Here is a 72,089-nt window from a genome sequence, read left to right on the forward strand (position 1 = left end):
TAAATTAATATCATGATTTTCTATACTTATTGGCATTAGAATGAATATACATGCATGTTATCAAACTTAAAAAATATTGAATCAATTTTTTATGATGATATTTTGATTTTATGGATTTTTGGGCTTTTTAGGATTTTTAATATCATATTCATAACAAAATAGTATTCTAAGTATGTATACATGTCCTTTTGAATTTTTCGATATCATGTTTGGGAATCAAAAAAAATTTCCAGATCACAATATTTTTTAGAATTTATGAGATTGTATCCGTGGAGATATTATTTAAGTCAGAATACAGTTTTTAGGAATTTTCTGAGATATAATAATTATTTTAAGGGATTCCTGAACTTTTCTGATTTCCCACATGTCGCCATCTGACTATTTTGGATTGCAGCAAATAATTTTCCACCCCAATCCACGATCAGTATGGAAAGGTGCCATTATGACGTCACAAATCATGATGTCATATTGGCCAATAGACATGGTCGTTCTGTTCTCTTGGTGCGAATTTGTGCGAATTGTTCGTTCTGTTCGGATTTCCGAACAGAACAAAAACGAATTCGAACAGAACATCGAACAGACCTGTGTTCTGTTCTTTTGTTCGCTTTGTGCGAATTTTAGTCTACTTTTGTGCGAATGTGCGAATCTGTGCGAATGTGTGAATTTTGTTCGCTTTTGTAAAAGAAAAAGAACCGAACAAAGAACAAGGGCCTGTGCGGTTCTTTTGTGCGAATTTTGTGTTCATTTCAAACAAACAAAACAGAACGACCATATCTATTGGCAAATCATGCGCCCATTTTTTTAATGTGGAGGGATACATGGCTCAATTAAAAAGTGAATTTAAATCGCAACCAATGATATCTGGAAAACTAAGAAATTAAAGTCGGATGGCACAATGAAGATATTTTTGACAGAAAATGAAGATAGATTTTTGTTGAATTGTAGGATGCAACCTTTTGCCGCACACATATTAGATGAGTAGTAAAAATGCAGACATCAACATGTAATTTATAGAAAATCTGAGGGTTCTGTGACACATTGCCGATCTGACACGTGGATCTAAGAAAATTCCAATGACTCGGAATGATATAACTTTGGAACATGCTATATAATGATTCAAGAGTTTTGGGCTGAAATTTTAAGATCAACTTCATCTGTCTCTATTATTTATTTATTTATACCCGCTGATCTATAAATAGGCCCCCCTATCAGTGTAAAAATTATTTTGGAATTCTCATTCATTGGTTGGCCGAGTGAAAGAAAGTATTTTTCATCAAAGTTTATTTGTATCCAATGCTGATCAAAGTTACAAGATGAAAGAGAAGTGAAGAGACATCCGGCCAACTCTTATTTACAATGTGCCACAAGCGATTGATGATGTCTGTGACCATCAGCTGTCACTTATGCCAATTTTAGTTCAAAAAATACAACCACATCATAGTATTGTAAACGTTAACATCAAAATCAAAGACATCAACAGTTCCCATGAACTTTGATGGCATCGTCTGTGGTTCTCTTTGACAATGGTTGAGTTGACGTTAACATTGATGACGAAGACAATTGTCCTTGACATTGATAACATCAATAACAATCAGAATGGATGAGTGGTTGATGATGACTATCGTAGACTGTGGGAGAGATGGCAACAACTCGACAACGTCAACCATTCGTAAACGTCACACTTCACATTGATAATTAAGTGGTTGAATTCCGGGCTCATCTTCAAAGAAAAAATTCAGTGCAAAAAACCTAGTCAGACGGAAGGAGAAGTTTTTGGATATTGGACAGATATCAGCCGAGCGAACACTTGTCACATACGACAAGTGGTCTACGATGAGTGAAGACGATCATCGTTGATGGTGACAGTGACTGCAATACATCATCATCAACCATCTGACAATGTCACAGTCAACATCACCAGCCACATTGATAACTATGTAGTCTCATTAAGGGCTCATCTTCTCAGAAAAATCTCATCGCAAAACCCTAGAACCATGGAAGGCGGGGTTTTCGGATATCATACGGATATCACATGGGCAAACACTAGTCGCACTCGACGAGTGGTTGACGAGGAGTGATGATCGTCCATGGTGACGGTGATGATGACAAAAACAACTCGTCAACTTCAACACCGTCAACGTCGTCGTCAACCTCACACATCGCACTGATGATGAAGTAGTTTTATTAAGGGCTCGTCTTCTCATAAAAGTCTCCGCAAAACCCTAGAGCCATGGAAGGCCGAGTTTTTGGCTTTTGGACACATATCTGATGGGCAAACACTAGTCGCTCTCGATGAGTGGTTGACGAGGAGTGATGATCGTCCATGGTGATGGTGACGACAACAACTCGTCAACGTCATTACCGTCAACGTCGACGTACAACTTCACAAGTCACTCTGATAACTAAGTAGTCACATAAGGGCTCGTCTTCTCAGAAAAATCTCACTGCAAAACCCTAGAGCCATGGAAGGCCGAGTTTTTGGCTTTTGGACAGATATCTGATGGGCAAACACTAGTCGCTCTCGATGAGCGGTTGACGAGGAGTGATGATCGTCAATGGTGACGGTGACGACAACAACTCGTCAACGTCAACACCGTCAACGTTGACGTACAACTTCACAAGTCACTCTGATAACTAAGTAGTCACATAAGGGCTCGTCTTCTCAGAAAAATCTCACTGCAAAACCCTAGAGCCATGGAAGGCCGAGTTTTTGGCACTCAACGAGTGGTTGACGAGGAGCGATGATCATCAATGGTGATGGCGACGGTGACAACAACAGCTCGTCAACGTCAACACTATCAACGCCATCGCCGACCTCACACGTCACACAGATAACTATGTAGTCGCATTAAGGGCTCATCTTCTCAGAAAAATCTCGCCCCAAAACCCTAGAGCCATGGAAGGCTGAGTTTTTGGCTCTCGGACGGATATCAGAAGGGCAAACACTAGTCGCATTCGATGAGTGGTTGACGTGGAGTGATGATTGTCAATGGCGACGGTGACGGTGACAAAAACAACTCGTCAACATCAACACCGCCAACACCGTCGTCAACCTCACACGTCATATTGATAACGAAGTAGTCGCATTAAGGTCTTGTCTTCTCAGAAAAATCTCACCGCAAAACCCTACAGCCATGGAAGGCCAGGTTTTCAGCTTTCGTATGGATATCAGACGGGCAAACACTAGTCGCACTCGAGAGTGGTTGATGAAGAGTGATGATCATCCATGGTGACGGTGACGAAAACAACTCGTCAACGTCAACACCGTCAATGCCATTGTCAACCTCACACGTCACATTGATAACGAAGTAATCACATTAAGGTCTCGTCTTCTCAGAAAAATCTCACTGCAAAACCCTAGAGTCATGGAAAGTGGGGTTTTTGCATATCAGACGGATATCAGATGGGCAAACACTAGTCTCCCTCGACGAGTGGTTGACGAGGAGTGAAGATCCTCAATGGTGATGGTGATGGTGACGGTGACAAAAACAACACGTCAACGTCAACACCGTCAACGTCATCGTCAACCTCACACGTCGCACTGATAAAGAAGTAGTTGAATTCTATCTGGGCTAGTTTTCTCAGAAGAAGCTGTCTGCAAAACCCTAGCGCCATGGAAGGAGGGGTTTTGGAGGCTTCCTCGGCTGCCATGGAAGCGCTCGAGCACCTCCGGAGCGCCTCTCCGCCTCGATACCTCGCCAAATCTGAGGATCTTGCGCTTCTGGCGCGCAAAGCTTCGACCCACCTCTTTTCCTCGCTGCTTTCCTCGTGCCCAAAGGCTCTCCCCATCGACCGATTGCTCGCCGACGAGAGCTTCGACCCGGAACAGATATGGTATCAGATTGAGCTCCAGTTGGGTCCGATTGTTTCAGCTTTGGATCGAGACATCCGCAGGTTCGAGAAGTTGGACCCCGATGATCTGTTGGGCTTGCGCGGCCCCCCAGAAGATGATCTCCCCGAGAAAGAAGATGACTTGGAGATGAAAGATGTGGAGGAAGATAATTCAGAAGATGGGTCGGGTGAAGATGACGACGAAGATGAAGCGGAGGATGAGGAGGAAGATGAGGACGATGATGATTTCTTGATTGAACACGAAGTGAGCCTTAATTTAAGATTGGTTTCAAGCTTAATTTCATATGTTTATGTGATGATTAATGTTGTCAATTGGTTTCATTTATAATTGAGTGGTCCTGCTCGAAAAGAATTGGTGTTCTTTGTTGGATTAACTTGCTATTTAGCTCTATTTTTTATGTTACGCGTTATTTTAATGCAAAACTTTCGTGACTTGTGTACGTGTTTTGCAGTATAACCCCCCAGATGATGGAATCGGTGATGGAGATCAGGATCCTGCTATCTTTGCAAAGTATTTTTTTTCCTTTTGTACTTTGTTTTGATTCCTTGCAACATTTTTTGATCGTGTATTCCGCTTAATTAACATTCTTTTATAAACAGAGGAAGAAGAGTGCATCTAAATAGTCCGGAGGTTATTTTTCACCTAAGAAACTTGTTCCGGGAGTTTATGTCTTAATGAAAGTATAGTTCTTTTTGTGCAAGTTCATGTGATTGTTCTTTTTTCCCTTAAATATTGAACATCATGTTTTTCTGGCGATACTTTTAGGGTCTGGAATTTATTTTTCAACCAAGAGTTTATTTTTCCCAATTAATCGTAATGCAACAATTTCAGGGTCTGGATTTTCTTTGTCACCTAAGAATTTGTTCTTCCCTCCCTGTTAATTTTTCAGGTATGATGACTTCTTTGGTGACAATAGTAAGAAATCATCTCGAAACGAAATGAAGAACAGTAAAGGGCGATCCCTTGACAAGTTTGATGAGGAAGAATCCTTAGGGGATTCAGACGCTGATGACCACCAAGAGGATGACGAGGATCTCGAAAATCAGGTTCTTTCTTATTTTTATTGTGAATTCTAGGGATTTTACCACATATTCCTTCCATAATAAATTAGTTTAGGTCCATGAAATTCAAATTTTTTATCTCTCTGTACTCATATCGTTGATAGTAGTGTTTATTATAACTTTTTACTCTGGAGCTTCAAATTGATTTAATTATGTTCTCTGCAGGATCAGGAGTCGCTCTCAACATTTGAAAAACAGAGCAGGAATCTTCAAGCTGAGATAGAGCGGATAGAGACAGAAAATCTAGCCCCCAAAAATTGGACAATGACTGGGGAGGTATTCATAATAACCAAATTTCTTTTAATATCGACAGTCAGTTGACCTTTTTGTTTTAATTTATCTATTTTTCCCATTTTGTGGTGGGTGCGGTGGGAGTGAAGGTCGCAGCTGCAAAACGGCCAAAGAACAGCGCTCTGGAGGTTGATCTTGATTTTGAGCACAACAGAAGCCGTCCCCCAATAGTAACCGAGGAAACTACCAGTATCATCGAAGATGTAATTCTGAAGAGAATTCGTGAGGTATTTTTATTTTAATTCATCGATGTAATTTAATTCATACTCGAGTTTATCTTCACATCTCGTATCTATTTTATTTTTTATTTTAAAGAATATCCACTATCGACTCGGGTAAGAGGCAATAATCGTAAGCTTGCTTTAAATTTTGCTCACCGGTCACTTTTTCAATGACTTACTTACCATTCCATTTTGTATTCTCTGAAAAAAATGTTGCTGGAATATTTCGTCAGTGTCACCAAATTTGTAACTCTAATTTCATATTTCTTTACCAGGGTCACTTTGATGACGTCCAAAGACGGCTTAGTTTGCCTTCCAAAGCACCAAAGGAGGTGAAGGAGTTGGTAAGTCTTGAACCGGAAGACACCATTCTTCAGTTTCATTCAAACTATCATATCACATGAAAACTCTCAAACTTTTACAATCTTCACAGGATGACAATAAGAGTAAGAAAGGGCTTGCAGAGATGTACGAGGTTTGTCTGCTCAGATTATAGTTACTGATTTTGCATGTTCATCAATAGTAATCCCAATATATCAAAATTTGTTGTGTATAGGAAGAGTATGCTCAGTCCGCCGGACTCGCGTCTGTCCCCCTCTCAACCTCGGACGAATTGAAGAAAGAGGTAAAACTCTGATATGATCCCCTTCATGTAGTTCTCCCCTAAGGAGAGCAGGCAAGAAGCGGTAGACAATTAGCCGATCTGTGCCTGTATCCTGTTCCTTGGTTATTTTCCTGCTTTATTGTTCTATCATTATATATTTCTCTCTCATTCTCCCAGAAGACTGTACTGGATGGAGACATACATCAGTATCTCTATCGTTCATGTTTGAGAACTTTTTTATTGAGTTCATTGGATTTGAACCTGTTAACTCTTCTTCCCTCATAGGCAAGTTTTCTATTCAAGAAGCTTTGTTTGAAGCTGGATGCTCTGTCACATTTCCACTTCGCCCCCAAGCCGGTGAGTTCATAAAAAGAGGACAGACATCTCTACTGCTAAACCACGTTAACACTAACTGTATGATCACTTCCAGGTTATCGAAGATATGTCTGTTCAAGCCAACATACCGGCTCTGGCTATGGAAGAGGTGAGGGCTCTTGAAATTAGGGATGGCAGTCAGCGGCAAAATTGTCATCACCATTGTCGTCATCGTCATCATCCATGGGTGATGCAGAGTAGATGATGACGATAACCTATCCTCATTTATCGTTGGATAACAAGGATGATGACGATCATGAGTTTGTCTTCATTGTCCATTCATTATCATCATTGTCCACTCATCATCATCATTGCCCACTGATTATCATCATCATTATCGCCGTCGTCGCTGTCATCCTCAAATCTCGTCATCATTAGGCATCATCATTGCCGTCGTCGCTGTCATCCTCAAATCTCATCATCATTAGGCATCATCATCGTCCACTTGCCATCATCATCTTCTTCCCCAGATCTTATTACTCATCATCATCTTCATTGTCATTGTCTACTCATTATCAACATAGTCATCCCCAAATATCATCATCATTGTCGTTATCCTAATATCATTATTATTAATTAACATCATCCTTGTTGGGGGTTGGATGAATTACAATCATGGTGACTAGTTTTCATCAAACAATGGATGATGAAGATGAGAACGACGATGATCCATCATTGTCATCCACCACTCGTCATCGTCATTGTCATCCGAACCCTAGTTGAATTCCCTCTGCTCTGAATTGTCAAAACCTTGTGGCAAAAACATAAAAAATATTTTATGACGGGGCTTTCTTGATTTGCCCATGACAGGTTGCTCCATTAGTTGTCTCCGATGCTGCAATGCTCGCTCCTGAAGAGATTTATAGCGGTAAAAGTAACGTTAAGGAAGAAACTGAGCTGACCCAGGCAGACAGAAAACGCAGGAGAGCAAAGAAGAAGAGAAAGTTCAAAGGTATGCCGTTTTTACTTCTCTCTTTCCTTGAACTTATTCGTCCTCTCCATTTGATACAATATAAAATCCATTTTATAAGTGGCGCTCTTGCACAAATTATTCACCTCTAATGTGATCTATCTGAAATCCACTGTTGTAGCTATGGTGGCTCAGAAAACGGCTAAAAAACCAAGAAAAACTACAAATGTGGATCAAATATGAAGATCTTGAATGGCTCCTCTCTAAAGAACACCACAAAAGAAGGCACAAGTCTGAGGGACTAATTTACTGGCTTCGATGGAAACAAGGCTTGGACTGTCAGAGATTAATAATCTTTGGAGTTGATGATCTGGAGGTAAAGTTCCTTTTCTTTTCTTTGCTCTCCATTGCAGGGACCGTGAGCTCTGCCAGAGGGAAAATTTTTGATCTCTTCATTCAGCCCAGGGTTCAGAAAGCTGATGATTGATTGAATTATTTCACTCATTGCTGATGTGGGTTTGATTTCATTTAATTTCCCCATGGCCCTCATTTCTGATGAATTACTAATTATGTCAAACGAGTGGTTAATCATGGGCTTGAGTTGTAGAGATCAGTTAAAGCTTTTTGTTTCATAGTTGTGATTCTAATGATATACTTGCGTATTATTGATTAGTGCCTTCCCAGTTTTATTCATTTTTCTTCTCAAAGCTTGTCTTTGTACATTAGCAAGCAAGTTCAACAATGAGACTAAGCTTGTCATTTACTTCAAAATTAATTTGAAAATCAGGCTGAAATTTCCTCTAATACGTTCTAAGAATTGCTTGAAATCTCCAAAATCTACTCCGGAGGACAACTTTGATGAATATAGACTTATTCTAGGGCAGGGGTCAATGGTCTCCTCAAGTGTAGACAGGTGCAGTTTAAGGATACAAAATCCCATTTCTGGTATTGTGTTTTTACCTTGGTTTAATTGCGTAGCTAAAGTTGGAGTGAAATATCGATGTCAAAAGCAAGGTTAGAGTCAAAATGCAATGGCAAAGCCAAAATTTTAGTGCCGACAATGATCATCTCATCATCTACATAGGTAACTTTTATCACTTCATCAGAGTGAATGACTAGGGTTATATATGGTCTAAGAATAGGATTCAAGGCACTGAACTGTGCAAAAGGGGAGATATTGGGGGTTACTTTGAGGGGAAAAGGGATTTCTTCGTTGTTTAACTATAACTTTCCAAGATATCCATCGATCCCTCACAGGCCTGGGATGATTAGCCATGAACAAATCTCAACCCTTAATGTTTGCTCAAGTGAAAAAGCAAGATTCAAAGTGCACATAGAAGAACAAATTAAACTTCAAAAGTAAAATTTCAGTACTTATATGTAATTTTAACTTTGTTGCCTTCTAAACTTAAGGCTTTTGTGTTGGAAACATGGGTCTTGGTCTTGGTCTTGGTTCATTGGTCTGCTCCATGTTCACTTTTCAGTGTACAATAAATGAACTTATGGTATCTTAATCTAAATAGACTAACCGAGTAATCATATCTTTAAAAAGTTGTCTTTCAGCTTAAATTTGTATACACTTTTTGGGACTTAGATAAAAATACTCTACATAATAATACAACATTGTCCCTCTGTAAAGGTCAAACAGTGTTGTCTCTTTTGCAGACTGGGAGAAGATGCGTCATTATCCCGGTATGGTGAATCTTATAAACTACCTGCAAATTTAGTTACATTATGGTATGATTTTAATCTTAAGTGGAATGCTTAATCTCGGATGATGTAATGTGGATGCTCTTGTTTGGAGAACTATTTTGTGAACTTGTGATCGTACGACCTATCATCACACTTCAACAAATAATGGAGAGTTCAATACCAGATGAGTATGTCTATAAGATGTCTGATATCAGATGTGTAAGTTTCATAAGCTGAACTTTTGATCTGACTTCTAAATAAAACTGGAGAATTATATAAAAGTATAAGATACATATGCTCTCCTTATTGCATGTCAAAGGAGGGGCATGTAAAAATCCATCCCATGTAGTGTTTGGGAGGGAGTGAGGGGGAGAGAGGGAAATAAGATCCCATCAGCAAGGCCAGTCATCTTCTCTGATGCTGGAGATCTTGTCACATCATAAAGAGAGAAAGGTAACAACATAGTTTTCATGAATGTCACCTCCTTTCTCTGGTCACCAGAGAGCTCACCCAATTACCACCCACAACTTCTCAATGAGCAGAACAAGGGAGTCTTGCAGCACATAATATTACAGATGAAAAATAAAAGGAAGAAGAGGCAGAAGAAGACAGTAATGAAGGTCCCCGTGAAAGATACAACCTAAAAATCTTTAAAAATTTTACGTCACAAATCCATGAAAGCTGATGATGACCACAGAAATACAGGGGTTAGATTGCTGAGTATTCGTCTGTGGTCCAGAAAGTCCAGATTATGTGTCAAATGCAGACAAATACTTCAGTATTCGTCTGTGGTCCCTCTCTCCCCCTGTATTGCTGAGTATTCGTCTGCATTTGACACGTGTCAAATGAGAAAGTCCAGAAATACAGGGGCTAGCTGTCATATAATCTGGACTTTCTCATTTGACACGTGTCTTCCATGATTTTTTATCCATCATTTACTATAAAAATTAAACAATGTGGCAGAGATACTGATAAGGTCCTTGTAGGAAATATCGATTTTCGCCTCCCAAATCCCTCAATACTAGAAATTCAGAAAGCCGAGACGAAGAATTACCAATTTGACGATGCGGGGAGTTCGAATAAGAATGAATTTCAATACCGCTCCAATTCAGAAGTAGTAGAAGAGATATCAATAATCAATACAGAACCGATAGGAAAACATCAACGGGGTGGATTGCTCCCGTTGCCTCGGAGAGCGAGTATCTCCCGCTCCTGGAGAAGACCAACCACTTTTCAAGATGCCCTTGTCGCTTTGCTTCTCCTTATTTATGTACAAAGTCATCCGCCTAATGGCCAACCTGTGCTTGATCTGACGTGGCAGTATTGACCTTTCCTTTTTTTCTTCTTTTTTCCAAGTATGTGCGAGGTAGACCCGTATCAGATACCATATCAATTCATTTGTTATTTTATTTTTTAAATGTAAGCTTCAGAAACATGGGAATTTATTTCTAGAAGTGTTGGCCTGCAGTTTATTGGCCATACAGAGATTTTATGATGGGTTGTTGAAACTGAATTTAAGTGAGTCTTAAACTGCATTTTATTTTCTGATTAGGAACCAGTGATCAATGAATAATATTTGATTACCAATACAAATATATTATCGTCCAAAATTTTCAATAATACATTGGCCCTCTATTCGAAACGTTTTATGTTTAGCCAAGTGTCCGATTATACCCTGTTTGCGTCTTCTCAAAAGATTTTTATCCAATTTTACTTGAATTAAATTTGATTTAATATAACATATATCCTATCTAACATTTGTTTATTCATCTTGTATCTTGACAAAAAATTCTCTAAATTTCTTCCACTTTTGGTATTTACTTATTTTTCCCAAAATATCATTTCATTAACTATTTTTATCCTACATTTTTAAAAGTGTGAAGGTAATTGATTTATCGTGGTCTATCCACCTTCATGTTTCTTCCCCAATTTCTCACCTTAATTATTTTCATATTCGACCCATATTTCAGGAGTCAGCCCTTCTATTCTGTGTGGATTCAGCCTCAAGTGTAATTGTTTCAAATTGAATGAATATGATTACATTTAATATCTCAATTGGACATAATTGCATGAATTTAACCTTATAAATTATTTTCACCGATCCATTTATGTCTAAAATGATCATAGTTATGTGTTATAATATGGATTGTAATGGATGTACTGAGAGTTTAAACAAATGAGAATGGAGTGACGTGAATGGGATGGGTGATAAGTTTATTAATGTGTGTAAAATAATAGTCAAATCAGGCAGCAAGTATTACAAAAGTGGTAGTTTTACCTTTTTACTTTGATTCCAACTTTCATATAGAGGTTTAATTGAAAGTGATGGAATATTTTTGATCATATAAAACACGTAATAAGCTTTAAAACTAAATTAAGTTATTTTACTAATGTATGGATTAATGGTTTTGAAATTTGCCTTGATGGGAAGTGATAAGCCAAAAAATGGGGTGATTAAATGCAAGTTTAATTGTGTCATTAGATTTAAGCCTATGTTATAAAATTTATAAAATTACCTTTTCCAAAATATAGAATGTATAGAATGAGAAAGGGGTCGATCCACATGAAGGAAACTTTCCTCAAAATCTGAATTTATTTTATGGTTCTAGGAAATAGAAATTAAGCACACAGAAATGGGATGCCTAATAAATAGGGAAAGGATGCAGAAAGGAGAGAAGGGAGGGACAAGCGATCTTAACTTTCTCCTGAAAATTCAGATCACCTGAACAAATGAGGAGAATGGTTGTGTTGCTTAGGGCTTGATCCTCTTGAAAAGTTTAATATTTAAGTAAAGAAATGAAGGGAAATAAATCCTGCTCCTTCTTGATCTTGATTCTCTCTCGGGGGAAGCAAGAACCTGAATAGAAGAAACTCACTAGATTAACTCAAGAACTGCAGAAAAAACTAACTTTAAAAGCTTATTGTGTTCTTCCTGGACGAATAGGGTTGGGGCAAGTTCAAAGTGGTTTCCACCTCGTTCCCATAATTTTTTTACAAATCCCACAGATGAACGGAAAGAGCAGGAAAATACAAACTATCCTGAAAATTTCAGGTGGATCCGATGGTTGGATCTTAATCTGTCTCCTCCTGCTGTCACCCTCTCATCTTGCCTTCCAAGTTAAGAAATGAATTTCTCTGCCAATCTGGTGTGGAAAAAGCGTAGAAAATATGGAAAATTATAGAAAAATTAGCAAACACCTAAAGCGATTCCAAATATGTATTCTTTGCCTTGTAAAATTAATTTCTTCATGATCCTAAAGTTGAAAAAAAACTGTAAAATTCAATAAAATATAGAAAAATCATAAATTAACACTTAAGGAAATGTTAATCAGTTCAAAGCAAGAAAACATGCAAATATGGAAATTTAGATGCAGATATTTATGATTATTCATGCTTTTTCTACTCTAATTATGTTATCTGGTATCTAGCTGTTTCATCATCCGCTACTGATGGTATTGGTCTGGGTATCAGTTAGAGGAAAAACCTAAACATACACCTAATGTTTTCTGTATCATCTCTATAAAATAGCAGTAAATTTCAGTTTTAAATTTTTTTGCGTCCATTGGTCAAAGTAATAGTAAAATAGAAAATTCAAAACTAATAAAACCAATGAAAAAGGCTAAAGATCAAAATTTAAAGGTAAACGTACCATTTTGATCATGACCTCACTGAAAAAAATAAAAGAAATATTCATTATGAATTTTACAAATCAAAAAGCTAATAGAAAAAAACTAGTTATAAAATACTATATTTAGAGTCTTTGAAAAACATAAATTATTGCCATCAAGGGTCCCTACTAAACATCACTCCCTTTTGTTGTCTTTATCCTTAGCTATCATTTACTCCCTTTAGCTTTCACTCCACATCCAAACATGAACCTTCAAGTGTGATCCAGATAATTGCAGGATGTTAAGAAATCATTCACAAAATATTCATGCATCATTAATATGGTGAACTGATCACCCAGGTATAGCCACACAGTTACAAGTATATGAGTCGATCTTGAGTGAGGCTTTATTAGCTGGGCTAAGAAGCTCTTTCGATTTAGATTTTAATTCTTCAAACCTCTTGGAGGATGCAAATTGTAGAGTCTTGTAACTTCAAATTTTCATTTTACATTACACATGTCAGTTGGTTTGTTTTTTTTTAATTAGGATGTTTTCTAATCAAGAGGCATATATATACTAAAAATGAGATAAGTTATTTTGTTGCCTCAAGAGCTCAGCCTGGAAATTTTCTAGGAAAATAACCTGTGACAGACATGGACAGAAGAATATTTGGTTCCCCATTAATCTTGATATTTCATTTCGTCAAGTAACTCCATAATCTCATTATGCTTTCAGGGTTATCCTTTTTCAATATTACTTATTTGTTCATTCAAAGTCTGCATTGGAAGTACCCGTTATTTATCAAAGCAATGATATTGAAGTTCTGTTACAATATGAACGTAATCATTATATATACAAGTCATTTTTATCTGTGAATAGTTTACTTTCATATGTTATAAACTAGCATGTATTTAAAGGTTTCCGATTCATGTGACAATATTTATACCTTTCATTTCAAGCAAAGAGCAAGGGTCGAATCCAGGGAGCACATGTATTAAAACTAATGAATTTTCAGTTAATTTATATTTTATAGGAATTAAATTTAACTTAGTGCAAAAATATTAGTGAAAATAAATATTTAAAATAATCCTAGGAAGGTGTAAGAATATTTCTCCTGCTAAACAAAATTTATTCCAATTTTATAGAATAATTTTGGAGATTTAACAGAACTTTATAGTAGAAAATTTTAAATAATTCTAATAAAAAATATCTTGACTGGTATTTTGGTAGTGTCAGGTGATAATTGAGTGGTGTTTGAAAAACACTGCCACTGATTGTGTGAGAAATGGTAGCAAATATGCCTCGACAAGCAACAGAGTGAAGTGAATATATGGATAAGTGTGTTTGCTTACTTTAGAAATGTATGGGGGATACACATCATCAAGCGGTGGAGTTTGAGGTGGCATACAAAAAGAACCTAGTAAAAAGGACGAAAACTTCATATTAAAAAAGAGAGAAGATGACACAAACCTTATGTGACATTACTAGGGGCCAAGTAGTGCATTTTCTTCATGACTCTTGGTCAGATACACTTCTCATTTAATCCATCGCTCTTGAGAATGGACCAAAACATATTTTTAATGAGATAATCACTTTGCTAAAATTAATTATGAAAAAAATTTAAGGATACCTTTTTTCATTGATGGGGGCTGATTTATAGATATGAGACCATGTAGCGATAAATGATATAAAAGACTGAGTGACCTTTCCAGTTCAGCCTAAAACTTGTTCTGGATTATAAGAAATCGTGCTCAGAAGTTGGAGATTATGGAAAATAGCTTATTTTATCTCCTCCTTAATCCAAGTCGTGGATCTCATGCATGCCACAAAATCCTTATATTCCCCAAAGATCCACTTCAAAAGTTACATTTAAAAGCTGCTCTTCTCTGCCATTGACGTGCCCTTAAAACTATCAAAAAAGTGTGAAGGATTGATGTGAAAATCCATGCTTCAACCTTGAGTTAGTCATATTTTGTCATGTGGACCAGTAGATAGTACTTACTGTAATTCTAATACCTTTCTCTCATGTCGAATCATATTTTGCCACGTGTCCTGAGCACAATTTTAATGGGTTAGATGCATTCATTAAGATTCAAGTCAAGGACTTTTCTCCTATCAGTTTGTCCTTCATATCAAATTACATTTATTGTGATTTATCTCCTGCATTTTTTTCATTGAATGCTCAACTTTAAAGCTAAAAGGTGAAGCTAACCATTGGAATAACTAGCCATTGGTCACAACCAATGATTCACTACATCCAATGATTGGCAAATTCTAAAAAATCAGATTGCATTAAATGGTGGATTTGATTAAATCTTAATAAAAACCATTCCAATAAGTCTAAAAATATTCAAACTAATAAATTTCATTTCTTTATAAATTTGGTACCAAAAAATTCTTCAAATATCATAATTATTTTAACCCTTTATAACATGCATATATTATTATTTTAATAAAATAACAACTAAAATAAGGGATATTATGATTATAACTACCATCTTATTTGTGATCACCTATTTGTGATATAAACAGTTCCATATAAACTAATATTATAAAAAAATTAAATTATACCTTGTACCATCCTCAAACTGAACTTCCTCAATACCCATACCCTCAATCCCCTCAACCTAGTCATAGCCCCCATCCCCAACCTCAGATCCCTCACATTCCTCCACCCTCAGTCTCAATTCAGTAACTCCCCTCCCCCCGTTCATATGCAACTTTACCGAAGGCAGTCATTTTTAGCAGACATCAATCAATGAGGACTTCTTTATCCCAAAAAGCAGAAAAAAGAAGAAATATCTTTGACTTAAAAGAAGATGCTCTTGATTTCTATGTTTCAAAAAATGCAATAACATTGATATGAAGTTAATTTTAAGTACATATCATAATTATTGTGTTATAATCAGATTAATACTTTTGCAACAGAGAGTAAATATTCATGATAATTCTAAGATAAAATTACTCAAAGAATGCTTACATTTTTCTCAATGGTGTGATGGAAATATATGTGACTGGAAAGCCAATCACACATTCACTATAATCCATGTCTGATATCTATAATGAAGTTTTTGAATACATCATCTGACTGAGTAGATTATAATGAGATTCTAATACAATTTCATTACTCTTTAAACATGTGATATTGATATTCCTCTTTGAATGATACTCAAGATGGACATTGAAATATCTAGATAAAATACCCTCTCTAATACAAATCATGTGATGAGCATGAAATGAATCACCTGTGCACGGATCGCAGGCCTTGACCTAGATGAAGAACTCAAAATAATTCCAGCGGAAGGCTTTCACAAAATCGTTCCGTCATCAATAAAACCATGAAATGAATCACCTATGCACAGATCACATCCATGATTTCTTGGATCCTCCATCGAGACGAGTCAAGCTGCTCACGTGTGCAGCCTCTATACGTATCCACACAATCCTTGACATGTCAAACCTCCTCCTTCACTTTGATGAGCTATGTTCAACCTCCACCATCATCGTTATGCTGACTTAATTGCACCAGAAATAAAGTGGAGCTGTGGGAGAATAGAGAAGAAGGGGAAGGCCCTGAACAATTCTGGCCTGGGAAAATTTTGTTCAGGGCCTTCCTCTATTTGTACTAAATGGGTATTTTTCATTAAACCCCCAAAGTTAAGTATATCTTCTAATGTCCAAAAGACCATTTGTGTGTGGCTCTCAAGGCCCATGCATCGGTCTAGTTAAGAACTCCAACAACCCAATAACCTTTATTGGCCTTTCAAATTAATTAATTAGATAGTGTTATTTCTTTTTGTATAGTTCGATATCCATCATATAGATTAATTAATGTCTAATTGGTTTAACCCAATCGACAGGTTGAGTCTCTATAACATTAAGTGATTTTCCATTGTGTTCACAACATCCTGGTGTAAAAAATGACTTGATTTCTTATTTGGAGATCCACATACTGATGGATATTATGTGCCCGTCAAGCCAATCAATGTGTGCATTGACTTCAAAATGACTCGATTTGTGTATATGGTGTTTCTTACAAAGTATCTCAATGTTTGCATTGACTTAGTGAATTATGTTGAGATCATAATACATTGATTTATTGTCTCTAAATATTCATATCAATGGCTACTCGAGATGGACATTGAACTATACAAAAATAATAACACTTTGTAATTATACTTGTATAATAAATATGACTAATCGTGTGGCCATTAGCAGAGAGACACTAATGACAGATGATGGACATGCTTTACAGAAAGAGTTCAGTTAATTGATATGTAAAGAGCCTTAAATGATAATATACATTTTTATTTATGTCATGGTCAGGAAAGTGGTATTTACACTTGAGACATCAATGATGCATCTTGTATGGACAGCTATATTTTTTGTAAAAGTTAAAAGTTAAATGGTGGAGCCGAGACACCTGCCAAGCAAACTACAATGCTCAACTGGCATTCAGCCAGCTCTAGGCTAGTTAGCGCCAAAACATTCATGCCAGCCAACAGCCGGTGAACAACACTGCACAAGCCATGACATAACCAAAGTAGTAGCAACACATGACTCAAGGGTCGCCATATAGACACTGAGTTTTCCCCAAATATAGAGGAATGCATAGCCCATGCATGTGCGAAAGGAGTATTTTTTTATATAGTAGTAAGTTTTCTTTAGTTTCCAATATGGGATTAAGATTTCTTTGTCTTCTTTCAGCTCTGTGCCATCCAGGTCTGATAAGAGAAGAGATTGATCTCCGCCAAACACGTCGCAGCCTTAAGAAAAGAAGAGACAAAAAATGACCAGGCTTAGAGTCGACCCAGCCCAAAGCTCGTGTTAGAATGGGCCAAAGTATTAGTAACATTCTAATCTTGAATGTTCAATATTCTTAAAGAATATCAGACGGTTATTTTATATTTAAATCTTATTTTTATTCTATTTTATTTTTCAAGCTCCTGATTTGTCATCAAGGGTTTATGAGGATGAGGCTAACATTGCGAGAGAGGGTACACTGAAAGAAAAAGGGGTCCACGAGTGTGACTTAGCTGTGGATCACTCGTTATGGAGCTGTGACTTAAAAACATCCTTCTCCAACCCCTTGCTATCGTCCCCATTGGTCGGCTGTGGAGAGCGACAATGAGAGGACGTATTCCAAACCAACTTTTGGGAGAGTCGTGGGATAAAGGTCAATACAATCTATGGTCAATTTGATAATCATAAATAACATTCTCAATTTGATATTAGTTTTATGTACTTTATGTGTTTATTCTCAATTTTTATAAGGCTCTTAATATTTTTAAGAAGGAAATTGTGACTAATTTAGTTTTTTTGTATTTTTAAGGAATTTTCTGATGTTTAAATTACTTTGAATTTATTTAAATATTTTTAATGGGTTTTTTATCTTTTCAAGTCCACCTAAAATTGTGTACTATCATGGCCATCCACCTACATAGATCTGAGGAGAGAGAAAATCAGATGGCTTATATTCTTCCTAATGGATATATATGTGGTCGCCAAGCCAATAATAGAAGCAAGTGTAGTTCACCGGTTCCACCGAATGCTCCTATCTCTCGGCAAAGATCATGTGAGTGTGCAGTTATGCTTCGGATGCCTCGCCATGGACGACCCAGTTCTCGTTCATTTCTGGTGCACTCACTTTGTATTTCCGACACACAACGAAGGACACGGTGGGAAGCAGCCCTAGCCTCTGCCCCGCTGATCATTCCGCTGGGTGACCTTCCCATTCTACGCGGGTCAAGTTGAAGAAGCAGCTTCATTCTAAGTTTGTTTGTTTACATTCTTAAAGTGGAAGGACATTTTAGGACCATCTACAACACGACTAAAATAGAAGGACCACCTTTTTCTCAGCCAGATCACGAGCGATCACTCAGCAATGATACCGCCGGCCGAGAATAAGTATCTATCCCTTAACCACTGGACGAAAAGACGATGAAAAGACGATGTTCTAACCACTGGACGAAAAGCAAAAAAAACATTCTTTCTCTCGCTCATTCTTATTGATTTTGTTGTTCAGGTTACAAAGTAACTACAAGAACTTGCGGAGCGGGGCTTTTATACACTAAAAGATTCATTCATTCTGAACTGGTCAATGCTGCTTTTCAACTTTGTTTGATTTTAAACCAGTTCAGCCGACTTAGCAGCCACCTTACAAACAGTTAGTTGTTTATAATGGACAACAAATTCAGCTGCGTTCCTTTGGGCTATGTTTACTGCGTGATGGCGTTCTGTAAAGTTTAATCTTCTTCTTCATCTGAATTGACTTCGTAACGTGAAGATGAATTGACTTTGTAACATTAAGATTCATCTTGACTCCGCTCCCACTCATAAACTCGCGCCTTCATTTACTGCGTAACCTGCTAGTAAACTCGCCCCTTTTGCTCGTCGCGCCAGAATTGACTTTGTAACATGAAGATGAATTGAGTTCGTAACATGAAGATGAATTTCTTGCTCCCGCTCATACATCCGCCTTCGTCATCCGCTGAATAACTTGATTAGCGCTACGAGCCTTCGCTCTGTCGCTTTTGCTCTGCTCTCGCTCATAAACTCGTGCCTTATCTTCAAGATAAGTTTCATGTTCATTAATAGAACATATTAATTATAATGCATGTGTGATGCTTATACTGAAGTCCATGAATACATGATCGGACTTGGTGAATTATGATGAGAACATAGCACGGAGATCACTAGTCTTTAAGCATGTGTTCTAAATATTTCTATTCGAAGGATATTCAAGAAGGACATCAAAGTATCCAGAGAGAATAGCACTATCTAGCCTCACTCATAGGATGAGTATGGTCGTTCCAGTAGCTATTAGTGTGGAGACACTAAGGATAGATAGTGGGTGCTCTTTAGTGGAAAGAGTTCGCGAGATTTGTCTGTACGAATCCGTGAACGATATTATACCAAACTGTCAATTGATAATCTCAATTTTAAGGTTAAAATTCGTCGTTGGTGATTGAGATTATTCAATAAAATATATTTGACCGTACTTGAAAATACTTAGTTAGTGATGAGTACGGATCGTCTCCACAAGGAATGATGATTAAGGAATTACTTTCTTAAACTAGTGATGATCAATGAGCGATCGACAAAAACACAATTCAAGGATATGAGCAAGTGATATCGATTAAGTTAATTTTTATGTAAAGTTAACTAAAATAAAAGAATAAGTGGTTGTGACGGACACGATAATGAACAATTGTATGAATGAGGATAGTGGTTGGATATGGAATGACACGATGACAAGGATGGAGGGATGAGAGAATGGGGACGTAAGTAAGTGAAGTGATAATGAAACGTTGATGAAAACCTATAACTATGATAACGATGATGTTGGGAGAGAAACAACGTAAGGCGAAGACACTTACCTTAGATCCTTACGTTCCGCCAGGATCACGGCGATTTGCAAGTGCCGGTAAGCTCCCCCTCTTCTCTTTTCTCTCTTCCCACACACCCAAGACACCAAGACCGCTCTTGATAGATCTCAAAACTCACTCTCTTTCAATCAGCCTACAAAAGTAGGAAGCAAGTTCAAGATGATTTTTACAATGATCCAGGCCTCTATTTATAGATAAGAGGGTATGGATAGAAAGAGGAGGGGAAGATGAAAAGTTATGGTCGTTGGAAGTTGAAGCAATCCTAGCCTTTAATTTCTTCTCTCTCCTCATCAATGTCATCAGTTTGTGCCTATTAAGAAGTCAAAGCACTTGGTATTCTGTGGCTTTTCGTATTCCGTGGCTTTTCATATTCCATGCCTTTTTGTATTCCGTGGCTTTTCATATTCCATGGCTTTTTGTATTCCGTGGATTTTCGTATTCCGCGACTTTTCATAATCCGTGCCACATGTACATGTCAAAAGGACAAAAAACAAAGAAAAAATCTATTTCTCAATGCTGACGTGGCGGCGCATCCGCACGCCACGTCACACTATGCCATAAAAAAATCCAAAATACTTAAAATTTTATATTAAATCAAATAAAAGCTCAAAAAATACGTATAAATATATATTTTGAATCAGAAAAATCATATCTTTCCAAATTTAATATCCAAAAATTCCAGAAAAATCATATTCTTTCTCGAAAAATCATATTCTTTCTCAAAAAATTATACTCTTTTAGAATATACTATTAGAAAAATCCTAAAAATATAGAAAATTCAGAAATTTTTTCTAAAAATAGATTTAATCATTTTAAGCTTGATAACATGCAAATATGAGAAATGTAATGCATAAAGACGCATAAATATAATAATATAAGGCACTAAAAATGCATGTTATCGTCAATTAGGTTGATTCATGTCACGATTGTGTAAGTGGTCCTTAGATCTGATACACTAAAGACATCTTGTGGACAAACAATTGTACTTTTATTATAACTTATGTGTCTCTAATCATGGGATTCTAAATGGTCTAAGTTCACGTGCATCTAGAAGTTCACGAAGAAGATTGAGTGGTCAAGATGAGATTGTGCACCTCGGTATAAAAGGTGCCACGATGTGATGAAGTCCTTGGCCACGATAGTGAAATATCAGAGAATAATTATCTAATGATTGCTGAATGCATTAGTACTAAGTTGGATGTCTGATTATGGTTTGACTGTTGACCACACCCTAAGTTGTCATATGAGCATTAAGTGGATGAGGGACTAGACGTACACGGTAACTAATGATGAACATGTTCCTTGAGTGAGTCGATATACACTCCTTTGTATCTTCTAGCGCACGAGGTGTAGCTTCGCACCCCACGTGTTGGAGACTCCACCTATCGATCATGTTAAATCAATCCGATGTTAATTAATCTATATGATGATACGGTTAATTATTTTGTAAGGCCAATAAATGTTATTGGGCCATTGGAGTCATTAACTAGACTGATACATGGGCCTTGAGGGTCACACACAAATGGTCTTTTGGACGTCGGAAGATATACTTTTGGGGTTTCTTATGAAAAATACCTACTTAGTATAAATAGGGGAAGGCCTTGGAAGAAATTCAACCAGGCCAGAATTATTTGGGGGCCTTCTCTTCTTCTTCCTCCTTCCCATCGCTCATCTCCATTCCCGATGTGACCAAGATGACAGAACGATGAGGATAGAGGGTGAATGAGACTCATCAACATGAAGGAGGAGATTCGACATGCTAAGGATCATGTGGATATGTCTAGAGGCTGCACGTTTGAGCCACTTGACTCATCTCATTCTAGGATCCAATAAATCACGAATGCAAACAGTGCAAAAGTGATTCATTTCATAATGCATCGATGCCATTTTGATTCGTTCAAGTCTTCCGGTGCGTATTATTTTGATTTATTCATCTATATCAAGGCTTGCATAAACCAACAGTTCCAACTTCAAACAACGATATCTAATAATCCAGAAAGAGTTTTGGGTTGATATTTCAAAGGTCGTTCAATCTTTACTCCTATAATTCATCCATAATAAATAAATGCTCCTATCCTTGTAAGAAGCTACCTTTGAAGTTTTTTCCTATTTACAATTAGCAAAGTTATTTGCTTATTCAAAATCTCATTTAGGTCCATTATTGCAATCCAAAAGAGGATTCAAGGGGTGATGTTCAGACCAAGAGTTGTAAAGATAATGCACCACTCTACCCCTTTGGCACGTGACAACAATGTTAGTGTGATCTTTGTCTCCACCCATCGGCACCTATATGCCTTCACCTCTATTGCCATTGGTGACTGTAAAAATGGACCCAAACGAGAGAGAGGGAGAGAGAGAGAGAGCGAACAGAGAGGAGTTAGAGAGAGAGTGACAACAGAGAAAGAGAGAGAGAGAACATAGAGATAGGTAGAGATAGAGAGTGACAATAGAGAAAGAGAGAGAGAACATAGAGATAGGTAGAGATAGAGAGTGACAATAGAGAAAGAGAGAGAGAACATAGAGATAGGTAGAGATAGAGAGTGACAATAGAGAAAGAGAGAGAGAGAACATAGAGAGAGGTAGATAGAGAGTGATGACCAAGAGAATGAAAGAGTGAGAACAGAGAAAGAGGTAGAAATAGAGAGAGCGAGGTAGAAAAAGGAAATAGCAATAAATAGAGGTAGAGATAGAGCTTGACAAGAGAGAAAAAGAGTGACGAGAGAGAGAGTAACAACATAGAGAGATAGAAATAGGGAGTGATGACATAGAGAGAGAAGAGTGACAACAGAGAGAGAGGCAGATAAAGAGAGTGACAACAAAGAGAGAGGTAGAGATAGAGAGTGACGACAGAGAGAGAGATAGATAAAGAAAATGACAACAGAGCAAGGGTAAAGATAGAGAGTGACAACAGAAAGAGAGAGAGAGAGAGAGAGAGAGAGAGAGAGAAGTAAAGAGAGAGGTAGAGATAGAGAATGGCGACAGAGAGAGGTAGAGATAGAGAATGGAGACAAAGAGAGACAAATAAAGAGTGAGTGAGTGAGAGATATAGTTCCGGATTGTCCCTGATGTGGACGATGGACAGGACGGGATGAATTTTGTCCCGTCCAACGTCCAGAGTAAGTTTAGGGATGAAGGACGGGACAGTTTTTTGTCCAACGATAAAAAACCTGTACAGTCATACTGGGACGGTTTGTCATCCCATCCAGTCCTCTCTTTCAAGTTTTTTTGGGAACTACTGTGGAGATAGAACGCGAAGGGACACATGTACAATTATTTCTGAGTGGCGTCCATTCGCACGCATGTAAAAATACAGGGACTTTGATGCACATTGTCATTGCGAGGCCACGAGGCAACACTCAACCACCGGCTGTGACTCCGGTGGTTTTTCGTCCAGATTTGTCTGTCCATCATCCGAGACCTTTGGACAAACAGTTTTTGCGTCCCACGGGACGCAAGCCGTCCCGCCCAATGGTCCCCGAGACTAATTTTTGTCCCAAAATTTGTCTGTATCCTCTGACGGGACAATTTTTTCATCTCGGGATGAAAAAATTGTTCCGTACGCGTCCCTGCACTATAGTGAAAGAGCGTGAGAGAGAGAGAGAGTGTGACGACAGAGAGAGACAGAGTGAGTGAGGTGAGTGAGTGAGAGAGTGAGAGAGAGTGACGACAGAGAGCAACAGAGTGAGCGAGTGAGTGAATGAGTGAGTGAGAGTGACGATAGAGAGAGACAGAGTGAGTGAGTGAGTGAGTGTGAGAGTGATGACATAGAGAGACAGAGTGAGTGAGAGAAAGTGATGACAGGGAGAGAGAGTGAGTGAGAGAGTGACGACAGATAGAGAGATTATGACAAAGAGAGAAAGAGAGAGAGAGGTGACAGAGAGAGAGAGTGTGTGTGAATGAGTGAGAGAGAGAGAGAGAAAGTGACGACAGAGAGAATGAGAGAGCGCGTGACAAAAGAGAGAGTGAGAGAGAGAGTGACGATAATGAAAGATAGAGAACGAGAGAGAGAGAGCTAGAGAAAGAGAGTGTGTGACAACATAGAGAGAGGTACATATAAAGAGTGATGTCAGAAAGAGAGTGAGAGAGAGAGAGTGACAACAGAGAGAGAGAGAGTGTGTGTGTGTGTGCGACAGAGTGACAACAGGGAGAGAGATAGAGTGTGTGTGTGAGAGAGAGTGACGACAGAAACAGGGAGAGAACAAGAGAGAGATAGATAGAGAAAGAGAGTGACAACAGAGAGAGAGAGGTAGAGAAATAGAGTGACAACAGAGAGAAAGGTAGAGAAAGAGAGTGAAAACAGAGAGAGATAGAGGTAGAGAAATAGAGTGACAACAGAGAGAGAGAGAGAGGTAGAGAAAAATATGACAACATAGAGAGGTAGAGATAGAGAGTGAAAACAGAGAGAGAGAGAGAGAGGTAGAGAAATAGAGTGACAACACAGAGAGAGAGGTAGAGATAGAGAGTGACAATAGAGAGAGGTAGAGAATGAGAGTGACAACATAGAGAGGTCGAGATAGAGAGTGACAATAGAGAGAGGTAGAAATAGAGAATGACAATAGAGAGAGGTAGAGAAAGAGAGTGACAATAGAGAGAGGTAGAGAAAGAGAGTGACAATAGAGAGAGGTAGAGAAAGAGAGTGACAACATAGAGAGGTAGAGATAGAGAGTGACAGTAGAGAGAGGTAGAAATAGAGAATGACAATAGAGAGATGTAGAGAAAGAGAGTGACAATAGAGAGAGGTAGAGAAAGAGAGTGACAACATAGAGAGGTAGAGATAGAGAGTGACAGTAGAGAGGTAGAAATAGAGAATGACAGTAGAGAGAGGTAGAGAAAGGGAGTGACAATAGAGAGAGGTAGAGAAAGAGAGTAACAATAGAGAGAGCTAGAGAAAGATAGTGACAACATAGAGAGGTAGAAATAGAGTGACAATAGAGATAGATAGAGAAAGAGAATGACAACACAAAGAGAGGTAGAGATAGAGAGCGACAAAACAGAGAGAGGTAGAGATAGAGAATGACAACACATAGAGAGGTAGATATAGAGAGTGACAAGAGAGAGATGGAGAGAGAGACTGATGCAGGACAACTAGGGGAGAGACGACACGGGAGACGGGTACGACAATGATGGTGGGAATGCTAGACGGGTTTGGGTAGAGAGGTAAAAACAGACTGCAAAATTCACACGATCGAATTCGAAAACCTAAAGCCGATGAAATGATAGTGGTGCAGCCCCGTTCCTCGTCGAGGGCGGGAGTACTGTCTTCAACCACCGTGACGATGCCAAGAAAATCAAATCAAATCTGATGGCAGTGGAAGAAGACTCGCGGAACACTAGACAAAGAACACTCGACACCAAAGAATTCAGGTGTACCTCGTCCCCGGAGTGCGTAAAGAGGCGGTGGGAAATTCAGGTCGTGTTGTGACTGGACAATCCGGGCGTTGTATGGCCCACTGGACAAAATATCTGGGCGTTCCGGGCTTTGAGCGGCACTGGCGAGAAATGTGATGGACGAGCGTTGAACGCAGATGGAGGGCAAACGAGTGGGTGCGGCCGAGCGTGGGCGCCTGAGGGCGCTGGCGTGTGCTGGCGCTGACAGGGCTGGCGGGGGGGGGACGCCGGTGGGGCTGGCACGCGGGTGCTGGCAGGGCTGGCGCGTGCGGGCGCCGGCAGGGCTGGCGCGCGTGGGGCACCAGTGGGCTGGCGTGCATAGGACATCGGCGGGCTGGCGCGCGCGGGCGCCGGCTGGGCTGGTGCACGCGAGCGCCGGCAGGCCAGGCGCATGTGGGCATCGGCAACTGGCTCGAACCGGCGCCAGCGGGGCTGGTGCGCGCGGGCGCCGGCGGGGCTGGTATGCTCTGGTGCCGCCAACCCTAGCGGCGATGCTGGACATGGTTCAGGCAACAGTTAAGAAGATGCGAGAGGGAGAGATGGAAAGAAAGAAAGAAGAAAGGAAAGGAGAGAGGGAAGAAGAAAGAACGAAGAAAGGGGGAGAGAGAGACGAACGGAGGTGGCTGCCGGCGAGACGTGGCGGTGTCAACGGCGGCGGTGGCGGCGAACTAGAAGAGGGAGGGAGAGGGAGGCTAGGGCAAGTCCTCCAAGAAGAGTTAACAGAAAACTCAATTCTTGAATTATGACTTGCCTAACTGTTTCTTGGAACATTGGCCTATACATATAGGCCTTGGAGGAAAGAGAAAATACAGTTCATAAAAATAAAAAAATAAAGACGAGTGACGTGGTTTTGTGTCACGTCAGGGGGAAGTTCTGGATCTACCTTTGGCGACGTGTCAGGACACGTGAAGGGGCGTGCGTGGGTGGAGACGTGCCTGATGCTGGCATGTGGACTTGGTCCGGTGGTGATGGCGGCGTGTCCTTGGCAGTGGCGTTGACTTCGGATGACGGTGGCGGCGCTTCTGGTGTCGATGCCTTGATGCTGTCACCACCAGAGACACACTACCAGACAAATAGATATTGCAAATGAGAGAAAGAGGTAGAGTGCGAGAGAGCTAAGTTGACACTAGTCTGATGATGATCCCAGTCTCCATAATGTTTGTCAATGATGGTCGTCGTCCATGTAGAGGATGGTCATTGTCATAGTCTACGACTATTGTCAAATCATTTGCTGATGGTCATTGCCCACGTCCATGATGGTCTCCATTCTCGTCATCAATGACAATTATTGTATCCTTCAATGACAATCATTGTCCCCGTCATTTACAATCATCGTCCCCATTGTCCATGGTCAATGTCCCCATTGTTGACGATTGTTATCCTGGTTGTCCATGTCATCCATGGTCATTGCTCCTGTTGTGGACAGTCGTTGTCCCTTTTCATTGACGGTCGTTATCTCCACCATCGTTGGTCATCAGTGTTGTCAATGGTCATCATCATGGGTTGCCGTCCCTATTATCAGCAGTGGTCATCCCTTCCGTCGGCAATAATAATCCCCACGGTCATCACAATTCCGTCAACATCATGGATGGTTGTCATCATGGTCGTCCACTATTGTTGTCCCAAGTAATTGTCCCCGTCACCCATGGTTATCGTCTGCATTCTCCCATTTGTCATCAATCGTCATTCTTGTTGTCGAGATAATTCCATCACCGTCATTGGTCCGTCATTGGTGGTCATCATCCATATTGACTACGAAGGACCTTTCATATTTTATTTTTATTTTCTAAATATTCATCCACAGTTTCGTCATCCTAACCGTCATCACTCATCCTCGTCATCCGTTCCATCATTTATATCCTCCAACATATGTTACGGAGGACTGATGACTGAATTCAATTCGTTCAGTCATCCCTCCATTGCTTCAGACAATGCCGGATAATTCAACCATACTGTCATCAATCCTTTCATATTTTTATTTTCGAAAGTTGACAAAAAAAATGATGGTCCGTCATCGGTCCAACAAGCCCAACCGAGATGGTAACATTCCCTATCCAGATCCGGAAGTATTATTAAGGCCAGACCATGAAGTATATTTGGTTTGGGCTGACCGGATTTGATGCCGGGCAGCCATCAATTCAACCATACCGTCATCGGTCCAAGAAGCCCTACCGAGGCGGTAACATTCCCTAATATAGTGCAGTGACGCAGACGGGATGTTTTTTTTGTCAAGGATGAAAAAATCATCTCGTTCACAAGGTTGGACAAAAATAAGGATGGAAATTCGTATTGAGACCTCCAAACAAGACGATTTTTTCATCTTGGGACGAAAAAAGTGTCCCGTCTTGAGGGCTCGGACAAAAAAACCATCCCGTCTGCGTCCCTCCACTGATTCCAAATGTCAGACGGGACGATCTTCCTCCTGTCTCGTTCATCGTCCACGCCCCAGACAATCTGGAACTATACTAGACAGGGACACATACAAGACGTTTTCTCCGTCCCAGGACAAAAAAGTCATCCTGTCCGCGAGGTTTGACAAAAATCGGGACGGAAATTCATCCCGAGAACTCTTGACGGGACGGTTTTTGTCCACTCCAGCCAAAAAACCGTCCCGTCCGGAGGTCTCGACAAAAAACCATCCCGTCCGCATCCCTGCCCTGATTCTGGACGAAAAAACCATCCGTCATCCACGTCCCAGACGATCCAGAACTATATTCCCTATCCATACCCAGAAGTATTATTAAGGCCAGACCCAGAAGTAGAGCTGGAGGACGGATGACGGTTTCGTCATCCGTCATTTAAATTTCGTCATTCGTCTTCGTCCGTAGCGATAGACGGATGACTGAACGATCGTATTTCCATCATTCATCATTAGTATCCATCATTCATGACGAAAATGATGGAGGACTATATCAGATGACAAATTTTTTTATATATTTATTAGAAAACATAAAAATGTGTCTAATTTTTTCACCTTGATTTTTCTGTGTGATATTTATCAGAAAACATAAAAGTGCCTAATTCTATATTGATCCATGTTTTGATCTTACATTTCTCGCTGATTTGAGCTCCGCTTGTTCTTATTTTGATAATCTTTCTTGTTCTGAACATAATCTTTTGGTCGTTGAGAGAAGTGATTGCATGGTTATTGTAGAAGGGAAATCTTCAACCTGATCCATCCGGATTCACGGATTCTTCATGGATTCATCCGGCATTAGCGTTCAACAAGGCAAGATCCACAAGCCCAGGAAGAGTTAGAGAGCCAAGAGACAAAGAGAGGGAGAGATGCAACGACCGCAGAGAGGGGGAGAGAAGGGACACATTAGCGTTCCGTTCCGTTCCGTTCCGTTTACTTCACTAGACGAATGACGGAATGGACGAATGACGGAATCCTGCAGATGAGGAATGGTTACGAATGACGAAGATGACTAAAAATTTTGCTCCAGCTCTACCCAGAAGTATATCCCGTCTGGGCTGACCGGATTTGATGCCGGGCAGCCATCAATTCAACCGTACCGTCATTATCCAGACCCAGTAGTATTAAGGCCAGACCCAGAAGTATATTCAGTCCGGGCTGACCGGATTTGATGCCGGGCAGCCATTAATTCAACCATATCTCGCATTCCCTCAAAGAACAGACAGCTACGCCTTCAATCCCGGGTCAACTCCCCTCTTCCCCCATATCTCTCTCTCCTCGCAGATCCCTCTTCACCTCAGTTCATGGCCTAAAACCCCCAAATTTCCTTCATTCCGACGCTCTCCAATGGCTTCGGCGACCTTCAAATGCCCAATCAGACCTCCTCTCGCTCTTCCCAACCTGCCAATCTCTCTCCCCTCTCAAATCTCCGCTCTTCCCTCGAATTCCGGCCAGAGGAAGAGACCGAATTTGAAGGCGTCGGCTCGGATCGCCGGCAACAACTCCCTCGGCGCGTCTTCCTTGTCGTTCAAGAATGTCCGGAGAAACCCTTATTTTTTTTTTTCTTGATTTTTTCTTGATTTCCGGACCGCCATTGACGATCTTCGTCGCAGCTGATCGAGTCGCTGATCGGCGGCGCCGATCTGAGCGAGGAAGTCGCCGAGGCTTCGCTCGATCTCCTCCTCGATGGCGCGGACGAGGCGCTGATCAGCGCCTTCCTCGTTCTTCTCCGGGCCAAGGGCGAGACCTTCGAGGAGGTACACTAATGGCGTTTAATCTTCTCTTAAACCCTAGAATTACCTTTCACGACGGATGACGAACGGGACGTAACCCAGCCGTCATCCGGCTTCTCCGCTGGTCTCAGAAGGAGACCATAAACCCATATCCGTCATCCGTCATCCGTCTTGACGTTGGAATGAGATCATAAAACCCATTACCGGATCACATCACTCGTCATCTGTCATCTGCCCTGACCTTCGAAAGAGATCATAAAACCTGTTACTGGATCTATAATGCAGGGATGCGGACAGGACAATTTTTTCGACCCGAGTCGAAAAAATTGTTCTGTCCGAGGATGCGGATGAATTTCGGGACTAAAAATTGTCCTGGGGACCACCGGAGGGGACGGTTTGCGTCCCGTGGGACGAAAAAACCGTCTGTCTGGAGGTCTCGGATGATGGACTGACAAAACTGGACGGAAAACTGCCAGATTCACATCCGACGGTTGAGATGTTGCCTCGTGGACTCGCAATGATAATTTGCATCAAAGTCCATGTATTTTTACATGCTGTGCAAATGGACGCCACTCAGAAATAATTGTAGATATGTCCATTTGCGTTCTATCTCCTCAGTAATTCCCTAAAAGACTTTTAAAAATCCATATTAATAAATTAAAAATATTAAATGGGTAATTTTCGTTCGGGACAAAAATTCGTCTCTGGAGGATTGGACGGGACGAAAAACCTTCCCAAGATTATTGGACGGGACGGTTTTTTCATCCACTGACAAAAAACCGGCCCGTCCTTCGTCCCTGAGCTAACATCGGACGTAGGACAGGACAAAATTCATCCCGTCCCGTCTTTCGTCCACGTCCGGGACGATCCTGAACTATAACCAGATCACATCACCCGTCATCCGTCATTTGTCCTGACCGTAAACCCCTTACCGGAGCAAGTCACTCGAAGGAGAACATAAACTCCTTACCGGAGCACATCACCCGTCAACTGTCATCTGTCCTGACCTCCGAAGGAAACCATAACCCCCTTACTAGACCGCATCACCTGTCATCTGTCCTGACCTCGGAAGGAGACCATAAACCCCTTACCGGATGGCATCACCCATCATCCATCTTCTGTCTTGACCTCGGAAGGAGATCATAAACCCCCTAACGGAAGCCGTTATCCGTCACCCGTCATCCGCCATCTGTACTGACCTCGGAAGGGGAACAGAACAAAACCCCTTAACGCATCCCGTCCCGTCCTGTCATCCATTCCATCCATTCGCTCGGGCCGGAACAGAAGTGTATTCGTTATCGATGTTGTTATCTGTTGTTGTTATCATTATCCGATATCCAATCATAGAGTTTTTGAAATATCGGTAGCGTGCCTGTTTCTTAAGGATAACGGATATTGGATACGGAAATCGACAGTAGCTTCCTAGGCCCGGTAACAGATGGCTGATTGGATGGCCCGATGAATCCCGTTCCGTCTGTTCCGAAACTATACTTCGGCTCATGGCAACCGTCAATGGCATTGACCCTGGTCGACATAGACGGAATTGGGTAGACTGATGGTTGACTGTCCCATTGACGGTCAATTAATTGAATTGTCTACCAGGTTGACTGTTGTTGTCCCTGTTGACTGTCGTTGACATTGATGCTGTCGTCAACAAAACATCAAGTACTCGTCATCGTCTTCCGGACATGCCAAACCGTGCCGAGTTACGTTGTCCTTAAAGGATGCTTGAAATTATTGTAGATTGTGGGGTTGGCCAGGGCGATGATCAAGCATGTCCAGAAGGTGGAAGGCCTTGAAGACGAGGCCGTTGACATTGTGGGAACTGGCGGGGATGGAGCCGACACCGTCAATATTTCCACCGGCGCTGCCATTTTGACTGCTGCTGCCGGAGTGAAGGTGGCCAAGGTGATGACCCGGTTCCTCCCTTTGTTCTATGAACCATGGTGGACCCAGTTTCCGTCTAATACTTTGAAAATAATTTACAAAGAGAATCGGCAGTGATGATGATGATGATGATAATGATGAAGAAAAAGAAGAAGATGATGATAATGTTAGTGATGATGATGATTTTTGGGCGTTCCTTCATATGCAGCAAGGAAATCGGTCCAGCTCATCGGCATGCGGAAGCGCTGATGTTCTGGAAGCTTTAGGAGTTAACATTGATTTGCCGCCCGAGGTGAGTATTGGCTTCAAAATTCATATATGAATGAAGAGCTGTGAGACTACATTTCCTAATTAGAATCGTGGACAGCTTGCTATTAACTTGAAATTTTATTTCACTACATATAATTTTTTTTTAATTAGTTCACTACATATAATTAATTGACTAGATTATTTTTACTTAATTTTATTAAGTTTGATTCTGATATAGGATTGACAGATTCTAGCCAGAGCACATAGTTTCATAAATTCCGTCAAATTTATTTTTTCATTTAAAGATATCTAACCAAAATTTGTAAAACATAAACCCTAAACCATAGACCCTGACAAACACTAAACCGTCATTTTAATGGGATGAAGGGGGTGAGGAGATGCGTCGAGGAAGTGGGCATTGGCTTTATGATGTCTCCCATATACCACCCTGCGATGAGCATAGTGGGACCTGTCCGGAAGAAGCTCAAGATCAAGACAGTGTTCAACATCCTCGGCCCGATGTTGAATCCGGCAAGGGTATCTTTTGCCGTTGTCGGCGTTTACCACGAAGAGATTGTGAGTTTCTGAGAATTTTCACAGAGATCAGATAGTTTCAAATTTCTCATCAATATTCCATTTTTAAGGAGGAAATTTTGGTTTTTGGGTTTTTTCCTTATTCTAGGTGGAGAAGATGGCAAAAGCTCTGCAGAGATTCGGGATGAAAAGAGCAGTTGTTGTTCATGCCAAGGGCTTGGATGAGATCAGTCCCCTAGGTGAGCCATTCATTCATTCAAATCCAAGTCTAATAATCTAGAAATGACTTTATGGAAATAAAAGCACCATGATGACAAGATTTATAAAAAATATTTCACTGAATTTCTATCCTGAATGTTCTTCATTTGTCAAATTTCTTGATGCCTCTAAGCGTACTGGGATGCAGGTCCGGGATATTTGTTAAATGTGACTCCGGATACGGTTAAAAAGGAATTCTACGATCCTGGTGGGTTCTCCTCTATCGCTCTTCATCACCATCTTATCGCCATCTCCATATGCATCTCCATCTCAATTTGCATTTCCATCTCTATCTCCATCGTCATCACTATCTCCACCTCTATCTCTACATCTAAATTGATACCTATCTCTATTTCTATCTCTACATCTACATCTGTCCCTATCTCTCTTTCTATCGCTACTGCAATCTCTATCTCCATCTCTATCTCTAAGTATACTTCCATCTCAATATCTGTACTTCTACCAGTCATTGTCACGATCTCTATCTCTATCACTCACTGTCTCTTTCTCTCTCTCTCTCTTTCTTGTGTATGTGTGAGAACAGTGGACTTTGGTATCCCACGTTGCACGCTAGAGGACTTGAAAGGGGGAGGCCCGGAGTTCAATGCTCAGGTTCTCAGAGACGTGCTATCCGGTGCGAAGGGTCCAATTGCAGACGCCTTAGTGAGTCCTTGCTCATCCCAATATATATATTTTTTCTCTCTCTCTCTCTCTCAAGATTACCACTGCCCATGTTTCCTCTCTCTCCCTCTCAAAACTGTCTTTTTTCGTGTTTCTTCTCTCTCTCTCTTAGATCACTGGTTTTAAGTTACTCAGGTTATGATTGTTCCTATCCCCTCTCTCTCTCTCTCCCTCAACATTAGTGCTGTCCTTATTTTTCTCGAGATTATCATTGTTCTCGTTTCCCTCTCCAAATCTCTCTTGCTAGAGCCTGCCAGTTTTCCTACCCCCTTCTTTCTGTCTCTGAAGATGTCTCTGTTCTAGTTCTGTCTACCTCACTAATCATGGTTACCACATCTCTATTTCCTCACACAAGATTCTACTTCTACCTTCAGTTTATCCTCTCTCTCTCTCTCTCTCTCTCTCTCTGCTCTTGTTTCCTTTCCAGTATTTCTCCTGCCTTCATTTCTCCCCCTCCAATCGACGAATCTCTATCTCTCTAGACCCTCTGGGCTATTCCAAGCACTCTAGTTTATCGCTGTTCAAATATTCTCTCTCAAAATTATCACTGCTCTCATTTCCTTCCCAATATTACACCAGTCTTCATTTCCTCCTTTCCAATATTACTCCAGTCTTCTTATCCATCAATCCCTCTAGATTATAGCTGTTCAAATTTTCTCTCTCAAAATTATCACTGCTCTTATTTCCTTCCCAATATCACTCCAGTCTTCATTCCTCCCCCTTAAATTCACTAACCTCTCTTGGTGACTTATCTGAGCTTCTCCATCAAGTCTTCAAACACATTTTTTTCATTTCTCTCTCTCTCTCTCTACTCTTTTTCTCACTTAATTTCATGGCAAAGCTAATGAGCTATTTCTCTTGAATGAGAAGATGTCGCACGCAGCCGCAGCGCTCCTAGTAGCAGAAAATTATCACGGCTCTCATTTCCCTCCCAATACTACTGTTCTCTTCAATTTCAGAATCCTTTTTCTCTCTATACTATCTGGGCCTCTCCATCAAGTCCCCCAAAACATTTGTTTTCATCTCTCTCTCTCCCCACAATGCCAATGGGCTATTTCTCTTGAACGCGACCGCAGCCCGTCTAGTAACAGAAAGTTATCTCTGCTCTCATTTCCCTCTCAATATTGTTCCTCTCTTCAGTTATCCAAACCTTTCTCTCTCTATACTACCAAGTCCTCTAACACATTGTCTTCATTTCTCTCCCTCACTTAATTTTCTTGGAAAGCTAATGGGCTACTTCTCTTGAACGAGAAGATCTTGAACGCAGCTGCAGCACTTCTAGTGAGAGGCAAGGTGAGTAGTTTGGGAGAAGGCGTCGACCTTGCACGCCAAACCCACGCCTCCGGAACAGCCCTGGCCACCTTAAATTCCTGGATAACTCTATCCAATGTATGCCCATCAATCCCTCTTCCCATCCATCTCTCTCTTCCTCCCCATCATCCCACTCATCTCTCTCTCTACAATATTGCAGAAAATCAGAGAAGAGGCCACCGTAGCTGCATCTTGACATCCGGCAGGGAGTAAAGATTCTTTCTCTTTCTCTCTCTCTCTCTCCCTTTTTTTGGATATATAGCATTCTTGTGCCAATTAACATCATCATCCATCCGGAGTACAATTTAATAAGGACCTATTTTTTCAGCAATAAACGCCCTTTAAAATAGAAATAAAGATTCAGAGGAACAAGAAAGCTACCTAACCTTAAACTTTTCTTTCATTATCTAATATCTACTCCGTTTTACTCAAACTTCGATGCAATGAACAGGAAAGCAAATGGGGCACTTCTACTTTTAGGTATTTTTTTATTTGCCTGCAACCTGTTACTGTAAAATCTTAACTCTTCCTAAATTGAACAAGTTTCTAGGTTATGAATATCCTCATAATAGAAATAAAAATTCAAACAGCAGGAATATACCCTGTTGTTTTCCCACTTTCTGTGAACTGTTATTTTTGTATTAACAAGTCTCCCTCAAATTTTCCCAGTACTACAGGACTCTAACGATCTCAAAACAACAATATAAAATCCAGAGGAAAAAGAACTCCAGATAAACAACATTTTCGACATAACAGTCAATCTTTAACCCATTTTCCACGACTCCAAATTTTCACAAATTTCATTGCAATTAACTCCCTCACCACAAACATAAAATCCAGAAGAAACAAGAACAAATTTTCACCCATTCCACATTTCATTTTTCTGCAATCTAGTGTTCCAGCATGAATTTATCACACAAATAATTTGCCCAATTTTCCATGCAATGAACAACCTCGAATAGAACTTACAAATTCCATAGAACCAATGCATCATCAAGCTTTATTCATATATGTAGAGACAGAACAAGATACCGTACTTCTCTCTCTAAGCTGCTGGACTGACAAGGGCGTCAGATTCGGTCAGCAAGGGCACAAGCTTCCCCTCACCATGTATCTCGGTCAACGCTACAAAAGGAGTCAAAGTCAACGCTACAAACGAGCCAAAGTCAACGCCACAAGACGTATCAAAGACAATCCTATATGATGAGTCAAAGTCAACGCTACAAGACAAGTCAAAGTCAACGATCCGGGCACCTAAGAACATGAGTGGTCCACGGTACTTACTGTCACATCCGCCGATGTGCTTCCCTCCGATGAACACATTCGGAACCGTCCGCTGACCGGTCAACTCCGCGAGTGCCGCCTGAACCTGCGACCCGTCATCTGCAAAAGAAATAAAAATAAAAAGATAATTGACCAAAACAATTTTCATTTGGCGATTCTCTCAAATAATCCAAGAAATTCGACTGTCAGAACAAAACATCTCGCTCGATTTACTTTTTTTCCTATCTTGATTTTGGTCCCCCCGAGATTAGATCGATCAATGACAAATGATTGAACTGATCTAGATGGTCGCTTATGTTAACGAGTGTGTACTATCAGAGAATTTCTTTTTTTTTGAAGAAATAATTTCTTTTTATTATAGGATTTATTGGACACGACATGTGGCAGCACCTGACTGGATAAAGAACGTTTGATCAATCGAATATTTTTATCCAATCTCGAACTGGCTTAATCCAAAGTAAAATTCATCCGACATTTGGCAGCACTCGATAGGCCGACCCGATCATTGATCAAGAACGCTTGATTGATCGGCAGTTAATATAAAAAATCTTGATTTGGCTGAATCCAATTGAATTTTTTTTTTTGAGGGGGAGAAGGTTTACTTTCTTTGTCAAGCTCGATGACTTTGAATCTTGCTCCGAGCAGTGTCAGCAGCTTCTTCGCGCGCGTGCAGTAGGGGCAGTAGGTTTTGCTGCAAGAACATCGGGAAAAGATTGATCAGCTTTACCAAAGATTGGATTTTTTTAATTGTCCGTCTTGTGACCAACTTTGTGAATTCATCCGTTGATCCTGGAACGGAACAAAACTCGGAAAAAGAATGATCAATTTAGCTGCGGATGGTTATTTTATGGTGTGTCATCCGAGCAAATTTCCAATTCATAGGAAAAAGATTGATTGGCTTTACAGCGGATGATACTTTTTATTGTTTTTTCCTGACCAAAAGTTCGAATTCATAAGACGATACTAGCACGAAACAAAGATCGTAGAAAGATTTATCAGATTTATCAGATCAATTCAAACCCGATCTACGATCAGTTCAAGCCCGATGCAAGATCAATTTAAACCCGATTAAAGATCGATTCGAACCCGATATTCGATCAAGTCAAGCCCGATCCACGATCATTTCAAACCCCACGCAAGATCATTTGAAAGCTGATCCTCGATCAATTGAAACCCGATCCACGATCAATTCAGGCCGGATGCAAGATCAATTTAAACCCGACACAAGATCAATTCAAACCCGATACTCAATCAATTCAAACCCGATACTCGGTCAATTTGAGCCGATGCAAGTGTAACCTAAAATCCGATCCTCGATCAATTCAAAATCCGATGTAAGATCAATTTAAAACCTATCCAGGATCAATTTAAACCCGATGAACGATCAATCCAGGCCCGATGCAAGACAAATTCAAACCTGATCCTCAATCAATTCAAACCCGATGCAAGATCAATTCCAACAGATACTCGATCAATTCATACCCGACACAAGATCAATTTAAACCCGATGCTCGATCAATTCAAACCAGATGCAAGATCAATATAAACCAGATGCAAGATCAATTTAAACCAGATGCAAGATCAATTCAAACGCGATCCACAATCAACTCAAACTGTACATAGAAAACACAGAAAATAGCAAAAAAAAGCACAAGAGATGGACCTGAAGACGACGACGGGCTCGTTGGCGACGATCTCCTGAGCCTTCTGGAGCGCCATTCGAATTTCCTCGGGATCTCCCTGCCTTCCTGAGCTGAAAATTCCTCCCATCCCCCTCTCTACTTGTAGCGCACGCCGCGTCCTGACGATGACGGAAGCGAGAAAATCGTAAGTCCAGACGCCGGCCACCGGTTATAAATACCGTTCCACTACCGTCAACAATTGTACGAACGGATGACGTTGACTTGAAATATGATCTACCAAAATCTAGCGAAAGCGACGTGTACGTACAGGGCAGGGACGCGGACGGGACGAGTTTTCGTCCCGTCCAAGGAAGTGGTCGAAATTTGGGACGAACATTTGACTCGGCGACCTCCGGACATCTCAACAATGGATGGATGAATCTGAACGACAAACCGCCGGATTCACATCTGATGGTTGAGATGTAGCCACGCGGCCTCGCTATGACAATTTGCTTCAAAGTCCCTCTACTTTTATGCGCGTGCAAACTGACACCGCTCAGAAAGAATAGTACATATGTCCCTTTGCATTCTCTCTCCTCCGCAGTTCCCTAAAAAACTTTAAAAAATCTATATTAATATAATAAAAACATAAAACGGGTTTTTTTCGTCTGGGACGAGGGACAGGACGGTTTTTTTCTCGAACGGGACAAAAATTCGTGCCGGGAGGACTGGACGGGACGGTTTTTGTACTGTCGGACGAAAAATTCGTCCCATCTTTTGTCCCTGCACTGAATCCAGACATCGGATGAGACGAAATTCATCTCATCCCATCCATCGTCCACGTCTGGGACGATCGGGAGCTATATGTGTACGGATGACCCGTTGACGTGGAAGTTATGTTCTTTTGTGCCAATATGTGTGAATCCTTCGTTCTGTTCGGTTTTCCTAACAGAATAAAAATGAATTCGAACAGAATATTGCAAAGCCCCGCGTGCGGTTCTATTGTTCGCTATGTGCGAATTTTGTTCTAGTTTTGGAGTGAAAGTGCGAATTTTGTTCGTTTTAAAAAAAAAAACAGAACAAAGAACAAGACCATGTGCGGTTCTTTTGTGCAAAATTTTTGTTTGTTTCAAATGAACAGAACAGAACAACCATGTCTAATGACCCGTCATCCGTTCCGTCCCTTCCCATCACTTCAGTCATCTGCCCTGGCCTCAGAACTGGAACTGAAGCATCTGTGCCTCAGCGCGAGTGATGAATCCATCATCTGTCACACCGGTTGACGGATGACGGTACGAAGTCATTTCTGTCATTAGTCATCCGTCCGCAATTACGGACCGATGACGGGGAAAGACGGAAAGAGAGTTTGTAGGGAGGGTATCATTTCTGTCGCATCTGTCATCCATTCGGTTTTTAATCACGGATGAATGAATGAACGGGACTGATGGAGTGGTGACGATGACGAAATGTGGATCATAAACGGTTGAGACGACTGCAAATCCTCGTGACGGATGACTGAGTAGATGGTCATTCAGGCCCGTCCCGTCCGTTCATCTCGGTCATTCATTGCCAATTATTTCTCTAAGTTTACAACTATCCTTGATTGAAACGGGTCGAAATTTCATATTATCCGTTCTGTTGACTAGGGTCGATGACGTTGACTTCACGGTTATTTTATTTAATACTGGTCGACATGTGGATTTGTTTTTAGAATTTTTCACTCTATAGAATTATATAATTATTATATCATTGGACCCACCCATCTAGTACGCAATTTAAAATTCAGGCGGCATTTCTACTTTAGTTTTAAAGTAATTTAAGAACCCACATGAAAAATCTCCACCTTTGGTACAAAAGATAAATTTTCTGTCGCAACTAATAAAATTTTTTCTTTATCTTTATCGGCTGCATAAAAAAATTGCTCCTCCAAATTTCCGGCATAGATTAGAAATTTATTTTTAAAGTTTCCATATATGATCGAAGAGAGATTAAAAAAAGATTTCTTTCGGTCGTAATAAATATTTTATTCTTTACTGATTTTGGTCCGATCAGACAAGAACGTACACAAGCATATATGGGCATCATCACCTACATCAAAAATCTCTTCCCACAAAAATTTCTACCCAAAATTTCTACACAAAATGTTTTTTCTTGTGATCCTAAGAACAAGTTTATTCTTTATTGCTTTTAATCCAGTCAAAAGTGGAACGAATACAAAACTCAACAGATACATTACTTTTCTTGGTAATTTTTAAAATTTTATATTATTTTGTAAAGAGGAAGTTATGATCTTAATTTAATTTCATTTCCAAAACCTTTGCGTGGAGATTCTGCGCCACTGCATCGATGAACTCTTCTGTGCTCAGGTAGTGATCCCTACTAACTCTGCGCAAGAGATCATAATTTTAAAAAAAATTTCAATTACCAAGAAAAATCTGATAATTGCAGAGATTAAGAAATAATACTTTGGCCCGTGAATCAGGAGCGCAAGATCCTTGGTCATCTTCCCAGATTCAACTGTCTCGATGCACGAAGTTTCCAGCCTCTTTGCAAAATCCTGTAATCTCTCGTTCCCGTCGAGCTTTGCTCTGCATTAAACACTAATGATAATGACATAAAATTTGACAATATAAATTAGGGTTGGGAACTTCCCAGTCAACGTTGTCGAATAGTCACTACTTATCTCAACCGTCAACGATGGCTGTTATGTTGATGTAAACATTATTATAATAATACAAACAAAATCTGATACGAATCATACAAAGCCAGTCAACCGTCAACGTCAACTGTCAATGAAGCCCGTTACGTTGGCATGAACACTATAATAATGACACCAATAAATTTTGATACGAATCATACACATTAGGGTTGTTAACATCTCAGTCAACGCTGTCAGACAGTTGACGTACATGTAAACATTATAATGATAACACCCACAAAATTTATATGAATCATACAAATTAGGGTTGGGAACGTCCCAGTAAACATTGACAGACAGTTGATGTATACATCAACCAGATGACACATCCTATCTGATATGTCCGTTTTCTTTGACAATGTATCAGCGGAAAAATTGCCGAAGTAAAAATGTTACCGCAAAATAATGAAGGATAACTGTTTATGCTTCATATCTAAATTGAAAAGACAATATCTAATTAAAGTATAATGTTTTATAAGATATATTTCAAATATACTATTATATTTTTAACATAAAGTAATGAAGGATAACTGGATCTGTATTAGAAAATGCGGATATCATAAAATAACATAAGTTGTTTTTTTTGGCATGAGATTTAAAGGAAAAATGACAAAAGTAAATTCTTTTAACGTAAGAGTCAAGAACGCTAACTGGTTCTTATACATTGTATTTAAAATAAAAAAGGAGAGATCTGGCATAAAATTCTGTGCACATTCTATTTATAGTGAAAGGACACGGGTAGAATTTTAACATAAGTCATGAAGGACAGATGGATTTTTATACATTGTATTTATGATAAGAAAAGGAGAGATCTAACCTGTGATCAAGGCCGCGGGTCCAAGCAAAAATGGAAGCGATGCTGTTCGTGCTGGTCTCTTGACCTTTCTGATGGAGACGAAAATGGCGGGTCACAGTTCCATGGGCAGCCTCCGATTCCAAGGTCTTCCCATCGGACGACAGCTGTCCAAGATCAGATCTTGACCATCAAAACAAGATCATCTTTGATCCAACGGCAAGTGAGAAACACCAAAAGTAAAGTATTTACCAGGACTGACGTCATCAACCCTAACGACCCAAAACCTATGTAAATTGAAATATCAACGATGATTAGCAGAATATTTAAAAATTAAAAAATGAAGAAAATGAAAAAATAAAAAATAAAGGGTTAATATCACGGTACAGCCCAAACCAGGTCGAAAGTCTGCAGTTAACCTTAGCTTTTTTTTGGTACGGTATATCCCAAACTCACTAAGTCGTCTGCGATATATCCTGGTGATGACGTGGAGTCCATCGTGGCTGCCAGGTGGATCTCCGGCCAGATTTTGACCTGGCGGAACCCACCTGGCAGCCACGCTGGATTCCACGTCATCACTGGGATATTTCGACCTGCCAAGGGTTTTTCGATAAGAGAGAGAGGGGCATTCTAGAGAGAGAGAGAGGCGGCCTAGAGAGAGAGGAGAGAGAGGTTCTAGAGAGAAAGAGAGGTGCTCTAGAGAGAGAGGCATTTTTGAGAGGGAGAAAGGGAGAGAGAGGCGCTCTAGAGAGACCCGACCTCTCTCTCTCTCTCTCTAGAAAGAGAGGTGTTCTAGAGAGAGAGGCATTTTGTAGAGGGAGAAAGGGAGAGAGAGGTGCTCCTGAGAGACCCGACCTCTCTCTCTCTAGAAAGAGAGGTGTTCTAGAGAGAGAGGCATTCTGCCGGACTTCGGTCGGGTCTCTCTAGAGAGAGGCGCTCTAGAGAGACCCGACCTCTCTCTCTCTCTAGAAAGAGAGGTGTTCTAGAGAGAGAGGCGTTCTGCCGGACTTCAGTCGGGTCTCTCTCCCTTTCTCTCTCTACAAAACGCCTCTCTCTCTAGAACACCTCTCTTTCTCTCTAGAACCTCTCTCTCTAGGCCGCCTCTCTCTCTCTCTCTAGAATGCCCCTCTCTCTCTTATCCCGGTGATGACATGGAATCCAGCGTGGCTGCCAGGTGTGTTCCGCCAGGTCAAAATCTGGCCGGAGATCCACCTGGCAGCCACGATGGACTCCACGTCATCACCAGGATATATAGCAGACGACTTAGTGAGTTTGGGATATACCGTACAAAAAAAAAAGCTAAGGTTAGCTCGCAGACTTTCGACCTGGTTTGGGCTGTACCGTGATATTAACCCAAAAATAAAACATGAAGGCGAAAAAATAAAGTGGAGTAATAAAACATATTTATGGACTTGCCCTGAGCAAGGAAATCACTCTGCACGTCTCCATCATAGTTCTTGCAAGCCCAAACGTATCCACCTTCGCTCTTCACCGCATAGGCCACCATATCATCGATAAGCCGATGTTCATACCTATAAAAAATTAATTTTTAGAGGGAAATTATCAGAATTTCCATCACATTAGCAGAGGCCCACCATATTGATTGCTCTTCAAATTTCCCTTTCCATTCTTTCTCATACACCTCCTGGAATATATCCTTGAACCTGCAGAGATGTAAAGCCCACAATCAAGAATTTTCTGAATTTTGATGGGTTTTTTTACGATTTAAGAGTAAATATACGTATGTTTACACACCTTCCATCATATTTCTTCAGAATTGTGTTCTTGGTGCTAAGGTAGAGAGGCCATCTCTTTGAATAAGCCATTGACATTGATGATTGGGCAAACGCTCTAATAGACTGAGGAAAAAAGAAAATATGTGACATAAATCAAGAAATTCTGAAAACACGAGATCATAAAAAGATTATATTTAAGGCCGAACCTCGTCAATGTTGTACATTGATAATGCCACACCCGGGCCTTTAAAATCATACACGTCAAGTTCAACAGGCGCGCTGCCGTCTGCAGGAGCTTTTTTATAACAAAGATTAAGTCAATAAATAACGCTATTCATAAGAATTAATGATGTCATTAAGATTCAGAAAACTGACTTACTGAAAACCATCTTGAGCTTTCCAGGTCCTTTGACAACATAATCTGTAGCACGATATTGATCTCCAAATGCATGTCTGCCAATGCATATGGGTTTCTTCCAGCCTGGACGACATTAGAGCAATAAAATCAACCTTTAGAGAAAAATATCATTTCAAGAAAAGAGTATTTTTTCAAGAAAAGAGTATTAACTCACCGTTAACAATCTGCGGAATGTTCTTGCACAAAATCGGCTCGCGGAAAACAGTTCCTGATTAAGAAAGGGAAACTGATCATTATTTTTTGCAAATAAATATCCGAAGAAAATATTTTATCATCAAACGTAAATATTATGATAAAATGTCGAGAAAATGAACAACGGGACAGGAGAGGATTTCTTAGTATATGAAAAATAAATCGCAAAAAAGATGAAAGGAAATAAACATTTTGGTTTCTTTCTGCAAGAATAAAATAATAGGATAGAAAATTAAACCGTTCAAGATGTTTCTGATTGTGCCGTTGGGGCTTTTCCACATGGCCTTCAGACTAAATTCCTTAACTCTTCCTTCATCTGCCGTTCACAAATGAAAACACACATTAAAACTCAAAAACATAGTTTTCCCACTTAGGGAAGTGAGATAAGTTGTAACAAAAAATATGATATCTAAAATCTAACGATTTCATACCAATTAAACAGTGCATATAGATTAATAAAATGAGCAAACTGCCGACGTAAATAAAAGTACAAAGTTTTCACTAACCAGGAGTTATAGTTGCACATTTCAGGGCCACATTATACCTGAAATTAAATAAAAATTCAGCCGTACGTTCTTTTCTCATATTTTATAATTGAACCGGTTCGTCTGGGTAAAAAATGAGATGAAGAATTTCTTATAAATCAATAAATAAATAAATATTTTTCACTGTAGAATTAATTTCATATTCGATTGAACCAAGGAACTGCAAATCAAATAATTTGGACAATTTGGGGCCGTTCAAAGAGATAATTATCCAAAAACTGACTTACTTAAGAGTAGCTTCCGCACTTTCCACAGTAACTCTGTCGTCCGTTGCATCCCGATTTTCCAACCCAAGATCAAAATATTTGATATTCAAATCCAGATACGGAAGAACAAGCTGCATGTAATTCCAAGACCAAAGTCAGAGCACACATCATCACAAACTCATCTCCCATTACGAATGTAATAATCACCTTGTCTTTTATCATTTTCCAGATGACCCTGGTCATCTCGTCACCTTAAATTACAAAAAAAAACGTGTAAGCAAGCATTTAAAGAGAAATCAAACAAAAATAATAACAAGAACAGAAAGAGAAGCACCATCCATCTCAACAATCGGATTTTGAACGGTGATCCTGTCGACGGTGGCGGCGACCCTGTGAAAGCATCGAAGTCCAGCCTTGGAGTTCTTGAAGAAAAACCCATTACGAAGGACGTTGGAATGAGAGAAGAGAAAAGGAGAAGCCACGTCGGCTGCTCTGCGACAGAGAGATGACATGGGCGATGGCGCGGAGGAGAGAGCCGCCATAAAAGAACCCACGAAGAGAATTCTCATGAAATGAAAATGCCAAAGCCAGAGCGGGATTTAAGGAAAAGGTGTGGATTATTTCTGGGTTTAGGCTGACAGAATTGGCTCACAGGCTTCATCAACAGTTTATCTTAGGCTTTTGTTGTTCTTAGACGTGGTCATTCTGTTCTGTTAGTTTAAAACACAAAAAATTCGCACAAACAAACCGCACAGGGGTTTGTTCGTTGTGCTGTTCGTTTTATGTGCAAAAATTAGAACAGATGTTTGAATGATTCGCACAAATTCGCACAAATTGCATAAATTTGCACAATCCGAACAATTCGCACAAACGTAACAAATTGGCACATTAGAACAAATTCGCACAAAACGAACAAATTCGCACATAAAGTGAAAATTTGCATATAGTTGCTCATAAATTGCATTAAATTGCGCAGAGTTTGAAAAAAACTGTTCTGCATTTAGCAAAGTATAATAAACTAAAAACATTCTAAGTTATTATATATTATACCGATATATATAATAGGGGGGATAATTATTTAAACGGAGAGTTTATTAGGGTGTGTTTGTTATCATGATGAGATAGTTTACTAAGATGTTGGCAAATTCCAGAAGATGACAAGTGCGAGGAGACATTTTAATTAATACTATTATAAGATGAATAGAAATTTAAGTAGTAAAGATATTATAAATTTTTACATAAGAGATAATTGAATTAAAAAAATAATTTGAGAGTTTTAATTAAAAATGAGTAAAATGATAAAGAAACATCCATACTAATTTATTTATATGTAGAGTAGGTCGTGCGGAAAAGTACTATTTACTCTACTCTGGTATATGCAATTATACCACAGTTGTTTAATAGACAAAATTAAACTTGGCATATTTAAGATTTAATTTTTGAGCTTAAAGTTGTTCACTTTTAAGCTTGACATTACTTACTAGAAGTTTAAATGACAAAATTAATGAGTCCATGCCAAACAACAATTAGTACTACAGACCTAATGAGTCAATGATTGCAAAATTTTTATGACTTCAACTATGGATGAACAAATATGTATGTAATGTGTAGGTAAATAGTCATAGATACCTAAAAATTCAATATTCTGTAAATCTTATTACAAACATTGATAGATGGAAAAGTCCAAGTGCGTTTAGGAAACATAAAAGATGTTCTGCCAAATTAGTTTCATAAACATCAAAGGAGCTGGGAGGCGAAACGACTGACATTTTTTTGGACAGCATCAATCATTGATGGAGTGAAATTGCAGCGCTCCCAAAATGTGGTATCATCCCATTGAGTACTCACGACTTCTCCTCCATGTGTCACAGTGCTGAAGTCTTTTGGCGTGATAGCAGGAATTTTTGTAATGATGCGCTTGGTACTTATACTAATAAATATTTCTTGAAGTGGGCAAAATTGCTCTGTGTTACCTCCATCTGTATTGTTTGTGCGTGTATTTGACGTCATCACCGTCTGGTTTGGAGTTCGAGCTGATGACAATAGCAGTCGAGTCTTGGGGTTGTTTTTGCAGTCGCCGTCGATGAAGTTGCACACTCCTTCGTGGTGCGCACCTATTTCTGGCTCCTACGCCCTCCATTGCCTCCGCATGGTTGTGGATGTACCTGCATTTTGTAGGAGATGTCATAATATTTATGTGATGAATGATGTTCCAAGGCACTCAAAAAATGTTCAGAAAGAATTGTGTTTAAAACAAATGGGGAGAGTAAAAGAGAGAGGACCAAACCATAGTAGACAAACATAACTATTGAAGAGTGATAACATGCATTTTTAGTGCCTTATATTATTATATTTATGCGGCTTTATGCATTAAATTACTCATATTTGCATGTTATCAAGCTTAAAATGATTAAATCTATTTTTAGAACAAATTTCTGAATTTTCTATATTTTAGGATTTTTCTAATAGTATATTCTAAAAGAATATAATTTTTTGAGAAATAATATGACTTTTCTGGAAGTTTTGGATATTAAATTTGGAAAGATATGATTTTTCTGATTCAAAAAATATATTTATACGTATTTTTTGGGCTTTTATTTGATTTAATATGAAATTTTTTAAGTATTTTGTTTTTTTTATGGCATAGTGTGACGTGGCGTGCGGATGCGCCGCCGCATCAGCATTGAGAAAGAGATTTTTTCTTTGTTTTTTGTCCTTTTGACATGTACATGTGGCACGGAATATGAAAAGTCACGGAATACGAAAAGCCATGGAATATGAAAAGCCACGGAATACGAAAAGCCACAGAATACCAAGTGCTTTGACTTCTTAACAGGCACAAACTGATGACATTGATGAGGAGTAAGAAGAAATTAAAGGCTAGGATTGCTCCAACTTCCAACGGCCATAACTTTTCGTCTTCCCCTCCTCTTTCTATCCATACCCTCTAATCTATAAATAGAGGCCTGGATCATTGTAAAAACCATCTTGAACTTGCTTCCCACTTTTGTGGGCTGATTGAAAGAGAGTGAGTTTTTAGATCCATCAAGAGTGTTCTTGGTGTCTTGGGTGTGTGGAAGAGACAAAAGAGAAGAGGGGGAGCTTACCGGCACTCGCAAATCGCCGTGATCCTGGTGGAACGTAAGGATCTAAGGTAAGTGTCTTCGCCTTACGTTGTTTCTCTTCCAACATCATCGTTATCATAGTTATAGTTTTTTTTTATCAACGTTTCATTTATCACTTCACTTACTTACGTCCCCACTCTCTCATCTCTCCATCCTTGCCATCGTACCATTCCATATCCAACCACTATCCTCGTTCATACCATAGTTCATTATCGTGTCCGTCACAATCATTTACTCTTTTATTTAAGTTAAATTAACATATAAATTAAGTACTTCTTAATCGATATCATTCGCTCATATCCTTGAATTGTGTTTTTGTCGATCGCTCATTGATCATCACTAGTTTAAGAAAGTAATTCCTTAATCATCGTTCCCTGTGGAGACGATCCGTACTCATCACTAACTACGTATTTTCAAGTACGGTCAAATATATTTTATTGAATAATCTCAATCACCAACGACGAATTTTAACCCTAAAATTGAGATTATCAAAGAGCATTTAAAAGATTAATAAACGAGTATGTAGAAACAAAGAAATATATATATATAGAGAGAGATCAAGCGGAAACAACATGAGTGAAGCAAATGTGAGAGATGGTTTCTCAGATGGAACAACAATAGTCATCAAATCATTGATGTATGTAGATGAGGTTCGTGGCAGACTTTCTGATAGAGGGAATTTCCTAAGACAGAAACACTCACATTGTAGTTATAGGGTGCGTTGGCACGAATGCCAAATGTCCCATTATCTTCATCACCGTCCTCGTCCTCATCTATTCTCAAGTCATCGTTGTTGTACCATGACTTCTACATCATTAGGACTTCAACGCTCTCTGTCGTGAGCCGCGATCGCCTGTAGTTGATGACACGGTGACCTTCAGAGAATAGACTCTCACATGTCGCTTGCACAGCTAGGAATTCCTTCGCAACCAATGCTAACGCGGGTTAAGAAATCTGACCTGTTATGGGGGTAAAATTAATGAGATATTCAACTAGGAAAGCAAGAGAGTAAGACTATGAAAAATGCAAATTTCACGCTACTTGTTGTCTTCCACCAATGCAACACCTCTGTACCGAAAGCTGGGGGGGTCATCGCATATACGTCGAGCTCCTCAATAGGATCAACTCTTTGTGGTAGTTCTAACGGATCTAGTAGTTCTTCTAGCTCCATTTGTATGAAATCGCTTGTCGTTGATAGAGCAGATGGTTTGGTGGGTCGAATCACAACATTCCTGGATACTGAATGGGACTCCATGATATTGCGAACGGTAGATAGAACATCATTCTTAGTTTGTGAATCAATCAAACGAAGCTTCATGGATGGGTCGAGTAGAGAGGCAATAGTAAAAGCCTCATTTTGTGTTAGTAAGGACACATATTTTTCTAACTTCGCCCGCATAGCAGAACATACAGTAGATAAGGCGTTCCTTTGCCTAGCAGACATAACATGTCCAACAGGAAGCATGGGGGAGTTCGTTACTCCCACTCTAATACGCTCAAGGTACCTCATCAATCCCTTAATAATGACTATAACCTCATTTGACGTTGGTGACTTGCTCCGAATAGCGACAGAGTTACTGTGCTGGAGTGGTTTGAGTAAGTCGATAAAATTTTGTATTAGGTCCCATTCTGCGTCAAGTAAATAACGTTTGCGAAGAACGGTTTACTTCTCAATGCACCCGCGTAGCATTTTGAAAGTCGAGCTCCACATTGTAGGGCAATGTATCGAGTTCCTCCTCGTGTTTGAGATATTTAACTGCCGGCATGATAACACCCTAATTTCTATCTTTATTTCACATTATTAGCATGATTTTATGCATTTAAAGAGCTTAAAATGGGGTTGTTATCATATATTTACATGAAAATAGTGTTTTCTAGTGATTTCTGATTTTTCCCTAATTTTCTGTTAATTCTATGAATTTTAAAGGATTTATTCAAGCTCGAAATAATTATTTTTGAATGAAAATGGCATATTTAATATTTTATTTTGACATTTATCAGCATGGGAATGAATCAGTGAATTTTCTAGAATTATTTAAAAATTTTTAGGATTTTTCTGAGATTTGTTTGAAGAGGAAATGTATTTATTTCAAGGAAAAAAGTATATCTATAATAGAGAAAGAAGTATTTTTATTATTTTCGAACTTTCAAGGGCCTTTTTGCAAACTTTCGTTGCAAAAAGACCCTGAAAACAGCTCTCGATCGCCACTACAGGCGTAAAGATCCAATTTAAAATTTTACAGGGTTTTATTGTAATTTTTAATATATATTTTTAATGTTTTTAGGAGAAATCGGAGGAGAGAGAGTGCGCCAGGGGCATATACGCAACTACTTTTGGGTGGCGTCCAAAAGCAATTCTATGCTTTTTAAGGACTTTTCTGCAAAAAGGAGGATTCAAAATGCGCCAGCCAATGAGAGAGCGACACGTCATCGCGTGTTTAAAAACGAAATTAATAAATAAATCAATTTTAAATCCAATGGATTAAATTGGTTTAAAATTGATTTATTAATAACTTTTGATCCTGAAGTCCGATTGAGATGATTTTTTTATGGATTTGTTCGTCTTGATCCCCTCTTTCTATGTGTGTGGTTGGATCATTCAGATCCAGCCTACATTGATATATAAATATTAAGTACTAAACGGGGGTAAAATGGTGATTTTTACCATATAACCTAAGTATAAAAGCTAAATTTCGAGAGGGGAGCTCATTCTTGATGGTTCTCTATCACAGCTGCAAGACAGAGAGGAGTCCCACCCTGGATCAAGTTATCTGCTACTTTTTCCTTGATTGTATTTGGATTTGTGCATTTTGAATGAGATTAGTTCAACTTCTTATTTCTTCTTCTTGGTTTTGATTTGAAATTCTAAATCGCTTGGCTTGAGCGGCATGTACAAGCCCTGATGAGGATTGAGAGGAGAATTTGAGGGATTCAAATAATCATTCAACTGCATTCCAAAGAAAAACTCTAAAAAATTTTAGTTTTAATTCTTAGGAGATTAAATTACCCCCATTTCAGTTCTGAATTATCAAAGTTGCAATAACAAACCAAACTCAAATTAAACATTCCCTTTTAACCTCTCTAATTGACCTCTTGGATCCTTTGATTAGGATCAAAGAAGCCAATTTAGAGCTCCATATTTCTTCTATTCATCTCAACTCTTCTACCCCCCTTTCTAAATTCTCATCTAATTAGGGTGACTTGATCCTCATTGAAGATCAAATTCAGTTTAATCAGAGTGAAACGACCAATACAATCACCAAATTGAATTCCTTACTAGCTTCCCTTGGATGACACTCGTACTTATCACTATACATCTTAAGTGGAGTTCTTATAAATTTTATTGCATAAGCCAAAATCCACAACGACAAGGGCTAAAAATTGCATAGTTTTTACCCCTATTTTTCGGCTTATCACGGCAGTAGGAGAAATATTTCACCTCTTTCTTCGACGATCCTGGTATAGCTACGACCACCTCTCTTAGGCACCGAACAACGTCCCCCAAGGAAATTGCAGAAGGTTCTGACTCTTCTGCATCGAACACGTTGTCAAGGTTTGTGAGGTCTACTTCATCAATGAAGCTTGCCTTGGGCCCATCATCGACGACATCGAGCGCCTTCAGACCGGCTTGCATAACTAAGTTGATCACATGCGCAATACACAACACATGTCTCTTTGTAGTAAACCGGGGGTTCACAGCACGCAATTCTCGTTCTAATGTTGCCATAATTGTTGAATTATTAAAAGCATTGTCTGTCGTAACTGCGCAGACCTTTGTGCTCAACTTAAAATTGGCCAGAACCTCCAACACAATCTCGCTCAAGCACTCCCCACTATGCGAGCCCTCCAATTGACATATAGCGAGGACACATTCACACATTTTCCATTATGTATCAATCCAATGAACAGTGAGTCCTATAAACGAGATTCGATTGGCAGAAGTCCAACAATGTAGAGTAATGGTCACTTTATCGACACTCTCTAATAGAGTGAGTCCTATAAACGATCTTTAACTCAGTGTAAAGCTTGAAAGCTTTTTCCTTCATAGCCCTTGTCGATGGAATCGATATCTCCTCCTATGCGATGTATTGTAGTAGCCGTATGAAGTATTTTTTACATACAATATTCCATGGCGCGACTGACTGACAAATGAAGCGTACGAGCTCTTCTTTTGTCATCTTTGACATGCGACCAAGTGAAGTACAGTTTTTCTGTACTTTGTCAATCAAAGATGTTTGCCACTGATGGTTGGTTAGAAGAGCTCCCCTCTTGAACCTTCAATTCGTTATACTCTTTACGGTGCACATTCAGCAAATGTCGCCATAGGACCGTACTGCAACTATACTTGTTCTGCTCTACTGTCACTGCACGACCCCTAGTACGAGTCGCACATAAATTGCATGTGAAAACCCTAGGCACCACCTCTGTGAAGTGTATACGTGCAGCGCATTCGTTCTTTCTCTTTCTCTTCTTTTGGCTGTGGCCAACACTCCCCTCTGTTGATGCAGAGCTCTCGGAGGGTAGAGGTATGCGATCGAGGTGTTCTAGGTATCTTAAACTACAAATTCATCCTACACAACGAGAAAATAAATAAATCAATTGGGAGACAAAGATAGAGAGAAATCAGCAGAAACATTTCCAAATATTACTTAATCCAATTTTACACAATACAGTACAAATATGTTGGTTTATTCATTGTTTCATGAATCATACACAAATACCATGGTTTTGAAATTTTAATCAAGGGTATAGAAACCATTCCTTCGTAATACGACTCAGACATCAGTACTGAATGACTTCAAGACAACAGTAAAATAAAATCAAGAACATATAAATTACTTCCAGCATTTTTTGTGACTGAATATCCTTTTCAGATGAATATGACTTATTAAGCTATGATCAATACAACAAAAAATTTACGCGGACATAGGGAAATGGTGAAATCAACATAGAGAAGAAGAAATTATTTGTAAAAACCAAGCCAAATCAGCACGAACTGAAATCAAATTCAAGAAGGAAAACTTACCCAAAACTAAGCAACCCGAATTCTGAAGGACCTCAGAAATTCTCCCTATGCTCCTCAGCCGAATCCGCGCCAGAACAGTGAGTCTGCCAGATGCCAACGGAAATTGTAAAGACAGAGTGAGAGTTTGGATACCCGCATGACCAATTGTATAGACAGAGCATTGGAGAGGGAGAGGGAGAGGGAGAGGATGTGTGTGAATAAAGAAGAATAGGGAGAGGGGAGGGAGAGGGAGAGGAAGAGTGATTGAGAGAGGGGGAGACAAAGAATTGGAGAAGAATAGAGACCGTGGGAGGGAGAGACATAGAAATGGGGAGAGAGAGGGAGAGGGAGAGTGATTGAGAGAGGGGGAGACAGAATTGGAGAAGAAGAGAGACCGTGAGAGGGAGAGGCATAGAAGTGGAGAGAGAGAGGGAGAGGAAGAATGATTGAGAGAGGGGGAGACACTGAATTTGAGAAGAAGAGAGACCGTGAGAGGGAGAGACATAAAAGTGGAGAGAGAGAGGGAGAGACACAAAATTGGAGAGAAGAGAGAGCGTGAGAGGGAGACACATAGAAATGGAGAGAGAGAGGGAGAGGAAGAATGATTGTGAGAGGGGGAGACAGAGAATTGGAGAAAAAGAGGGAGAGGGAGTGTGATTGAGACATATAAATGGAGAGGGAGAGAGAGAGGAAGAGTGACTGTGAGAGGGGGAGACAGAGAATTGGAGAAAAAGAGGGAGAGGGAGTGTGATTGAGACATATAAATGGAGAGGGAGAGAGAGAGAGGAAGAGTGATTGAGAGAGGGGGAGACAGAGAATTGGAGAAAAATAGGGAGAGAGAGAGAGTGATTGAGACATATAAATGGATAGGGAGAGGGAGAGATAGAGTGATTCAGAGAGGGGGAGATAGAGAATTGGAGAAAAAGAGGGAGAGGGAGAGTGATTGAGACATAGAAATGGAGAGGGAGAGAGAGAGGAAGAGTGATTGCTAGAGGGGGAGACAGAGCATTGCAGAAGAAGAGAGACCGTGAGAGGGAGAGACATAGAGATGGAGATGGAGAGGGAGAGGGAGAGGAAGAGTGAATGAGAGGGGGAGAGACAGAGAATTGGAGAAGAATAGAGACTGTGAGTGGGAGAGACATAGAAATGGATAGGGAGAGGGAGAGATAGAGTGATTGAGAGAGGGTGAGACAGAGAATTGGAGAAAAGAGGGAGAGGGAGAGGAAGAGACATAGAAATGGAGAGGGATAGAGAGAGGAAGAGTGATTGCGAGAGGGGGTGATAAGTCCATAATTGATGATAATATTACGTCGTTGTTTAGGGTTTTTAGACTTATGCAATAAATTTCTAATTTCCTTAAACACGGTCCCGTTAAAGGGTGAGTAAGGGTCGAATCCACAGGGAAGAACAGAATTCAGTAAAGATAAAGATTTCGGAGAAAAGAGACGAAATTAGGGTGGAAGAGAAAGTGAAAAAGGTGAGAAGATGAGAAGAAGTGCGCAATCGATCTAGTGAATCTCGATTTTGTTTCCAAGATCGAGATTTACCAGATAGATAAATTGGGATTGAAACTGGTTCAAAGATTCTAAATTTAACAGATAACAAGTTGAAGAAACTCTAATTCTATTTTTTTAAAAATAATTTTTTTATAAGATGATTAGTGAACAAACGAAGAGAGTGATGCTTCCTAGTTCAATTCGTCGATTACGGGCCTGTACATTACGCCCAGACCATGGCGGCTTGCAAAAATCATAATCAAACAGAATAACAAGGAAAGGACTCACTAATCAAGAAGGTCGAACACAGAAACGACCTCCAACAGCCCCTCTTTCCTTTTGGCCAACTAGGTTGGGGAGCAATGTTCCGAGATGAAAAACGAGGGTTTTTCGTGGCCCTTTTTATGATCTGAGGGCATGGCTGATAGAGGGTGAAGAGACAAATCAGCCCATAAAATTTCAGCCCAAACCGCCTTCTGGATCGCGAGATATTGGCCCTGGAAGTTGGCCAAAAAATCACGATTTTCCACTCTCTCTCCTCCTCTGATTGGGCCACGTCGCCCCTTTGACTCACTATTTTAATAGCTCCAACAACAGCTTTGGGCGGCCCAATCGGAAAGCACCACGTCGCCTTAAATCGGACGATTCCGATTGCGCCACGTGGCGCACTCAAATAAATCGCCCCTAAAATCATTAACAAATCATTAAAATTTATTTTTAAAGCCAAAAAATTAAAATAAATACATATTTTGAATCAGAAAAATGAGAGCTATCTGATTTTAATGTCAGAATATTCAGGAAAAATAACAAAAAATCATAAAAATCAAAACATCATTAAAATCATGAAATTAATCATTTTTAATTATGATAACGCGCATATAACAAGATTTTCCTCTAAATAATTGGGTAAAAATACCCTAGTTAGCACATAAAATTGCGCGTTATCAGGGGGAGACAGAGTATTACAGAAGAAGAGAGACCGTGAGAGGGAGAGAAATAGAAATGGAGAGGGAGAGGGAGAGGGAGAGGGAGAGGAAGAGTGAATGGGAGAGGGGGAGACAGAGAATTGGAGAAGAATAGAGACCGTGAGTGGGAGAGACATAGAAATGGAGAGGGAGAGGGAGAGGGAGAGGGAGAGGAAGAGTGAATGGGAGAGGGGGAGACAGAGAATTGGAGAAGAATAGAGACCGTGAGTGGGAGAGACATAGAAATGGAGAGGGAGAGGGAGAGGAAGAGTGATTGAGAGAGGGGGAGACAGAGAATTGGATAAGAATAGAGACCGTAAGAGGGAGAGACATAGAAATGGCAAGGGAGAGGGAGAGGGAGAGGAAGAGGGAATGTGAGAGATGGAAAAATGTAGAAGAATAGGGAGAAGGAGAGCGAGAGGAAGAGTGAGTGAAAGAGAGAAGAAGAGGGAGAGAACGGGAGAGTTCGTACCTTGTAGAGGGTGATCCGATAGCCGGAACAACGAGTGCTGGGGGACTGGGAGAGCGACGGTCGACGACAAAGGGAGGGAGTAGTCGAGAAGGGAGACGGGGAGAACGATGGCCGATGAGTCACCGAGAGAGAAGGGGGGGGCTGAAAAAGACCTAAAAATTGAGAAGGGGGATAGCCGAGAGCGACGACCGAGTGCCGACAAGGGACTAGGGTGACTCATACATTTTTATTATTTTTCTAGAAAATAAAATTCACGCAATTCGCACAATGCAAACTGCACAGGGGTCTGTGCGAAGTTCTGTTTGTTTTCGACTTTGTTCTGTTCGAAAATCCGAACAGAACGCATAAATCGCTCAAATTTGCACAAAGCGAACAGAACGACCATGTCTAGTTGTTCTTGGGCTTCTGTAAAATCATCTCAAATCATGGTCATATGATTTTTTCTCATGATACTGGATTTCGATATCAGGAAAACAGTTCTGATATCAGGATATCAAAATCTGATATCTGGTATCCAATATCCGCCTCGTCCTTGCCCATTAGATATCCGTTTAAACATGCCGGTCGAAATCTGCCCGATATCGGAGTTCCAAAATCAGACACCGTCCCAATTTTTACCGGATATCGGATATTGGATGTCTGATACCAGATATCGGACGGACTGTCAATAACAATGCCAAATATTTTTACTACATTAATTCCTCGTTTAATATATACATCTCGTTGAGAAGTTATGTTCTTTGGCTTCATCAACAGTTTTACTTAGGCTTATGGTGCTCTTGGGCATCTGTTCTTAGGCTTCATCAACTGTTTATCTCAGGCTTATGGAGTTATTAAACTTATGTTCTTTGGCTTCATCAACAATTTTATCTTAGGCTTTTGTTGTTCTTGGGCTTCTGTTTTCAGGATTCATCAGCAATTTAATCTTAGGCTTATGGTGCTATTAAACTTGTGTTATTAGGCTTCATAAAAATTTTTACATTAGGCTTATGGTGCTCTTGGGCTTCTGTTCTTAGGCTTCATCAACTGTTTATCTTAGGCTTATGATGCAATTAAACTTATCTTCTTAGGCTTCATCAAAAGTTTTATCTTAGGCTTATGGAGCTATTAAAATTCTGTTCTTAGGCTTCATCAACAGTTTATTTTAGGGTTATAGTGCTGTGAAACTTAAGTTAATAGGATTCAACAACAGTTTTATCTTAGGCTTAAGGAGATATTAAAATTATGTTCTTTGGCTTCATCAACAATTTATCTTAGGCTTATGGTGCTCCTGGGCTTCTGTTCTTAGGCTTCATCAACAATTTATCTTAGGCTTATGGTGCTCCTGGGCTTCTGTTCTTAGGCTTCATCAACAATTTTATCTTGATCTCTTAAGGAGATCTTGGGCTTCTGTTTTAAGGTTTCTAGACGGGGCATCTTACTCTTAGACATCCAGTGGTGCTTCTAGTCCTCATCAATGTTTTTTATTAGGATTATGGTTTTATTGAGTTGATGTTCTTGGACTTCATCAACATGGCATCTTAGTCTGGTGGTGACTTTTGGATTCACCAATAGTTAATCTTGGGCTTTCGGTGCTCTTGGGGTTCTCTTCGTGGGCTTCATCAACAGGTCATTTTAGTCTGGTGGTGATCTTAGGCTTCATAAATGGTATTTCTTGTGCATATGGTTCTATTAGGTGTTTGTTCTTATGCTTTATCAACATGGCATTTTACTCTGGTGGTGCACTTGGACTTCATCAATGGGGCATCTTAGTTTTGTTGGGATCTTGGGCTTATGTTCTCAAGCTTCATCAACAATGCATCTAAGTCTGGCAGGACTTTAAGGTTTCATCAATAGTTTATTTGGGCTTTTGGTGCCCTCGAGGTTTATAAATAATTGTGAATGGGTAATGGTGGTATTATATTTCATCAATGGTTAGTAATATAGTGCTCTTAGACTGCACAATAGTTTTTTAATGGACTTTGTTGCTTCTAGGTTTAAAAATGATTTGGTGTGCTATTATGCTTATGAAGGGATATGTATATGGATATGGCTCTCTAATAAGTAGTTTATGAAAGTTATGTTTGTGCTCTTAAGCTTCATCAGTAATTAATATGATTGGTTGGTTGTGCTCTTAGACTTCATCAACATCTACTGAATGAGTTGTGTTGTTATTAGGCTTCATCAATACTTGATAAATGATTTTGGTAGCCTTAGGTTTCGTTAACTTGTTGAGGAATTTTTACTTGACAATGACCAGTAATGAAAATTCAACCATAAGTTATTGTGCTTACAATGTACTTTATTGGAGGTGGTGTGATTTGCATATGGTGTTCTTCTAAAGCCATCTTTCATATGTTAGTGAACCTGATAACATCTACTTATTCGATTAATATCATGAACATCGTATGTTTATTTGCATTTAAGTGAATATGTGTTATCAATCTTAAAATAATTGAATCTACATTAGAATCATAATCTTAATTTTCTGTATTTGTTGGTATTTCATGGAATTTCTTTCATTCCTTTTGTAAAGAAAATACTCATATAATTCGAAACATATATTTTAGAATTTCAAACATTATATTTGGAGATAACAATTTTTTATGTCAGAATATATCTTTTTTGGAATTTTCTCAATTAAAATCTTTTTTAAAAAATTAGGGGTCTTAGATATTTTGCAGGTTTATTCCAACATGGCCATGTGTTGCCATCTGATTTATTCGATAATGACCAATCATTGACATTCCTCAGTAATTTTCAGTGAAAATCAGTGAGAAAATGTATCATTATGGTATCACAAATTGCAATACCATAATGGGCAAATCATGAACTAAGACTGTATATTTGTTTCATATTCAGGGAGACAAATCCCAATGAAAAAAATGTGATTAAAATTATTATAAATTCAACATGAAGGATAGGGCACATGTCAAAAGTAGAAATTCTATGATTAAAATCACAATGAGTGAACCATATAAGCATTAGTTTAGAAGTATACAAAGTAGTATTTTATTGGATGAAAGAGTATCAACATGAATCATGAAGAACACTTTTTAGAGAATCTGGTAGTACAATTTTTGCTTATGGACACATGTCAACTCATGATTAAAAACGTTTTAAATGAAGCAGATGATGGAAATATATGTGGCCAGCAAGCTAATCACACATTCCATTGCTCATTCCATGTTCATTAATAGAACATATTCACATGTGATGCTTATAATGAGTGATGGAGGACCATCCCGTTGAGCACGCCTAGACTCGTCTTCAGCCACATTGCAGAGCCTGAGCCGATGTGAAGAACCTGAGTTTTCACTACCAGGTTGAAAATCACATTTGTGTCGTTTATTTTGTGTTTGGGTTGTTTTAGGGTTTTACGGAGGTCCTTCACGTGAACGGTCCTCTTCGCATCATTTTGTTTGGTGTTAGGGTTGTTTTAGGTTTGTACGGAGGTCACATGAATGGTCCTCCTCTTCGTGACATTTTGTATTTATTTGTCACCCCTTTGACTGTAGGGAGGCCTCCCCCATGTGAGTTTTTTGCTTCTTTATGCTTTTGGTTTACACCTTTGAGGGGGGGAAGCCCATGCATGGTTTCTTCCCCTTGAAGGACCCTTTAGGATGGAAGCCCACTTTGCTTCTCCCCCTAAAGGAGTCCATTAGGGCACTCTTAGTCTCCCCCCCACACCCCCCCCCCTTCTTTCACTATAATAGAGAGGGGAGGCCCTCAGCATACAATCGAACTTGCTTTTTTTAAAGAAAAAGAAGATAAAGTCAAGTTTGTTGCTCACGATGCTCTAGGGTTCCTTTTCCTGTTCTTTTGTTTCCTCCCATGAGAAGAAGACTTGCATGCTTGGAGGTGTCCATTGAGGAGCATAGAACGACGATTGCCATGCCCGCTACTGGTCACTGCCGCAAGCAAGCAACAACGACCTTCTGCGGGTTCTGGTCAGTGACCGTAGTGTTGGTCACGCTGACTTCTAGTGCTTCAAGAATTTCTTCTCTACTGCCAAGGGGTTTGACCGTCGCACGCCTACTGTTTTCCGCGCACCGTCGCACGTCCGCACACCCGAGAACATGAAATTGTCACGGTGGTCTCTCTCTTAACCCTGCCATCATTGGTCTAGCCATTCTTGCACCCCCGCACAACTACTGCCTAGTCATTTGGAACTGCCTGTTTCCCACCCTTGTTTTCTTCCTCGGTGGCTTTCTCTGTCGCGCCCCTGAATTTGGCCATTTTGAGTGTGGTTTCTATCGCGGACCTACGTAGTAATCCCTTTTTGGCAATCCAACCTTTTGGGAAGTGGCTTGGGAGAAAGGTGTTGTCTGTAGCATCCTCCCCGGTTGCCCTGTTCGTGCTCAGTCGCCAGCACCTCTACCACGACAATCACCGCCCTTGCGCTCAGTCCCCTGTATGTTGACTACTCCCCTCGTCGCACATTCAGCCTTCGACTGTTGAGATACCCTGAGAGTGCTCAGGCCCGAGCCATGGGCTATTTCCTAATAGTAGGACGGTCACGCCCCACCCCGATGATCGAAACAAAGTTTGCAAATTTTGTCCTCTTCTCTTTCTCTACAATATTATTATGTCTTTCAGTGCAGGTCTCCAATTTCTCATCGCCTCGAGAAAGTTTTATATGTGTCGTAGGTTTAGCCACCACACTCATGATAGGGAATTTTCTTGACGATGTCGGATTAGTGTCGCTCGCCGTGACGGACGTGGATCGTCCCCCACTCTACCTGCCTTTGAGCCAATCACCCGTGTCATTGGGAGCTCGTTCGTGATATGACTCCTTGTTGATTCCGGTTTCCCCATGCTTCTTGTTTGGAGTTAAAACAGTCACATCTTTTGATTCCGTGCATCCCATATTCTTGTTTGTCCCCCTGTGGTGTGACACGGGCAGCTCGATCCCCGGCCGTCATGTCACACCAATGAGCTCCATGAATACATGATCATAGTTAGTGAACTACGATGAAATCATCATTCAGAGATCACTAGTCTTTAAGCATGTGTTCTAAATATTCATACTCGAAGAATACTGGAGGAGGATATCGAAGTATCCAGATAGAATAACACTATCTAACCTCACTCATATGATGAGTATGGTTTTTTTCGTATCCGTTAGTGTTTAGTGTGGAGACACTAATGATATATAATGGGTGCTCTTTAGAGGAAATAGTTTATTGAATTGATACGTTCAAATCCCTGAACGGTATTATACCAAATTGTCAATCAGGTTGATTCACATCACGGTTGTGTAAGTGGTCCTTAGACCTGAGACACTGAAGGCGTGTTGAGGATAAATAATTATACTTTAACTACGGTATATAGTCTCTAATTGTGTGATTTTAAATAGTCTTTGTTTGGCTGCATCAAGAAGTTCAAGAAGATGATTGAGTGGTTAAGATGGGATTGTCCACCCTCAGTACAAGAGATGACTGCTTAAGGAAGACGGTGCAATGAAGTCCTTGGCCATGGTGAGAGAAATATCATAGAACAGTAATCCAATGATTTCTTAGTGCATCAGTACTAACTCGGATTAGGGTTTGAGGGACTAGACGTTCATGGTGACTAATGATGAACATGTTCCATGAGCACGTCGATAGACACTCCTTTGTATCTTCTAGAGCACAACGTGTAAGTTGGCACCCCTCTTGTTAGAGACTCAACCTATCGATTGGGTTAAATCAATCCAACTTTAATTGATCTATATGATGATATGGTTAATTAATTTGGAACCCAAATAGACATTCATGGTGGCCATGATAACATCAAATTAGATCAATAATATTATGTTTTTATATTTAGTTTTTACCACATATTTTTAGATTTGCACTAGCATTATTGATCATTTAAGGATAAAATGATAAATTAATGATTTATTTTCCTAACCTTTATTTTTATATATTTTATTACTTTTTAGACTAACCCCACTTGACTCTAAGGAGTCAAGTGGGTTTCTCACATCTTCTTGGAGTTTTATTTGAAAAACAGGACTTAGGTATATACAAATGCGAGGAGATTAGAAAATTATGCCATCTAATAGATAATAAAATAGAACCAATACATAAGAAGCCCATTCAAGAGGCCGATTCAAACCTCCTTAAGAACAGGGTCAATTAAAGGCAAGAATCATAGAACTAGCCCACAATTTGAAATTGAAAATCCTATCTTCAAATCCGGGAAGGAGAGGACGTGGGTTCACATTGGAAATCAAGAAATCATAACTCTAAAAACCCATGGAATTAAATCCAATGACTGGGAGAGGTAGGACGCTTCTATTTATTCTCTTATCCTCTCTTTGTATCTCATCTTGGATATCTGCTCCCAACTTTTTTTTAGAGGCCTAGTATGTCAGATTTCTTTGGTCCATTCTTGTTCTACTAGACTGTGGGAGAGAAAGTTCAAGGGTGATCAAGATTTTTGGAGAAAGAACACCACTTGGTCCTTTAGGGAAGTGACAACAAGGTTCGTGTGATCTCTTAAATGTTTAATTTAAAATTTATCACCTGTATTTAGTCAAAATTCTAGTGGATAGCCTAGAGTTTAAGATTTCCAACGCATCAAACGACACTGAAAAATTTCTCATGTAACATAAGTTATCGCATTTTCAGCCGACTATTTATTGGTGCATGATTCTCCCACCCGATGGAGTTCTGCCACCCACAAATTGTAGCCAAAGGTTCTCTTTAACATTAAATCTTATTTCTCACCCTAAAAATTCCCCAAAAATTCATAAAAATCATATTTAAGTATTAGAACTTATTAAATACAATATAAACATATATTTTATTTTTTTACGATTTATAAAAATATAATATCACCAAAGAAATTATTTAAAATATATTAAAATTTTAATTTACTCCCTCATTACCTGCTCCTTATGGATTCAACATTTACTTACCCTATTCTAAGGAAGGAAAATTTTATAAATATTATTGCATAAACTAGAGCCTTAAAATGACTTATTTAATGTAATTTGGGTTTATCAGGCCACTAGAGTTTTTAACTAAATTGTTACATGGGCTTAGTGGGTCACACCCAAATGGTTTTTTGGGCATCAAATGATATACTTAAGTCTTGGAGATTTTTATGAAAAATACCTAGTTAGTATAAATAAGGGAAGGCCCTAAACCAAATTCACCCATGTTATAATTGTTTAGGGGCCTTCCCCTTCGTTTCCCTTCTCCCCACATCTCCTCTCCACTCCTGATGTGATTGGGACGACATAACGACAACGATGGAAGGTAAACAAAGCTCGTCAAGGTGAAGGAGGAGATACGACGTGCCGAGGATTGTGTGGATATGTCAAGAGGCTGCACGCATGAGCGTGTTGACTCATCTCACTTGAGGATCTGAGAAATCATGAATGTGATCCGTGCACAGGTGCTTTGTTTCATGGTTTTGTCGATGTCGTGAGGATTTTTTAAAGTCTTCCAAATAGTGTTTGCCCGTTCCGATACCAGTACTGGATGCCGGTATCGGGACGGATGCTGTATCCGGATATCGGATGACGGTATCAGATATCAGTTGGTACAGTGTCGATATCCGATGCCGATATCCATCCCAATGTCGGCATCCGTCTCCATCTCAAGGGGACAGATGCCGGTATCGGATATTGGATGTGGATATCGAAAACTGATATCCACATCAGATTTAAAATTTCTTATTATGTTTGTTATATCCACCGTGTATTTTCGATGCAAATTTTGCATCGAAAATACACGGGCAAAGGCTCAGAGCTCAAACGAAGCTGGACGGCGGATACTGGCGACGGACGGCGGTGGCTACAGCAGTATGTCTTCTTACCTTTCACCTCTATTTTGCTTTTCTTGCTATTGAATCTTGTCTCTGTTCTTGGGTTTTTTACTTGTTCTTCTGGAATTTGAGCTGGATTTTTGCTTGTTTTGTGGTGATGATTCTGCTTATGGGTGTTTAAAAAATGATATCCCTTCTCTTCTCTCCCTCTCCCCTCTCTTCTCATTCTATAATTCTCCCTTCTCTCCTTCTCATTCTGCATTTTTAATTTCCGATTCTATCTCCCTCTCTCATCCTCTCTCACCCTCTGCTGTTTTTTTCCTACTCTCCTTCTAACTCCCCCCCCCCCTTTCTCTGCGATGCTCTAAAACTCTCGACCTCTCCCTCTCCCCTCTCTTCTCATACTATAATTCTCTATTCTCTCCCTCTCCCCTCTCTTCTCATTCTATAATTCTCTCATCTCTCCCTCTCATTCTGCATTTTTAATATCCGATTCTATCTCCCTCTCTCATTCTATCTCACCCTCTGCTGTTTTTTTCTCCTCTCCTTCTATCTCCCCCCCTCTTTCTCTGCCACGCTCTAAAACTCTCTACCTCTCCCTCTCCCCTCTCTTCTCATTCTATAATTCTCTCATCTCTCCCTCTCATTCTGCATTTTTAATATCCGATTCTATCTCCCTCTCTGATTCTATCTCACCCTCTGCTATATTTTTTGTACTCTCCTTCTAACTTCCCCCCACTTTCTCTGCCACGCTCTAAAACTCTCTGCCACTCCCTCTCCTCTCTCTTCTCCCCCTCTCATACATTCTGTCTCTATAATTCTCCCCTCTTTCCCTCTCATTCTCTCTTTCTCCATAACTCTATGATCTTCGAACTTATTCTCATTTCCTTCAAATCTCCTCCCGTCCTCTCTAAATGTCTCCTAGTCTCTATTATTGAGTCTCTAATCTCATTCTCCACCGCTCTCTTAGTCCTTTCCACTCTCTTATAATTCACTGTTTATTGATTTGTCTTATTCATTGCATCCGTCACTTAATTCAGAGTTTAAACCGCAGTTTGGCATCATGTGATGCCGCTGTGTTGAATTTTAGCTTACCAAATATGACTTCAGAGACATGAACCCACCTGGAGGCAATGACCCAACCCAAGACAGATCCGGGTCAGGAACTGTAGGCCCTCAATGTACGGACGTGGGAACTTCTCGTGCCGTACAGAGTCAACCTCGTTTGAATCGTTCAGTCATCATTGACTATTTCGAACAGATGGAAGATGGAAGATGGATACTATGCGTGCTTACTGTGCCGGGAGTTGAATCCCCACAGTAAGAGGAAACCAATAAAGAGGCAAGCTGACAAAAGCACCAACATATTTTGGTGACATTTCAAATCCTGCCATCTCGCTCGTCACGCGGAACTTAAGGGCGAGGGGTCGGAAGACCCGAATCAGCCACGTATCACTGATAGAATGCAGAGCAGACAACAGGGAGAGCCTAGCTGACGAGGGCTGATTAGAGGGCATACTCTAGATGAGACGAAGAATTTCATTGCACGATTTGTATGCTTGACTGATTCACCCTGGAGTATTGTTGACAATGTCGCCTTCAAGGATATGAGGCGTTACGCGACACTTATCGACTTGGATCCTCCAAGTGCGAAGGTCATAAAGAAGTGGACCATCCAAATGCATGTTCACATGAAACATGATGTGAGGAAGCTCTGGGAGAATGTGGACCGAGTGTCACTCACCGTAGATGCATGGACAACAAAGAATGGAACTAGACTACTAGGCATCACTGTCCACTGGGTGGATGACACATGGGTGTACAGAGAGCGGGTACTTGCCATCCGAGAAATCATCGGCAAGCACAATAGGGAGAACATGGCATCCATCGTTCTCCAGGCCCTAGATGAATTCTGTCTATGGCCGAAGGTCAGCATTCAGCGTCTATCTCATTTTTTATTAGTTGAACTTGTGACTTTAAATGTGTAACGTACTTATGCAGGTCTATGCCGTGACTACTGACAATGCCACGACAAATAAGAGGATGTTGGGATTGATGGCGAGAAAGATGAAAAGTGTTAACCGGGCGTTTAGTGCATGAAGGCACGTCCCATGTGTGGCACACATTCTGAACATTGTCGTGCAAGCGGCAATAAAAAGCTTCGGTATTCCTTTGGCCCAAGCTGTAGAACCCGAGAAGGTGACGTGACAAGGACAGTAGAGCACTACGACAACGACCAAGACAACGAACTCAGTGATATATTCTCAGCATCTGACGACAATGAGGGACCACGCCGACCGTTATGTTTGAGTGATGTAGTTACAAAGGTGTGTACACTAGTGCGCAGTATTCGGAGCTCTACGCAATGGAGAGAACATTATACAAAGGCATGTGAAGACGACCCCGAAGTCGAGGACTCCAACATGGTCGTCTTAGATTGTCCAACCCGATGGAACAGCACGTACGCTATGTTAGCGCCCATCGTGAAGAAGTGTGATGTAATTGACGAAGTGTCGAAGGCTTTCGACCGGAAGGCGACATCGCTGAAGTTGTCGAAGGACGAGTGGGAGCTTCAGAAAGAGTTTTGTCACATCCTTGGACGTTTCCTCATATCAACTGATCATATTTGCGAGACAGTGACGCCAGCGATTTGCGATGTCTTGTATCTCATAGACGGCCTAAAGGTTCACATGGAGGAAGTGGTGCAGCAAATCAAAGATGGCACCTTCTTCACATCCGTACAACGGTTGCATGAAGGAGATTGTACGAACATGGCGCAAGCGTGTAAACCGATGCATTACAAGCTTGCACAGTATGCTGAGATATTGTGGGTGAACGAGGCAATCACTATCGCGGCATTGATGAATCCAATCCAGAAAGGGTCAATGTTCCACCCGCGCATCCGAGAAGCAACCATCGCATATGTACGGTCGTTGTTACCGGGTGACTCGCCAAGTTATGGACCAAGAGGGGCCGCTGAGGAGGGGCAGTTAAGAGGTAAAGAGTTGGACGCTTGGCTTAAGAGCACTATGCGACACGTGCAACCGACACCTACGTCAACGAGGTTGGCATGGGACGAATTCAACCAATACCTTACGGAGATTGTGCCTAATGAGGGTGTGTTCACTCCACTATCTTGGTGGGCCAGCATGGGGGTGAAGCGTTTCCCCTTACTTGCAGCTGTTACTAGGGACCTATTGTCCGTATGTGCGACGAGCGCTCCTGCCAAGCGCATGTTCTCGGTTGGCAACACTATTTTCACGTACAAGTGATCAAGTCTGTCGCCAATAAGCATCAAAACACTAATCGCTGTGAAGTGCTGGCTGTGTGCGGACAACAAACGGTGGTACAATGACATTGAGCTAGATTCGAATGGTGAGGACAGACAGGACGGTGTGGTCGCATGTGCTCGAGGTACACGTCAATTAAATGAACTACATTTTCCTACTTTTACGTAATCATCTTTACTTATTTCTTATCTTGTGCAACACAGGTGATGATCAAGTAAGCACAAACCTCTGACAAAGCCGTGGTTAGATTTCTACGGGTAGTGCGTGTTTTTGACAGAGCCGCTGTCATACGTAGTCAGTGAATTTTGCTACAATTGTCAAGTTAACGACACATAAAACTTTGTAATTTTATTTACAGATTTTTTAAACATTTTCCAAAAATTCTTTTGAATATCCCTAATTTACTATAAAGACTCAAATTACAAGTTAAATATACTAACTTATATAAAAATAAATAGACCTATTCACTTGTTAAATCTTTATATCCGTCATTACTATATTCCTCTATCTATCCAATAAATAATCTTACTGTCACTCGAAAAAATAATCACTATAATTAAATATCATGCCAAGTAGTGTACTTAGTCCTCTATCTCCATAATTACATATCATGCTAAACTGTAACTCTAGTATAACCCTTCTACTACTATCTTACATTCTCTCGTTATTATTAAACTGCCATATTTATTACTCTTATTACTAACTATTTATACTGTCTATAGCAAATATAAATCATATCATGCACCTTTATTCTCCTATGCATTTGACATGGTATGCATTTCAGCCTCTATTATATTTTTTTATTCTATTCATAGCTTACACTACTATAAAGATTCAGATCACAAATTCCACTGGTATCTTACACTCTACCCTTATTATTAAATCGTCAGTATTATTATTCCTCTTACTAGCTGTTTCACTTATTTATTAAAGGTGTTAAATATATTATGTAATTTTATTCTCTTAAAATTACGTTATATTAAATTCGTTCAAAAAATAGTTGTAAGTCTAAAATAACCATTCCACCAGTATCTTACACTCTTACCCTTATTATTAAATCGTCAGTATTATTATTCATCTTACTGGCTGTTTCACTTATTTATTAAAGGTGTTAAATATATTATGTAATTTTATTCTCTTAAAATTACGTTATATTAAATTCGTTCAAAAAATAGTTGTAAATCTAAAATAACCATTCCACCAGTATCTTACACTCTTACCCTTATTATTAAATCGTCAGTATTATTATTCATCTTACTGGCTGTTTCACTTATTTATTAAAGGTGTTAAATATATTATGTAATTTTATTCTCTTAAAATTACGTTATATTAAATTCGTTCTAAAATTAGTTGTTAATCTAAAGTAACCATTCCACTAGTATCTTACACTCTACCCTTATTATTGAATCGTCAGTAGTATTATTCCTCTTACTAACTGTTTCACTTATATATTAAAAGTGTTAAATATATTATGTAATCTTATTCTCCTAAAATGAAGTTATATTAAATTCGTTCAAAAATTAGTTGTAGGTCTAAAATAACCATTCCACTAGTATCTTACACTCTACCCTTTTTATTAAATCGTCAGTTTCATTATTCCTCTTACTAACTACTTCTATTAACTAGTAAAAGTATTTAATGTATTCTTCAATTTTATTTTCATAAAAATACAGTGTATAAATCTCGTTAAAACATTATTCGTCAGTCTAAAGTAACCCATTTTACTAATATCTTACACTCTCCCCTTATTATTAAACCGTCAGATTTATTACTCATCTTACTAACCATTTCTATTATCTATTAAAAATATTAATTACATTATGCAGTTTTATTTTATTAAAAATACGTGGTATTACTTTTGTTCTAACCTTAATTGTAAGTTTAAAAAACATAATATATTAATATCTTACTCTGTCCCGGTGCCCTTTATTATTAAACCGGCAGAATTATTATTCCTCTTAGTACCTATTTCTATTTTTTATTAAATTAATTAATTATATTATGCATTTTTATTTTCTTAGAATTACAATTTATTAATTTCATTAATACGTTAATTTTAAGTCTAAAAAAACAATTACACAGCATGCAATTTTACCCTCATTATTATGAAGTTTTAGATTCTTAAGATAACAATATATTAATTTCTGTCTAACATTAGTTAGGGCCCACATAAATGTCACATAAATTTTGGTTTAACGTTAATTGTAAGTCTACAGAAACAATTACACAATATGCAATTTTGTGTTCATTATTATGAAGTTGTAAGTTCTTAAGATACCATTATATTCGGTCTAACATTAGTTAAACCCCACATAAATGTTGCATTTTTCACATATGAAATTCGACATATGACAGCAATATGTGAAAAGGACGTACTTAATTTTTCATTACGTAGCATCTTTGGGTGGCAACAATGAGATTCAAATGTAAGACTGCTGCGGCAAATATAAACTCCCAAAGAATTTAGAATTTTCCCATATGGGATCGCGGTGGACTGAAAAAAAGATGCCGGATATTGGTTTTCGATATCTGGATATCGAAAACCGATATCGGGCATCCGGTATCCGTCTCTGACAGCCGGATATTGAAAACCGATTTCCGGCATTCGATATCCGCCTCATCCCTCCACCTTTGATATCCGATACCGATATCCGTCTAACCCTTATAGACGTATATCGCCCGATATCCGATATCGGGCACCGTCCCATTTTTCCCCGGGTATTGGATATCGGTTGTCTGATATCGGATGATGGACGGATATCGGTTGGGTGAACACTACTTCAAATGCATATCGTTTGGAGTTCTTCATCTAAATCAAGGCCTCTAGAACCCAATAGCAGAATCTTTGGAAACTTTGAGGATTACATAACATGTTGGTGATCAAACATTTGGTTTGATGAGAAGCAAGAAACATCAAATGGCTGAGAATGATCGAAACTCAAATCATGATAGTTGATGATCCAAAAGGGATCTTTTGTTGAATTTTTTGGGGGAGCTTCATCTCTCTCTCTCTCCCCCCTCTACCCATCTATATGATACGATTTGTAACAATGATATTATAATTTCTCATATATCTTTAGTGCAAGTGGAAGAAAGGATTTTTGATATTCATCAAGTTTTGTTTATGTCCTTCATTCATCAAAGTTAAAGGAAAAAGAGAAGTAGAAGGGTCTCCCATTATCATAAATTTACTTGTTCCTTAACATATAGAGATATATGATGAGTATCTTTGTTATCATCTTCTTCTCAACAACTATATATTCACATCCATCAATCCACATCCATCCATCTACTTCTACTCTACCACTCACATCCATCTCATCCATAACAACAATGTGTGACTTCCCTCATTATCTAATTTAACGATCATTATTATTCACCATTGCCAACCTTTTTCAATTTTTTTTTTATTAGTACATATTTCTCATCTCACTGATAAAACACAGTTTTAGTATGTTAATATAACCATATTTACATGTTTATTACCATTACATTGATTATATATGTGTGTTATCAAGTCTAAAATGATTAAATTTATTTTTTGAATGATACTTTGAATTTTATAAAATTTAGTCAATCCTCCTTTTCTTCATCTTACAACCACCTATTAGGTCCAGCACACCAATTAGTTACATCATTATCATCTCTACTTCCACCATTCTATTTCACCATCATCCATCCACATCCACTCACATCCATACACCCATTTCATCATCTTATCTTCTTATTCATCTTCTACATCCATTATCACTTCACGTCTTCATCTATATCACTCTCTCATTTCCATTTGGTATATCAATATCCTCCTACCTATTCCTCCTATTATTATTCACATCATTCTTAATAAAATACGATGAACACCAATGTTATTTGTAAAAAAAACTCTTATATTTATCATATTTTAAGTATTTTTCATAATTTTTAGGGAAATAATTGGAAAAGATAATTTACCTTCAGCCCTGATTTGCGGAGGACAGTTGTGGATGTCAGCACACAAAGTGGGTTATCGTTGTTTGTGGTGTCGTGCATCTGAATGTACATAGGGTGAGGGGTATCTGAACAATTTTTTAAATTTTCTACAAGAGAAACTTTTTAACATGGTTTGATGAGTTGTAAAGATCTTGATCTATGATATCTTCTAAAGTGACAATGTAGCAAAAAAAAGAGACATAATATATAAACGAACACTAAACATTTTTGTCACACCAGTTAGGGCCCAAGATGGTGCTCTTTCTTCTTCTTGTCCATGTCAGAGGATTTGGATCACTGCTATCTCAATATGACACCCTTAATAAATAGTGGAAACAATTAAAGTGATGCACTAAGTACAACAAGAATGCACTATGAAATAATTCAAAGATTTGATACAAGGATGGGGAAAGAGAATTTTAAATAGATGATCCCTGATGTTCTTAGCCCTTAAATTACAGGGAATTATAAGGCTCTTAGGTCGTGAAATCCAGGCTTGATCCAAATTTTCTCTTATCTAATTATGGAGTGAGTTCCACAAATCATGCCTCCTTGCGACATGGTCTCTAAAGAGGGTTAAGTTGGTAATTTTATCTTCTTCTTTGAATACTGTACCTCTTATTTTGATGTAATTCATGGGTTATTCTTCTACTTATCTCCATTTTCAATCTAGAATTTTATATTTTATTTACCTAAGTCATGCATTTTAAAAAATCTAATATAATAGTAAGAATAATCCATTTGATTCAAACATAATTATCACTATCTAGTTGATGCTGTCAACTTCAGCATTCAGTCAGTTTGAGAGACTTTCTGGTGCATCTGAGTTAATAATATTTTGAATCACATGATTAGGTACCCATAAGTCATTTTAAATGTATGTTTGTGAATCCACAAGATATCCTTGGTGTCTCAAATCTGACCATTTACATATGTTTCACATGAATCAACCTAGTTGTCAAGGGAATATAACAAAACAGGGATCAATTTAATGACATTTCCTGAAAGATCACTCTTTTTATCCCAACACAAATGGTCTAGACATCATCCGTCCTCATCATGTGGACAAGTTTAGATAATACTGTTATATATATATATATATATTGAAGTCCTTTTAGAGTACCCTAAGAATCAAAATATTTAATTATCTTATCATTTAACATATCTTTATAGTTCAATATAAAACTCACACATAAAGAAAAAAAATGTGGTTTGTATTGATGAATTAAAATCAGATGTAGAAATTAGTTTATCATCCAGATCATTTAGTTACATCAATGAGTAAATATGCCACAAAAGCTCTAGATATTTCTGTCTTATTATCAACATATCTTAAATCATCTCACCTTGATTTCTTAAAAAATTAGATGAGGGACATCTGGATTAACATGTATTCTTAATTATAATTATGCTATTCTGATTTTACTCATGGATGGCCTTCTTTGAATTGTGCCATATTAGTTAAATGGATATTCCCTCTTGTTCATAATTTATCTCATCTTTATTCTTGATTGATATCAATTCAAATTAACCTAATATCCTTCTATCATGATACAATGACTACCATTTTCTCAAAAATGGTGCATTTATTCTATGTTTGGTGCTTTAGAGTACCTTTTAAGTTCTCACCATTTAACTTACTCAAGATGGTGATTAATATGGATTTTGAGGTAATTTATTTAGAATTTTGATCTTTACCTTTAAGGATGATGACCAAGAAAATAGAAGATATTTCATACAAAAAGGTTTCACGAGATAATTCGTGTTTTTTAAATTTATACTTAAAACTTAATTTTCAAATATGTGACAAGATTAGTTGTTTCTAATTCCATGATAATATGGTTCTCAGGGAGTACTTGTCTTTTGACTTTTTTTTGGGAAATCAAAGGCTGATTAGTGGCTGAAAATATCTGATAGGCATCCAACACTCACAATGAAATGTATGAAAAGAGATATCCAATAAATACTCACAGCTTTTATTCTTAAACAACTTTTGAGATAATAGATTGTTGACGCCTAAATATTATGAAAATAGAGACTATCATTTGCAATAAATAAATAAATTTTAATTAT

At 39.3% G+C, this 72,089-nt stretch overlaps 4 protein-coding genes across 4 annotated transcripts; 2 read left to right on the top strand and 2 right to left on the bottom strand.

The window, feature by feature from the left end:
* Positions 1 to 3,570: 3,570 nt before the first annotated feature.
* LOC144703242 (U3 small nucleolar ribonucleoprotein) lies at positions 3,571 to 7,987 on the top strand. Its single transcript, XM_078575367.1, has 12 exons — positions 3,571 to 4,096; positions 4,305 to 4,363; positions 4,743 to 4,899; positions 5,080 to 5,190; positions 5,295 to 5,432; positions 5,702 to 5,770; positions 5,860 to 5,901; positions 5,983 to 6,051; positions 6,316 to 6,387; positions 6,461 to 6,514; positions 7,216 to 7,357; positions 7,497 to 7,987. The coding sequence occupies exons 1-12, from the start codon at positions 3,614 to 3,616 to the stop codon at positions 7,556 to 7,558; spliced, it is 1,458 nt and encodes a 485-aa protein (XP_078431493.1). The 5' UTR covers positions 3,571 to 3,613; the 3' UTR covers positions 7,559 to 7,987.
* Positions 7,988 to 28,994: 21,007 nt separating this feature from the next.
* Positions 28,995 to 34,795, top strand: TRP1 (tryptophan biosynthesis 1). Its single transcript, XM_078574909.1, has 10 exons — positions 28,995 to 29,343; positions 29,421 to 29,564; positions 31,284 to 31,448; positions 31,636 to 31,719; positions 32,064 to 32,252; positions 32,359 to 32,449; positions 32,617 to 32,676; positions 33,013 to 33,131; positions 34,404 to 34,538; positions 34,621 to 34,795. Exons 1-10 carry the CDS (start codon positions 29,155 to 29,157, stop codon positions 34,654 to 34,656), a joined length of 1,212 nt encoding a protein of 403 aa, XP_078431035.1. The 5' UTR covers positions 28,995 to 29,154; the 3' UTR covers positions 34,657 to 34,795.
* A 508-nt stretch (positions 34,796 to 35,303) lies between these two features.
* Positions 35,304 to 37,571, bottom strand: LOC144702898 (glutaredoxin-like). Its single transcript, XM_078574910.1, has 4 exons — positions 37,408 to 37,571; positions 36,347 to 36,435; positions 35,745 to 35,843; positions 35,304 to 35,585 (listed from the first exon to the last, which is right to left on the bottom strand). Exons 1-4 carry the CDS (start codon positions 37,512 to 37,514, stop codon positions 35,506 to 35,508), a joined length of 375 nt encoding a protein of 124 aa, XP_078431036.1. The 5' UTR covers positions 37,515 to 37,571; the 3' UTR covers positions 35,304 to 35,505.
* Positions 37,572 to 39,510: 1,939 nt separating this feature from the next.
* On the bottom strand, positions 39,511 to 44,562 carry LOC144703549 (isocitrate dehydrogenase [NADP]-like). Its single transcript, XM_078575735.1, has 15 exons — positions 44,289 to 44,562; positions 44,162 to 44,205; positions 43,976 to 44,085; positions 43,710 to 43,747; positions 43,442 to 43,519; positions 43,166 to 43,219; positions 42,973 to 43,074; positions 42,800 to 42,888; positions 42,613 to 42,716; positions 42,453 to 42,521; positions 42,274 to 42,389; positions 41,110 to 41,144; positions 40,882 to 41,024; positions 39,832 to 39,954; positions 39,511 to 39,751 (listed from the first exon to the last, which is right to left on the bottom strand). Exons 1-15 carry the CDS (start codon positions 44,521 to 44,523, stop codon positions 39,658 to 39,660), a joined length of 1,434 nt encoding a protein of 477 aa, XP_078431861.1. The 5' UTR covers positions 44,524 to 44,562; the 3' UTR covers positions 39,511 to 39,657.
* Between the last annotated feature and the right edge of the window lie 27,527 nt (positions 44,563 to 72,089).

Source organism: Wolffia australiana, chromosome 5 (genome assembly GCF_029677425.1).
Source record: "Wolffia australiana isolate 7733 chromosome 5, ASM2967742v1".
Taxonomy (NCBI): domain Eukaryota; kingdom Viridiplantae; phylum Streptophyta; class Magnoliopsida; order Alismatales; family Araceae; genus Wolffia; species Wolffia australiana.

Coding starts and splice junctions, on each gene's coding strand:
- TRP1 (XM_078574909.1), top strand. CDS start 29,155: ATGGCTTCGGCGACCTTCAAATGCCCAATCAGACCTCCTCTCGCTCTT. Junction 31,449..31,635: donor CCGGAGTGAAGGTGGCCAAG/GTGATGACCCGG, acceptor CTTCATATGCAG/CAAGGAAATCGGTCCAGCTC. Junction 31,720..32,063: donor ACATTGATTTGCCGCCCGAG/GTGAGTATTGGC, acceptor AATGGGATGAAG/GGGGTGAGGAGATGCGTCGA.
- LOC144702898 (XM_078574910.1), bottom strand. CDS start 37,514: ATGGGAGGAATTTTCAGCTCAGGAAGGCAGGGAGATCCCGAGGAAATT. Junction 35,844..36,346: donor CATCGAGCTTGACAAAGAAA/GTAAACCTTCTC, acceptor TTTCTTTTGCAG/ATGACGGGTCGCAGGTTCAG. Junction 35,586..35,744: donor GCACATCGGCGGATGTGACA/GTAAGTACCGTG, acceptor CTCCTTTTGTAG/CGTTGACCGAGATACATGGT.
- LOC144703549 (XM_078575735.1), bottom strand. CDS start 44,523: ATGAGAATTCTCTTCGTGGGTTCTTTTATGGCGGCTCTCTCCTCCGCG. Junction 43,748..43,975: donor AGTGCGGAAGCTACTCTTAA/GTAAGTCAGTTT, acceptor ATTTAATTTCAG/GTATAATGTGGCCCTGAAAT. Junction 39,752..39,831: donor CTCCTGATTCACGGGCCAAA/GTATTATTTCTT, acceptor TCTCTTGCGCAG/AGTTAGTAGGGATCACTACC.
- LOC144703242 (XM_078575367.1), top strand. CDS start 3,614: ATGGAAGGAGGGGTTTTGGAGGCTTCCTCGGCTGCCATGGAAGCGCTC. Junction 5,771..5,859: donor CAAAGGAGGTGAAGGAGTTG/GTAAGTCTTGAA, acceptor CAATCTTCACAG/GATGACAATAAGAGTAAGAA. Junction 5,902..5,982: donor GGCTTGCAGAGATGTACGAG/GTTTGTCTGCTC, acceptor TGTTGTGTATAG/GAAGAGTATGCTCAGTCCGC.